The 72,089-nt window shown below is 44.0% G+C and overlaps 4 protein-coding genes across 4 annotated transcripts in view; 1 reads left to right on the forward strand and 3 right to left on the reverse strand.

Moving 5' to 3' along the window:
• Positions 1-1,807, reverse strand: part of LOC123105940 (phragmoplastin interacting protein 1) — a 2,062-nt gene extending 255 nt beyond the window's left edge. The window contains exons 1-3 of the mRNA XM_044528125.1: positions 1,349-1,807; positions 418-464; positions 1-326 (exon numbers count right to left, since the gene is read on the reverse strand). The exon at positions 1-326 is cut by the window's left edge and continues 255 nt beyond it. Of these exons, the coding sequence (XP_044384060.1) occupies positions 1-326; positions 418-464; positions 1,349-1,708 (733 nt within the window). The 5' untranslated portion in view covers positions 1,709-1,807. The remainder of the gene's footprint in view (positions 327-417; positions 465-1,348) is intronic.
• A 7,220-nt stretch (positions 1,808-9,027) lies between these two features.
• LOC123108374 (sugar transport protein MST1) lies at positions 9,028-11,021 on the reverse strand. The gene is made up of 2 exons (XM_044530178.1): positions 10,753-11,021; positions 9,028-10,668 (listed from the first exon to the last, which is right to left on the reverse strand). The coding sequence occupies exons 1-2, from the start codon at positions 10,892-10,894 to the stop codon at positions 9,263-9,265; spliced, it is 1,548 nt and encodes a 515-aa protein (XP_044386113.1). The 5' UTR covers positions 10,895-11,021; the 3' UTR covers positions 9,028-9,262.
• Positions 11,022-50,678: 39,657 nt separating this feature from the next.
• LOC123101792 (LOB domain-containing protein 24-like) lies at positions 50,679-51,318 on the forward strand. The gene is made up of 2 exons (XM_044523082.1): positions 50,679-50,882; positions 50,983-51,318. Exons 1-2 carry the CDS (start codon positions 50,679-50,681, stop codon positions 51,316-51,318), a joined length of 540 nt encoding a protein of 179 aa, XP_044379017.1.
• A 783-nt stretch (positions 51,319-52,101) lies between these two features.
• On the reverse strand, positions 52,102-54,630 carry LOC123105941 (SUMO-conjugating enzyme SCE1). Its single transcript, XM_044528126.1, has 5 exons — positions 54,432-54,630; positions 54,232-54,315; positions 52,838-52,990; positions 52,635-52,748; positions 52,102-52,512 (listed from the first exon to the last, which is right to left on the reverse strand). The coding sequence occupies exons 1-5, from the start codon at positions 54,501-54,503 to the stop codon at positions 52,450-52,452; spliced, it is 486 nt and encodes a 161-aa protein (XP_044384061.1). The 5' UTR covers positions 54,504-54,630; the 3' UTR covers positions 52,102-52,449.
• Positions 54,631-72,089: the final 17,459 nt, after the last annotated feature.

Consider the following 72,089-nt stretch of genomic DNA (forward strand, 5'->3'; position numbering starts at 1 on the left):
CATACGCTATCTTCACAGGTCTGCCCCTCAGTTCAGATTGATTCATCCCTACAGCTTTCTCGAGTGATTCGTCATCCTCGAAATCAACATGGCAGAAACCGCGAGAATCTCCAGTTCTCTTGTCGATGGCAAATCTTATTGATGCAATCCTTGATGATTTGAAGAAATCTCTCAAGTCCTTCTCGGTGATGTTCCATGAGAGATTGCCGACATAAGCCGAGAGGCAGCCATCAGGCTTCTCAGGATCAGATTCAAACTCTGTCTTCTTTTGCCTCTTCGAGCTAGCAGTTATCCTGCATCTTTCGACCCTCATAAACCTGTTACCACTGTAGAAGCAGTATTCGCATCAGTAACAAGGGAATTCACCTGTGCACTGACATGAGTTGAAGACAAATGAATACACAGGCTCAAACTTACATTTTGTATCCATCAAGCTCCAGAGATTTCACGGCAACTTCATCTGACTGAAATGACATAATAGAGTAGAATGAATCAGCCTTGTTCAAATAAACTAAAAAGCCAAATATAATTATATGTTTCTGACTTCTAAAACTTCTTCCGTTTTCTTAGTAGATCTCACCGAGATTTCATGGCAAATCATTTCATCTGACTGAATGGCATAATAGAGTGAATTAGCTTTGTTCAAATGAACTAAAAAGCCAACTAGCTATATGTTCCAACTTCTAAAATTTCTTCAGTTTCCTTACTAGTTCTCGCATAGAGCAGCAACAGCTAATTTGCTCCATAACGAGATAAGGGAATAGCAGTTGTATGATGTTAGGAATTCCAAAATTGTAAATGCCGTCAAATCATTATCAGTCTGGCCAATTGGTCATCATATATTGTGACGAATCATGCAAAGGGAGTCCACAACTAAAAGAGCGCTGCTATACACACGACGGTGTGCAGCCGATGTCTGGACGATACTACTGATCTGACCGTACATGCATGGCACAAAGAGGAGGCCGACCGCTGGATCAAAGCATCGTCCAATGTTCGGCCAGTGGGTGTCGGCTGCTCAGTAGTTCCGCAACTAAAATTAAAGATCAGTGGTTGAACACTGACCAAACACATACACCACTGTAATGTACATAGCCCATTCAACAAACTGAAAGAATCAGGTGACAGTGTGACACACAAAATGGTTAGCAGGGTAGTGCCAACAAGTGCAATATCCAAATTTTCTTACTGTACAAACATGCAGATTCAGGTACAAACGAGCCATTGCCAGTCTCTCAACCTCTGTACTTGGAGCAAATACAGAGGATTATATGGATGCTAAATTATTGCTACGGCGGCATACAACAAACAAAGTGAAACAAGATAGCAGAATAAGTTAAGTAGTAACCTCGAAGGTGACGAAGGCGAGGCCGCGGAAGTTGCCGGAGTCCGGGAAGCGGGAGAGCTGGAGGGAGCGGATGGGGCCGAACTGGTCGAACAGCTCCCGGATCTCTTCCTCGGTGGTCGTGTACGGCATGCCGCTCGCCACCACCTTGCCGCGCTCATAGCTCTCAGCGCCCTCCCCGACCTCCGCCGCCGCCGCTGCGACAGGCTCCTCGGGTGCCTCTTGCTCCTGCACCTGCTCGACGGCCGGCTCGTCGGCCGCGGCGGCGATGGGCTGCCCCCACTTGTCCTTCTTGGGCTTCTTCCGCTTCTTAGTCTTCTCGGGGTTGGCTTGCGCTCGCGGGATCTGGTCCTCGGCCGCCATGGCTTAAACCCTAATCCTTCAGGCTCTGCCTTCGCGCCGCCGCCGCCGCCGAAAGAAGTGCTTTTGCTGGACAGGGTAGTGGTAATCCGCGGCAGCAGGGCAGGAGATGAAATCCCAGCCGTCTATTGCGTTTAAGCTGCCAACTAAGATAATCACCATCACTACCCCTAACTTCATTTCATTACTATAATAAGCTTGCCTTCGGTTAAACTTTCTGACGTTTGACCAAGTTTATAGAAAAAGTATCAATATTCACAATAAATCATTGTCATTAGATACATCATGAAGTATATTTCGTATTGTAGTTATTTGGTATTGCATATGTTGATATTTTTAATAAAAAAAATTATCAAACATTGCAAAATTTGACTTAAACTAAACTAAGTATGCAAAGAAAAAAAGAAATGAAGAGAGTATATATTATGAAAATTATGCCTTGCACATTGCTAGTAAAGAAACAACTATTGACACTACAAAAACAAAATATATGGTGTCAACGGGGCAATAGGAGCGCCGGATCTACCTTTTCGTCTAAGATATCGAACGTCCGACATTGCAGCATAGAAGTTTCTTGTTCAATAGTTTCCTGAATCTTATTGATGCAACATATTTTTCTTGCGGTAGGTAACAAATTGTAACATTTTCAAACACTCCGATTTTCCTGGATTTTCAATTTTTTTCCATTTTTTATTAGGATCGGGTTCAATGGGAGTCACATACCAACATGGAATGGGGAGGATTACCTATCCTAGAACAAAGAATGATTTGATTGGATTTTTTTAGAAGCACTTGTAATTTTATTCGTACTCATAAAAGTTACAGCTACACTAATTTGGATCTAAAATCCAAGAAAATACAAAGTAACTCCTACGACTAATAATTACAATTAAACCTTTTTAAAAACACTTTCTTCTCGGTATCAATCTCTGCTAGGAAAAACATACTCCAAAGACTTTTGTAAAGAGGCTACAATTGGACTAACTAACGATGTTGTCACTCTTTCACCTGCACGAACATTATCAATAATGGTTTTTGAAAGCGCCTTTAGTCGCCCATCCAAAAAGATGGAAAACCTTGATCGATGAACGTACTTGGACCACGGATGATCCCTTAAAAGTGTAGGTCGTCGGATCACAATATCTTCATCATGATGTCGATGGAAGATTCCAACTCCACAAAGAACCAAACCAACAAAAAAGGTTTGACACACCAATATAAACTCGCCAGATCTGAAACTCTCTAATCTCATGGCACCGAAAAAAAAGAGTAGAACACGTAGAACTCTTGAAGATGCGAGCCCCCCCCCCCCCCCCCCCCCCGCTACAATTGAAGAGGCTCACCGAATAAAAAATGTTCCTGCGTTTCAAAAAACTACATGTGAAATTTCTGAGAAATTTGTATACAATGTAAACAAATGTTTGCATAATATAAAAAATGATTCTTACCATTAAGAAAATGTACGTGACATTTTAAAGACATATTCTCACGTTTCAAAAAAAATGTCATTTAAAAAATATTTATACAATGTAAAAATATATTTGCATAGTTCAAAAACATTTATTAGCATAAAAATGTTCAACGTGTATGAAAAAATATTGACCATGTATTCAAATAGGTGTTCAAACATGAAGTAATAAAAATGTACATAGTGTATTTTTAACATGTCCACTGTGTATCAAAAAATATTTCATGTGCTCACTTAAAATATATATTGTGTACTGAAAACATTTAAAGTTATGTATACAATGTAAAAAAATCTCCATATACTTTTTAAAAAATGTTCAACACGTATTTGTAAAAATATTGATTGTATATTAAAAAAGTGTTCAAAAGATGTGTTAAAAGAAAAAAACATACACCATGTAATTGAAAAATGTTGAACGTGCATCAAAAAAATGTTTGACACATACGCTAAAAATGTATATTATGTACTAAAAAAAGTAGACATGTGTTGAAAAAATAGAAACCAATGAAAATAAAAAAGAATAAAGGAAAAACGAAGAAAACTTCTAAAACCCGAAAAAGAAAAATAAAGAAACCAAAAAGAAAATGAAAACTGAAGAAAACCAATGCAAAAAAATGGAAACAGTGAAACCCAAGAAGGAAACAAAGAAAAACGAAGAAAACCGGTTGTAGATGCTCTGAGTGCTCTGATGCGAAAGATTGCCGCTGGCACATGAAAAATTCTGCACTATAAACGGACTTTTTTAAAATAAAAATCGAATTTTATTAACTCAAAATGAAGCATCAAAGTAATTGATACAAACCCAATGAGCACACAATGAATATCCACATGATTAGGATGCATACCACCAATACTAACACACACGCATCTCTGCCTAGCGGAGGAAAAAGAAAATAAAAAAGAAAACTCTAAAGCGATCAAAACAATGATTGACGACATGATTGCTGACGATTCATTTGCTCGGAGTTCTTTATTTCTTTGCAATGGCTTATATTATATAGTTCGTCAAGCAGTCCGTTGCTATCCGATAGTCATATGATAGCTCATATGACGTATCGTTAGAACTTCTTTAGGTTGGGCGTAAGTACAGAATCATTTCAATTTCACCCGAAAAAAACAGAGAATCATTTCAATTTAAAACCGTCACAACAATCACGAGTCATGTTTATAGTAGGAACTCATACCAGACAAACCAGCTGTGAAGTGGTTAGTCATGCCACGAGGTCAACTAGAGACTTGTTAACAGACATGATTGAAGGCTCGTCAGTCAGCCTATTGTTAGACGGTTAGTCCAGCCATGCATGGTTCCACTTGCACTTAAAATTAAGCAAGCGAGGTTAGTGGCTCCTAAGATATCTTGGCAATGTTAGATGGCATGATGTAGGTAGTCCACTGCAAAGATCGAATGAGTCCAGCGAACAATGGCTGGATTCATATGCAGTGTATATGTATGTGAACCGAAGACTTGACTTTCACTGGCACGCCGTGGTATGCACGTAGATAGATTAGATAAATGCACCGGGGAAGGCGATGTTGATGCATGGCCACGCTGGTGATGGCGCTACCGGCGAGGAAGAGCGCCCCGCCCACGAGCATGATGCGCTGACGTCCAGTGGCCTTGGCCGTGCTGATGCAGCCATGCAGCTCGAATAAGTAAATTTACCGGTGGCGGGAGGTGCCGGCACACCATCCGCTGTCCATCTAGTTTCGTCAAGATTCGTGCACTCTGTCAGAGTATATACTACACTTCTTATACTATCTAAATACAACTGGCACACACTGACACATCTGACCAAATACACGCATGCCATGCAACTTTGTCAGGAGAGAGAGAGAGAGAGAGTTGGAATGAAGAGACCGACCGGACATGCATGATTCTCTCTTCCCATATAAATGACATCACTTTATTTTGGCCATATATTTCGAATGATTGATATATTTTAAAGTGAATGTCTATTTTTGAAACTTTTTATATATTTGAAATCGTGTTGACAAGACCTCTAGAATAAGATCAAGGTTGGATATATTTGAACTAATTTTAATTTATATATTTCAATTTTCTTTGGCATCACTTTCATAAAATAAGATTGGTTTGCTATTTCATAAAAGTGTTTGCTCCTGTTTTGCAAATTTCAAAATAATAATTTCACCTTTTGTAAACATTGGTTTCACTTATTTTAAGACACATATTTTACTTGTTTGAGAAAACATATTTCACTCAATTGAGAAAACATATTTCACCTTTTTTGAAATTAATTATTTTTACGCATTTAAGAAAAAATAATTTCACTCGGTTGAGAAAACATATCTCACTCAGTTGAGAGAACATATTTTCACGCATTAGAAAACACAAATTTTAGTCGTTTCAAAATCTAGTTTCACTAATTTCAGAAAGTTGATTTCAATCATTAAAAAAACTAATTTCTTTATGTTTAAAAAACCAATTTCACTCATCTGAAGAAACATATTTCACTCAAAGAAGAAAATGATTTCACTCAGATGTGAAAACATACTTCTCTCAGTTGAGAAAACATATTTCGAAACAAATATTGAAACATATTTCGCTTAGCAGAAATGTCAGTTTCACACATTGAAAAAGTCGTTTCACACCAAAAAGACATATTTCACTTTTTCAAATAACTCATTTCACTCATTTAAGAAAACCCATTACAGTCGCTCCATTGAAATACTATATTTCACTTGTTTCAAAAAACTGATTACACTCATTACAAGAGATAGATTTCATTAGTTTCAGAAAAATACATAATGGAGTAAAGAAACAGTTTCATAAGCTGAAATATGAAACTCACAAAGAAAACTATATTTAGAAAAGTGGTTTCAATCGTTTCAATATAAAACTTATTTCATTCATTTCAAAAGAACTGACTTCACTCATTTCATTAAACTTATTCCATTCATTACCAAAATGTTTTGAAATAATCAGTTTGACATGTTTGAACAAACTAGTTTCAGAAAACTGATTTCACTTATTTCAAAAAATATTTCACTAGTTTCAAAATCGATTCCAATTATTTTGAATAAGTAAATTTGAAATAAGTGAAATTTAAATTTTGATACGATTGAAATAGAAAAACTTAAACTAGTTTAAATATATTCAAAATTGGTTTTGTTCTACAAATCACATGTTCAGGGATTTGAATATATAAAATATTTTAATAATAGAAAATTAGTGTGAGAGATATTGTCCATCTGAAATTTTAAACAAAGATAAAATGGATGGATTTGTGTGTGAGAGAGAGGAGAGATTCTGCATGCATGCATGTGTACCGTTCCTGTTAAAAGGTACTGCATTATTCTGACATTGACTAGACTTAAATCACAAATACAAGAGATTTTTTGCAATGAATACTTTCATATACACATATACATGGTCCCACAACTTTAGATGTGGCAGCACCTCATTGGTGGAAAGATCACCGGTAGCTCCCGCCTCCGGTAAAAAACACTTTGCGCCATGCAGCTGGGCTGGCCACGACCACGAGCGACGGACGGCACCAGCCAAGCCAGGCAACGTGCAGCGACGACGTGAGTGCCAGCTGCTTGCCGTCGAGGCAGTATCCGTTTCCCTTTCGCGACCACCATATTCTTCACGGCGTGGAACGAGAACCGCTCTCGTCTTAAAATACAAGTCCTACAAACAACTCGGAAAAGGAGTCAATTCCACCACTTGTGCAGTGATACTTGAACTTGACATGAATGGTCTATAAATTTGCGGTGTACATTGAAGTGATGCAAAAACTTGACTTTGCCGTGTAAATGCGATGCAAAATTCATTTTTATACATCCTTGGTGTTGACGAGACGTGCCAGCAGGCATGGAGCCCGCTATCAGTGATCAGACGGTGGGGACAGCATGTGGGGCCTGCTCTTTTTGCAAGAGAAAAATCTTGCACAAAAATAACCATGGTAGGTTAGAAACAACACAAATCGTATTAAGAGGAAAAACTGTCCAATATTTTGGAGCGCGCCTTACCGAAACAACCGATGACATTTGTTGTTGAAGTGGGATTAATAGGTTATATAGTATTCTTTAGATTAACAGCGTAAAGTAATTTTCTTGAACACGAATGAAAAGGGTGCAACCCAATTGGCGATTAACCACCAGGCTTGATGACATTTAGTGCACTATACGAGAATAAATATTTTCTATACCAATTTGGCCTAACAACATAAATGATAACTCTAAACTTGAATGAAAAAGGTCCAGCAATCAAACCAGCGATCTCCTATCCCGATAGTGCAAACCAACACCCGACGAGGATCAACTCTGTACTTCGATACATCTGTAATATAAGCAAGAGCATGACGTAGGGTTTTACCTCCATAGAGGGGCCTGGACCTGGGTAAATGTTGTGTGTTCTTTCTCTTTTACCCATCGATCCGATCTAATAGCTCGGCCCCCTTACCCAGGTCTGCCGGTTTTGACACCGACAAAAGGTGATCTTGGATTTCTTCAGCGGGGACTGTAGGGACAAGTTGGTCAGCTCGAGAGGATTGCAGGGGCTAAGCATGGAAGGCTTTGGTCTCTTTGGGCTCGAGGTAGGGGATGCCAAAGCATCTGCCCACTCCCCTCACCCGGTGGTTATTGACTGGATCAACTAAGGACATGCTAGAGAGGAGGGCACTATTGAGAGAACCAGTGCCAAGGTCAGGGTCAGTTACCCCAAGGAGAGACGATGTGGAGTTTCTATTCCATGAAGAGATCATCTCAGAGATTGAATCTTTTTTCTGAGATGCTTCTCCTTGTGTAGGATCCTCCTTTTTTTAGAGACTAGGATTAACCACCACACCAGCTTAATATCAGACCAAATTGCATTATTAAATATGTGTGCATTTCTAGTTTTCCAAGTACACCATAAGATGCAAACGCATGTAAAATTATGCACACGTGGTTGTTGTTAGCAGGCCAAAATCTGGCAACGAAAGGAAAATCATATCCTAAAGTTATTCCAAAGAAGCTAGACAACTATTTCCAAATTTTTTTAGAAACTGCACAATCAAAGAGCAGATGAGAAACAATTTCTTGCTCATTGCAAAGTACACAATCCAAAGGTATATTCAAGTTTCTTTTGTACAAATTTGTCTCTAGTCATAGGCTTGTTTATGAGATAGAAGCCACAGAAAGAGTTGGACCCTGCGAGGAACAAACAGAGCGAATGCCCCGCCCCCCCCCCCCTCTAGAGTCATATTGCCATGAAATGCATCGTCTGTTACTAAAAGAGATAGACTGACATTCCATCAGACTAGCCACAATGGATAGTAACATAGAGTAGTAACATGCCCATGTGGTAACATGCAAGACTTCATTTATTAGGCTATAGACCTATCTTGCCTTGACATGTGTGATGTTACTCATACTAGTAGTAACTAGCTATGTTACCACATGTCTCTCTTTCTTCATTTATTACTTGCTACATCATCTATTTTATCTAGATATGTGTGATGTTACTACCTATGTTACTTCCATTGTGAGTAGTCTCAGGGAAGAAGAAGAAAAATCCTTCTAAAAGTGAGTCACAATAATGGAAAAACTTATGTGTCATCACAACAATGATAACACACAATGGGACATCACAATAAACCTTTCTCCTGGAACATTAAAAACCTTCTAATGGGATATCACAATAATGTTGTAAGACAACAGAGCGATTGTAAAATATGACTTTGTGTGTCATCGGCGATAGAAAAGACAATCATTTCAGCTCATTATGAACATATATATGAACGCCCATATTTTTCCTTTTTTGCGTCGAGTCGATTACAATTTGTTGACCAGCAGGTACTCATGTTGAAGATATTCCGGTAATCAGCACGTTTCATTACACAAGAACATGTATACATATATAGACTGACGATTAATAGCATACCCATTATCCAAGCTGTCAAAAGAAAAAAAAACATTCAGTACCCATGATAGCAACATCGCAAATTCATCCGCAAGTCAATACACAAGATACTCCAAGTCCAAGCAAGAAGAAGAAGAATGCCACTCTCCTAAATAAAATTTTAACTGAGCATGCGTACACGGCACACCAAGGTTGTCGTTGAACGGACAAACGAACAGATAGCTCATGTTGACGCAGACGGAGATGAAGCTGGTTTGCGCCGGCCGTGGCCGTCGCCGACGAACCTCTTCCAGTACCAGTGGCGCTCCCAGACGGAGCCCATGGACTCGAGGGGTACGCCCTTGGTCTCCGGCAGGAAGACCAAGACGAAGGCCGTGAGAGCCACCACCCAGGCTGCGTAGTAGGCGAACGTGGCGTACTTGAGCCGGCACAGCAGGGCGAGGAAGGTCTGCGTCTGCAGGAAGGTGAGCCCCAGCGTGGTCGACACGCTCACCGACTGCCCCGCCGACCGTATCTCCATCGGGAAGATCTCGCCGGGGATGATCCAGATGAGCGGCGCCCACGACATGCCGAACCCGGCGCCCTGCACGCAGGTGAGCACCAGCAGCGCCACCCCGTAAGCCCGCGGTATGTGGCCGTTGGCGGCTTGCGCTCCCATGATCCACGCGTTCGCGACCTGGCACACGACCATGATCACCGCGCCCACCATGACGAGCACCTTACGGCCGTACCGGTCGATCACCAGCGTGGAGAGGATGAGCGAGCCGAACTTGACGGCGGCGAGGATGACCGCGCCCATCAGCGCCGCGTTGCTCCCGAAGCCGGCGATGCGGAACACCAGCGGCGAGAAGAAGGTTAGGACCATCATGCCGCTCAGCTGGTGGCAGAACGGCACCACGACGGAGAAGGTCAGGTGCGGGCGGTACTGCCGATCGGCGAACAGCTTCCGGAACGCGCCTTCCTCGCTGCTCTGCGCGGCCTCCACGGCGCGCGTGATGTCCTTGAGCTCGGCGTCCACGTTCGCGCTGGCCCCGCGCACCCGGAGGAGCGCCGACCGGGCGAGGTCGGCCTTCCCGCGCATGATGAAGCTGCTGGGCGTGTCGGTGAGGAAGAGAGCGCCGACGAAGATGACGATGGCCGGCGCGCCGGCGAGGCCGAGGGAGAGCCTCCAGCCCCACTCGAGGCGCGCGGTGCCGTAGTTGACGAGGTTGGCGATGAGGATCCCGAGGGCGAGGAAGAACTGGAAGGCGACGCCGAGGGAGCCGCGCCACCGCGCGGGGGCCATCTCGGCGAGGTACAGCGGGGTGGCCTGGTTGGTGAACCCGACGCCGAAGCCGAGCAGCATGCGGCCGACGATGAGCATGGCGAGGTTCATCGCGGCGCCGGTCATGGCGCCGCCCGCGAAGAAGAGAGCCCCGCCCAGCAGCATCACGCCACGCCGGCCCAGCGACCTGGTGACGCGGCCAGCGGCGAAGGACGACACGAGCCCCGCGATGTAGAGGGACGAGGTGAAGGAGGTCAGCGCGTGGCTGTCGAAGATGCAGTACTGGCTCCGCTTCGCGTCCGCCATCCGCCTGAGCACCTTGGGGAAGAAGGTCTGCAAGAAGGGCTTCATCTGCGAGACGCCGCCTGGATTTCACAGCAGTTAGCAAGCAATCAGAAACGAGACGAGCACACCGCGCAAGATCATAGTAAGCTGTGGGTGAATCTGACCTGAGATGCCGATGTCGTAGCCGAAGATGAGGCCGCCGGAGGCCGCCACAAGGCAGGTCATGACCACGGTGAACGTGAGCTCGCCGCCGTAAGCCAAAGGGGAACCATGGCCAGCCTCGACGCCAACGGCACCTACGGCCATCGCGTTCCCTCGCCTGTTGTGTGTGTGTGTGGAGTGGACGCCCTGCAAAGGTTTCTCGTGCTACCAGTGGAGTATTGTAGTGTCACTGGTCAAGTTATCGAGAGGGAGAGCTGACTGGCAGCAACGGTACCGAGGAAGGGGCCGGCATCCTCTTGTATTTATAGATTGGTCAACTTTGGGCACCCCGGTGTATATCTCGCGTTCATGTTTGTTTGTTTTTGAGTTGGCATTCATGTTTAGATATGGCACTCTCAATGCACTATATTTGTGCTGCATTTAAAATAATTCTGATTTGATACTATCTTTTGTGTGAGAAAATTTATGAGATATTATTGCTCCCTTCCGGTTTATAGCCCTATATTACTCCCTACTTTTCCTGTTTGGTTCATAAGTCCTAGGACTTTTTTTAGTCTCAACTTATAAGTCTCAAGTCCTTAAAAAGTTCTTACCTGTTTGGTTCCTGGGACTTATAAGTCTCTATAAGACCATATTACAAATATAAGTCTCTATAAGTCCCTCCTTAAGAGTCTTATTTCATAAGTCCTAAATGCCCACTTTAAGTCTCTATAAGTCTCTCCTGTTTGGTTTAGATGGGACTTATAGGAACTTATTTAAGTCCCTAGACCAATAAGTCCCTGGAAACAAACACCCTCTTATTTACTCTGCGTATTAGATTTGATTGAAGTCAAACTTCATAAAGTTTGACCAAGTAATATTCAATAACAAATCTATATGATGTGAAAGTATATTTAATAATAAATTTAATGGTATTGATTTGTTATTGTATATGTTAATATTTTTATCTATAAACTTTGTCAAAGTTTATAAAATTTGACTTTGACCAAAGCTAACATGCGGAGTAAATAAAAACGAAGGAAATACTATGGACATGCAGAGTAAATAAAAACGAAGAAAATACTATGGCAACTCTATCTTTTCTCGTTAAATAGGGTATCACATTAGATTTTTACGTAATATTATGATATACTGCTATAATAGTCCAAGGTGGAGCAATGAGAGGGTCCTTAGGCTGGTCATAGTGGGGAGTAACTTATACTAGTGTCATGCATATGACACTAGTCTAAGTTATTACCTCCATAGTACAAAGTAACATAATAGTAGTGTCATAGATGAGTTCATTTATTAGCTTGTAGACTCATCCCTTTTCAGAAAGCGTTATGTTACACTAACATATTATGTTACTCTAAACACCTCTCTTCTTATTAACTACGTGTCACATATTGTATGAATTTTCTTGAAGTACGCTATGTTACTACCTAAGTTACTCCCACTATGACTAGTCTTACTGCATGACAAGGTACAACAACCATATCTCACCATGGTTAGGCTAGCTGACTCAAGATTAGGTGAGTAACTAACCAACCTAGACTTAGCTGTAAATGTGATACTAAGCCCGATTCCTATCAATATCCTTGAATCTTCACTAAAAATAAGAAACCTAACTTCCGCTGCATAGAAGTCGTATTGTTTGACGGGTCTTGCAACGGCAAGTACCGCATAGTACGGAAGTACCATAGGGTTGGCGCAGATACAAAATCATTTAAATTTAAAACTCTTGTCACAACCACGAGGCATTTTGTAACCCAGATCGAACAAACCAGCTGTGAAGTGGTTAGCCATGCCACCAGGTCAACTAGGGAACTAATAAAGATGATTAGTACTCCCTCTGTAAACTAATATAAAAGTGTTTAGATAACTAAAATAGTAATCTAAATGCTCTTATATTAGCTTACGGAGGGAGTATACATGATTCATTTGCTTAGAGAAGACTCCCTCTATAAACTTTTATAAGACTTTTCAGATCACTACTTTCTAAGCAGTGATCTAAAAAGTTCACACAGGAATAGTAGTTTGGACTATGTGCATGGAGTATGGAGCTGTTTGGTTCGCAGACACAGTTTGCCAAGCCAAAGTTTGGCAGCCAAAGTTTAGTTGGCATGTGTTTGATTTTTGCCACACTTTGGCTTGCCACACTTTATTGTTCCTATATCCCACTTGTCATAGAGACAATTTTTTTGTCAACTTTTGTCAAAGTTTGGCGTCCAATTTCTCAGCCACACTTTGGCTTGGCCACATTAGTCTCTAACCAAACAAACTCTATGTATTTCATCATGCATGGTTCCACTTGCACTTAAAATTGAACAACCGAGGTTAATGTGGGTCCAGTACATATATTCACGATGTCAGATGGCATGTAGCTATTGACATGAAAATTGAACACTTGTTGTCTAGCGATAGATATATCTGCAAGACCATCATAAGACCGAATGAGTTCACAGAACAATGGTTGGCTTTATATGTTCTTTTTATTTCTTATACGTTCTTTTTGTTTGTCATCATGTGGTAAGCGTGATCAGCCAACTACTAACCTTGATGGTTATACGGGTTATATGTCAAACGAAGACTTTGGATCAATCATGGCACTCGTTTCCTACATAGGTGTAGCAGATTAACTAATGATAAAGAGCGTTCATTCCAAGAGTAGTAGCTCTTGTTTTGATGTTAGCGGTCTTATGCGGAAGCCATTTGTTTTTTGAGAAATTTTAACATGATCCCAAACTATTTTAGCTATCTATGTTTTTTGATCCAAGGGCCACATAATCTCTTATCATCTAAGAAGTAAGATTACTAAATAGGCAGTAAATTTTTCATTTTTCAAAGGACTCCTATTAATACTATGAAAATATACTGCTAAGAACTCTTGCCATATAAACTATTACGTTAAACAAATAAATACTTTCAAAAACAGTATGCAATGTAACTTGTATACACATCAAATGTTTGCACGATTAAAATGTTTACTTCAAAAACAGTATGCAATTAACTTGTGTACACATCAAATGTTTGCACGGTTAAAACAGTTACTAGCTTGACATGCCAGCAGAATTGCTACATACTCCCTCTGTTCCTAAATATAGGTCTTTAAGAGATTCCAATTTGAAATACATACAGAGCAAAATAGGTGAATCGACACTCTAAAATACGTCTATATACATTCGTATGTAGATCATCTTAAAATCTCTAAAAAGACTTATATTTAGGAATGGAGGGAGTACAACTTTAAATCATCTACTTGCTTTCAATCAAATTTCAGCAAAACAAAATTTGAGAATCCATTGACAACAATCTTTTCCACATGCAAATTAAATTAATTTTTTTTAAATAAGGCACACACACAATTTGAGTCATCCATCCATACTTTTTTTTAATATACTAGAACATTTTTAAACATTTCATGTATAATATACTTGTACTATGAGAAGCAAAAGCTACTTAGAGCAAGTACAATAATAGGCTTATAGCCCGCTTACATGACAATTTTGCCTATGTGAAGAGAGAGACATGAAGAAGTAAGGGGAGTGGGTTCTCATGCAAGAGCCTAGCTATACACATGCTCTTAGGAAGATGCAATAGATTCTTTAAAAAAAGATACAATAAATGTGAAGAAAGAGATAGAGAGAGGATGGAAAAAAATCACTAGTCTTATAACCAATCTTATAGCTAACCTTGTTTTATGAGTGACTATAAGTGATGAGTATAGATGACCTGACGACATCATATAGCCAGCAGTTGGGCGTACCATTCGCCATGCTCTTAGAATGTTTCATCTTCAAAATACGTTGAGTTAATTGTTGTAATATCCTTGATTTCGTGAGGAATGTATAGGAAAGACAATAACGTGCATTATTAGTTTCCTTTTTATGGCACAATATATTAACTGGCGGGTTAGATATGATCTTTTTGCACTATAAAAATCATCAATAATCAGTGGCTAGGATTCGCTATATCTTACCTCTCTAGAGGTAAGAAGAACCATTGTAAAATTGCTCTTGTTTTTTTGCCTTTGTGCACATGGATGTCGGTCTATGTTTTGTTCCCTTAGTTTTGGTATTGGAACCCTAACATTTTTGTATCATATGGAAACAAATATCTTTTGCTGTTGTCTAACAACGGAATATCACTAGGTAAAAATCTATTTTGAATCAAGGGGAATGCATACGTCGTCGTCGTCCGCATGCAACCATTAATGCGAAAAAATAGAAACTAGGCACCGAATCAATTTTGAAATCAATCCATTAATGCAATTAATTAGCCAGATACATATGTAATTAATTAGTTTCATTTAAACAAGAACTTTTCACGCGGAATCAATTTAAAAACCGAGTCATTAATGCAATTGATAAATTAGGCGGGCAATTAATTAGGCCTACAACTAATTAGAAATAGTTATTTCTTTTCCAACCGCGTTTTCCCTAATAGTTTGTGTGGTCCCCTTTTCTAGCCATTCTTTCCAAAACCACACATAATCTACCACTTCGCTTGTCACCACTCTTCACGCTCAGTAAATAAAACGAATATCACATCAAGCATATCCATCAAGAAATTCAGAAAAGTTGTTTTGACCGGATGTGCGTCAGGTGAGACGTGTGTGATTCTTTGTAACACCCACCATGTGGTCCTAGCCTCAACAAAGACTTTGCTATCCTCGCTAAGGATAGAAGCGCATATTGGTTGCCCCAACATATGACTTCATAACATACACGCAATGTCATATGTTGGTGAACAAAGATGGAACATCACAAGAAGTACAGCTACACAAGATAGATGAGTTTAATATGAGTGAACAAAAGGGCAAACATATGCCAATATGATAATATAGTTATACACCAATCAGAGGTCACATGATCCAACATTACAACAGGAAATAAACACGGGTCCAAGTATGGACAAGAACCAAAGTTGTCTAAAGAGGCTAGAACATAAGCAAACGTCCCATAACAAACGGGTTTCAAGCTGCCGACCGGGATCCTTATCTCTACTAGTCGTTGTTGAAGTAGAACTCCACGTAGAACATTCCGCATTCTCAGAGCAAAGCTTTACCTTAACCTGTACATGCACCTGGGGTTGTTGCCGTATCTGTGAGCCTTGAGGAATCCACAAGTCACATTACCAAGGATACCAAGACTAACAATACTTAGGTTGGATATGGTTAAGTATTGAGGTTTTAGCACGAAGCCAAGCAATGTAAACCAACTAGTCATACGAATACTAGAATAAGATGAGATCAACCTACACAAAGGGAGTCACAAACTAGTTGATCAATAAGTGATCCTAAACACCTACCTAGGATTCCAAACATCACCCCCACCATGTTCTCTTCTTGCTTGCATACCCACAAGAAGAGCCAATCATGATACACACACGTTCGAGCAAGTTTTAGTTATTAGTTGAAGTTGTCTATGCTTGGCATTATTGTTGGGAAACGTAGTAGAAAACAAAAAAATGGCCTTACGATCAACCAAGAACACTATGAAGATGCAATAACAATTTTCGTCGGATCGTTACGAAGTCCGAGTTGCGGCGAAAGAAGACGAGTCGGTGTAGATCGTACTTGAAGTCCCTCGAACTGTTGATGAACGATCCTCGAACCGTCCATGAACAGTCCCTCGAACGGAAGACCGAAAGCATAGCCTCTCCACAGATGGCAAGCGTACGGTCTCCATAATCCGACAGTGCTTCACCGTCCAGAGCTAATCGTCACCGGAGAATTAGAGGGAGGATATTAGAACCATACCGGGCTTCTAATTATGAGGATTAGAGGATCTAGGTCTAGCTCTAATTGGATCAACGAGAACTAGAATTAGGAAACCAGAGGAGGGTCCAAAAACTTGTGTGTTCGAAAGTGCCCAAAACCTCTAGATATATAGGCTAGTGGAGGGGAAGGGGCGCCACACAAGGGGGGAAGTATCCCCCCTTGGCCGGATAAGAGGAGGGGGACTTCCCCTCCAATTCGGCCTCCCCCTTCCTTCTACAAGGGGGAAGGGGGCGCCACCACTATTGGGCCCAAGTAGCCCAAGTAGTTCTCCAACACTTGGCCTTTTAAGGCCATTGATATTTAAATAAATATAAAATCCTCCTTATCATATTTAGAGCCTTCTAATATTAATTTAACATCATCGGAAATTATTTCCACCTATATATAATTTATCGATATTACCCGGTAAACCCCGAAACCCTTCCGGTGACCCCGAAACGCTTTTAGTTCCTCTCGAAACTATTTCCAATATTAGTGAAACTATTTCATAAATATTTTCTCATCACTCCTGTCCTACTAACACTCAGCAGATCGTGATTACTTTAAGCTTATGACCCTGTAGGTTTGGTAAAACATAGACATGAACAAAACCACTTTCGTTTAATGACCGATAGCGGAACCGTGGACATCCATATCGATCCATATGAGTACACAAATGACATTCGAGTGAGCCTTTGGTTATCATGTGATATTCCCTTTGATTCATGGCACTTTACCAAATCTGACGTGAGATATATTGGTATCCTCTTGAGTCATACATATGCTCATTATATCGGTCTCCTTGTTACCGGTTTCATTCTTCCTTATTATTAACATGTTCCAGTATCCTCGTGACACAGTCGCCTGTGTCTAGATAGACAATGGCGGATTTCTTCACACCGAGAGGTCCCTAAAAATATCTCTCCATCATTGGAGGAGCAAATTCCACTCTCGAGCTATCTAGTCCCTCGTCAAACTTTTCTATGAACCTATAAGTTGTCGTTATGATCACCGTGTTACAGATGACATTTGAGTAGCTCCAAAGTTAATAGTACGATAAGAACTGACTACGATACTCTCATGGTCTAAGGAACTAAATCACATGTTAACACTCTGTGTTATAACAATTGACTACTGACGATATTATCTCAAAGTATAACAAACAAGTTTGGGTCGATTCAACATGATCGTTCTTCCAACGTCATATTCTCAAATTTTCTCTAAGGCTATCATTACACTTAATGATATCTCAAGATCCGGAAAACGTGGTCACAAATAACACTTGAGCTAGTTTTAGAGGCAAGACTAGGAGTCAGGTTTTACCGTTTATCATTCCACATATGCATATGAGTTTTTCACTAAATCACATATTCCAGGATCATAGGAATTATAGCATAGAATATAAACTCTTAATTATAAACATGGAAATATAATAATACAATATTATTGCCTCTAGGACATATTTCCAACAATTATAAATTTCTAAGTTGCTCGTAACCGCAGCCATGACTTTTCGAAAATTTAACCCTACAAGGGTGCTTTGAACTTCCCATTATAAGTTCTGCATGCATACCCCGTTCCTCCAAGTTTAGGTCCCATGAGAACCAACGTGTAAACATGATATGTGTTACGGCATATCTCTCTCAAGGTAGTTTTGGTGATTGATGACAACATGTTTGTGGACTAATCTTGTGCTTTGAATAATTCACAGATTTTCCCCTGGCACGAGACGCCTTCTTCCCCTCGGAGTGTATTTCAAGACGGTGTAGCTCTTTCATCTCTTTCTCGGTGGACTAGTTGCGTAGAGGGCACCGTACTATCAAGAGGGGGTCCGCTGGGGTTTTGCATGGGCGGAATCATCAGGTACACATCAGCTTCTCACCCTCCGAGCATTTCCTTTCCATTGAAGAGATCTCTCCTCTCTTCCTTGTCCTGTCTGGGTCTAAGCGGTAGTACCGCTCCGCAGCGGTAGTACCGCCCTTGGCTCCACAGCAGTAGTACCGCTGGGGGCCTGGCACCTCCGCCGTGTCCTCAACATATTTGAGAGATCCCTTCTCTCTCTCTCGCGCGCGCCCCAGCGGTAGTACCGCACTGCCTGCGGTACTACGGCCGAAGGGTCACAAGCGGCAGTACCGCTCCACAGCGGTACTATCGCCCTTGACCCCACTGTCGTAGTACCGCTGGGTAGTCTGGCTCCTACCGCCTCGATTCGAGAGGTCTTTTTCTCGTGTCGGGTTTTGCGGCACTAGTCACGGTTGTAGTGGCGGTAGTACCATTCCAGGAGCGGTAGTACCGCCCTACCACCGCGGTAGTACCGCATTTGGGTCCGTTCCCTACTAAGTCTCCTCAGCGTGGCAGTACCGCTGGTTGGCGCGGTAGTACCGTCGCCTGGCGGTAGTACCGCCCCCCTCTCAGCGGTAGTACCGCCCTGTGCGGGGCTGGTTGGTGGGGAGCAACGGGATTATTGCCCCCACTATAAAAGGGAGTCCCCTTCCTCCTTCTCACCTACCACTTCCTCCCCCAATCTCCATTTATTGCTCAAGCTCCATTAAATACTCCAAGCTTCATTTCCGCCCGATCTATCTCTCTAGCCAATCAAATTTGTTGATTTGCTCGGGAGTGGTTGAGAAGGCCTCGATCTACACTTCCACCAAGGGATTTTCGATTCCCCCACTCATCCCTAGCGGATCTTGTTACTCTTGGGTGTTTGAGCACCCTAGACGGTTGAGGTCACCTCGGAGCCATATTCCATTGTGGTGAAACTTCATGGTCTTGTTGGGAGCCTCCGATTAAGTTGTGGAGATTGCCCCAACCTTGTTTGTAAAGGTTCGGTCGCCGCCTTCAAGGGCACCAATAGTGGAATCACGGTATCTCGCATTGTGTGAGGGCATGAGGAAAATACGGTGGCCCTAGTGGCTTCTTGGGGAGCATTGTGCCTCCACACCGCTCCAATGGAGACATACTTCCCCTCAAAAGGAAGGAACTTCTGTAACACATCCTCGTCTCCACCGGATCCACTCTTGGTTATCTCTTACCTTTACTTGTGCAAGCTCTTCATTGTTTCTACCCTTGCTTGCTTGTATGCTTGTTGTTATTGCATCATATAGGTTGCTCACCTAGTTGCACATCTAGACAACCTACTTTGATGCAAAGTTTAATTTGGTAAAGAAAAGGTAAAAATTGGTAGTTGCCTATTCACCCCCCCCCCCTCTAGTCAACCATATCGATCCTTTCAATTGGTATCAGAGCCTCGTCTCTTTATTAAGGACTTTACCGTCCAAAGAGTATGGTTGATACCGTAGACGGTGTGGAGGAACACTCTGGTGTGAATCCGATCTCGTCTACGGGAGATGGGGGAACTTCGGTCTCTTGTGAGGAGTTCAATGTGGCCTTGGAGACATTGAAAACCTCCATGACGACCGAAGTTGAAAGCATGTTTACTAAATTTCTTGAGGGGCTTAAACTTTCCACCGCACCGTTGAAAGTGGGTGATCCCGCCAACAAGGTGTCGGATGCTATCCCCGACAAGGGGGAAGCTAGTAGTGAAAAGGCTCCTTGTTCTAGTGGCAAGAATGGCACCGACATCTTTGCCCATGTGGAACCACCACTTGTTTATGGTAGACCGGTTCCTTCCACTCATTTGAATCATGCCGGACCTCCCCCTAAGATTGTGAAAAATGAGGATTTTGATTCTTGGGTTTACCGCTTTAAACGTCATTTAAATCATGTGAACACTAACCTTTGGAGAATCATTGAAGAAGGTTTCTATCCACATGATCCAAGCAACTTCACTCCCCGAGAAGCCGCGGACAATCAATTTAATGAGAATGCTCTCTTCATCATTCAAGATGCAATTCCACCTGAAGACCTACCTCATCTTCGTCCCTTCGCCATGGCCAAAGATGCATGGCATTGTGTCATGTCTCTCTACCGGGGAAGCGCAAGCATTCAACGCTCCAACTATGAAGTGGTACAAGATGAGGCCGATGAGTTTGCAATGAAGGAAGATGAAGAACCTCGTGAGCTTTATCGGAGAGTAACCAAACTCGCGGTCTCACTACGAGATCACGGGAGCAAGGACACGGATGACAATTGGATCAAGCGCAAATTCCTCAAGGCAATGATGCCCTACCACAAGGCCATGTCCTCCGTCATTCATCAAAGACCGGACTTCCACACTTTGACCTCAAGCGAAGTGTTGGATGAGTTTGTGGCCATGAACATTTTGGACAAGACTGCCGACAATGCGGTGCTCCGTTCTCAACGGGCAAAGAAGCCTAACCTTGCATTGAAGGCCAAGCTCATCGTGGAAGAAGAAGAAGAGGAAGAAGAGGAGAGCAACCCCGAAGATACGAAGTATGCATATCATGAACACATGGCACTTGCTTCAAGGCAATTTTGGAGCAAGAAAAACTCGAGGCCCAACATTAGCAAAAACAACTCGAGTGGCACAAGGGGCAAGCAACGTGTAAGAACTTGCTACAATTGCGGCAACGTGAGTCATTTTGTTGCGGAATGCCCGTATGAGAAAAGGGAAGACAATGGTGGCAAACTCATCCGAAAGGACAAGGCCAAGTCATTCCCCAACAAGAACAACTTTACCAAGAAGACTCCTCCCAAGGCTTTGGTTGTGCAAGAAGAGTACAATGAGGATGATGACGATGATGAAGATGACGATGAAGGAAATATGCCCTAGAGGCAATAATAAAGTTATTATTTATTTCCTTATATCATGATAAAAGTTTATTATTCATGCTAGAATTGTATTAACCGGAAACATAATACATGTGTGAATACATAGACAAACAGAGTGTCACTAGTATGCCTCTACTAGACTAGCTTGTTAATCAAAGATGGTTATGTTTCCTAACCATGGACAAAGAGTTGTCATTTGATTAACAGGATCACATCATTAGTTGAATGATCTGATTGACATGACCCATTCCATTAGCTTAGCACCCGATCGTTTAGTATGTTGCTATTGCTTTCTTCATGACTTATACATGTTCCTATGACTATGAGATTATGCAACTCCCGTTTGCCAGAGGAACACTTTGTGTGCTACCAAACGTCACAACGTAACTGGGTGATTATAAAGGAGCTCTACAGGTGTCTCCAAAGGTACATGTTGGGTTGGCGTATTTCGAGATTAGGACTTGTCACTCCGATTGTCGGAGAGGTATCTCTGGGCCCTCTCGGTAATGCACATCACTTAAGCCTTGCAAGCATTGCAACTAATGAGTTAGTTGCAGATGATGTATTACAGAACGAGTAAAGAGACTTGCCGGTAACGAGATTGAACTAAGTATGGGATACCAACGATCGAATCTCGGGCAAGTAACATACCGATGACAAAGGGAACAACGTATGTTGTTATGCGGTCTGACCGATAAAAGATCTTCGTAGAATATGTAGGAGCCAATATGAGCATCCAGGTTCCGCTATTGGTTATTTACCGGAGACGTGTCTCGGTCATGTCTACATTGTTCTCGAACCCGTAGGGTCCGCACGCTTAAGGTTACGATGACAGTTATATTATGAGTTTATACATTTTGATGTACCAAAGGTTGTTCGGAGTCCCGGATGTGATCACGGACATGACGAGGAGTCTCGAAATGGTCGAGACATAAAGATTGATATATTGGAAGCCTATGTTTGGATATCGGAAGTGTTCCGGGTGAAATCGGGATTTTACCGGAGTACCGGGAGGTTACCGGAACCCCCCGGGAGCTATATGGGCCTAAGTGGGCCTTAGTGGAAAAGAGAAGGAGCAGCCCAAGATGGGCCGCGCGCGCCTCCCCTCCCTTGGTCCGAATAGGACAAGGAGAGGGGGCCAGCCCCCCTCTCTCTTTTTCCCCCTCCGCGAATCCTATTCCAACTAGGATTGGGGGGAATCCTACTCCTAGAGGGAATAGGACTCCTCCTGGCGCGCCTCTCCTAGGCCGGCCGCACCCCCCCTTTGAGCCTTTACATACGGAGGCAGGGGCACCCCAGAGAAACACAAGTTGATCCACGTGATCATATTCTTAGCCGTGTGCAGTGCCCCCTTCCACCATAGTCCTCGATAATATTGTAGCGGTGCTTAGGCGAAGCCCTGCTGCAGTAGTACATCAAGATCGTCACCACGCCGTCGTGCTGACGGAACTCTTCCCCGACACTTTGCTGGATCGGAGTCCGGGGATCGTCATCGAGCTGAACATGTGCTAGAACTCGGAGGTGCCGTAGTTTCGGTGCTTGATCGGTCGGGCCGTGGAGACGTACGACTACATCAACCAAACGCTTCCGTTGTCGATCTACAAGGGTACGTAGATCATACTCTCCCCTCTCGTTGCCATGCATCACCATGATCTTGCGTGAGCGTAGGAAATTTTTCGAAATTACTACGAAACCCAACAGTGGCATCAAAGCCTAGGTTTTATATGTTGATGTTATATGCACGAGTAGAACACAAGTGAGTTGTGGGCGATATAAGTCATACTGCTTACCAGCATGTCATACTTTGGTTCGGCGGTATTGTTGGACGAAGCGGCCCGGACCGACATTACGCGTACGCTTACGCGAGACCGGTTCTCCCGACGTGCTTTGCACATAGGTGGCTTGCGGGTGACAGTTTCTCCAACTTTAGTTGAACTGAGTGTGGCTACGCCCGGTCCTTGCGAAGGTTAAAACATCACCAACTTGACAAAGTATCGTTGTGGTTTTTGATGCGTAGGTAAGATTGGTTCTTGCTTAAGCCCGTAGCAACCACGTAAAACATGCAACAACAAAGTAGAGGACGTCTAACTTGTTTTTGCAGGGCATGTTGTGATGTGATATGGTCTAGACATGATGCTAAATTTTATTGTATGAGATGATCATGTTTTTTAACCGAGCTATCGGCAACTGGTAGGAGCCATATGGTTGTCGCTTTATTGTATGCAATGCAATCGCGCTGTAATGCTTTACTTTATCACTAAGCGGTAGGGATAGTCGTGGAAGCATAAGATTGGCGAGACGACAATGATGCTACGATGGAGATCAAGGTGTCGCGCCGGTGATGATGGTGATCATGACGGTGCTTCGGAGATGGAGATCACAAGCACAAGATGATGGCCATATCATATCACTTATATTGATTGCATGTGATGTTTATCTTTTATGCATCTTATCTTGCTTTGATTGACGGTAGCATTATAAGATGATCTCTCACTAAATTATCAAGAAGTGTTCTCCCTGAGTATGCACTGTTGCAAAAGTTCTTCGTGCTGAGACACCACGTGATGATCGGGTGTGATAGGCTCTACGTTCAAATACAACGGGTGCAAAACAGTTGCACATGCGGAATACTCAGGTTATACTTGACGAGCCAAGCATATACAGATATGGCCTCGGAACACGGAGACCGAAAGGTCGAGCATGAATCATATAGTAGATATGATCAACATAGTGATGTTCACCAATGAAACTACTCCATCTCACGTGATCGGACATGGTTTAGTTGATTTGGATCACGTAATCACTTAGAGGATTAGAGGGATATCTATCTAAGTGGGAGTTCTTTAAGTAATATGATTAATTGAACCTAAATTTATCATGAACTTAGTACCTGATAGTATCTTGCTTGTTTATGTATGATTGTAGATAAATGGCCCGTGCTGTTGTTCCGTTGAATTTTAATGCGTTCCTTGAGAAAGCAAAGTTAAAAGATGATGGTAGCAATTACACGGACTGGGTCCGTAACTTGAGGATTATCCTCACTGCTGCACAGAAGAATTACGTCTTGGAAGCACCGCTGGGTGCCAGGCCTGCTGCTAGAGCAACACCAGATGTTGTGAACGTCTGGCAGAGCAAAGCTGATGACTACTCGATAGTTCAGTGTGCCATGCTTTACGTCTTAGAACCGGAACTTCAACGACGTTTTGAACGTCATGGAGCATATGAGATGTTCTAGGAGTTGAAGTTAATATTTCAAGCAAATGCCCGGATTGAGAGATATGAAGTCTCCAATAAGTTCTATAGCTGCAAGATGGAGGAGAACAGTTCTGTCAGTGAGCATATACTCAAAATGTCTGGGTATAATAATCACTTGATTCAGATGGGAGTTAATCTTCCAGATGATTGCGTCATTGACAGAATTCTCCAATCACTGCCACCAAGCTACAAGAGCTTCATGATGAACTATAATATGCAAGGGATGAATAAGACTATTCCCGAGCTCTTCGCAATGCTGAAAGCTGCAGAGGTAGAAATCAAAAAGGAGCATCAAGTGTTGATGGTCAACAAGACCACTAGTTTCAAGAAAAAGGGCAAAGGGAAGAAGAAGGGGAACTTTAAGAAGAACAGCAAGCAAGTTGCTGCTCAAGAGAAGAAACCCAAGTCTGGACCTAAGCCTGAAACTGAGTGCTTCTACTGCAAGCAGACTGGTCACTGGAAGCGAAACTGCCCCAAGTATTTGGCGGATAAGAAGGATGGCAAGGTGAACAAAGGTATATGTGATATACATGTTATTGATGTGTACCTTACTAATGCTCGTAGTAGTACCTGGGTATTTGATACTGGTTATGTTGCTAATATTTGCAACTCGAAACAGGGACTACGGATTAAGCGAAGATTGGCTAAGGACGAGGTGACGATGCGCGTGGGAAACGGTTCCAAAGTCGATGTGATCGCAGTCGGCACGCTACCTCTACATCTACCTTCGGGATTAATATTAGACCTAAATAATTGTTATTTGGTGCCAGTGTTAAGCATGAACATTATATCTGGATCTTGTTTGATGCGAGACGGTTATTCATTTAAATCAGAGAATAATGGTTGTTCTATTTATATGAGTAATATCTTTTATGGTCATGCACCCTTGAAGTAGTAACACACATATTCATAATCTTGAAACCAAAAGATGCAGAGTTGATAATGATAGTGCAACTTATTTGTGGCACTGCCGTTTAGGTCATATCGGTGTAAAGCGCATGAAGAAACTCCATACTGATGGACTTTTGGAACCACTTGATTATGAATCACTTGGTACTTGCGAACCGTGCCTCATGGGCAAGATGACTAAAACACCGTTCTCCGGTACTATGGAGAGAGCAACAGATTTGTTGGAAATCATACATACAGATGTATGTGGTCCTATGAATATTGAGGCTCGTGGCGGATATCGTTATTTTCTCACCTTCACAGATGACTTAAGCAGATATGGGTATATCTACTTAATGAAACATAAGTCTGAGACATTTGAAAAGTTCAAAGAATTTCAGAGTGAAGTTGAAAATCATCGTAACAAGAAAATAAAGTTTCTACGATCTGATCGTGGAGGAGAATATTTGAGTTACGAGTTTGGTGTACATTTGAAACAATGCGGAATAGTTTCGCAACTCACGCCACCCGGAACACCACAGCGTAATGGTGTGTCCGAACGTCGTAATCGTACTTTACTAGATATGGTGCGATCTATGATGTCTCTTACTGATTTACCGCTATCGTTTTGGGGTTATGCTTTGGAGACGGCCGCATTCACGTTAAATAGGGCACCATCAAAATCCGTTGAGACGACGCCTTATGAACTATGGTTTGGCAAGAAACCAAAGTTGTCGTTTCTGAAAGTTTGGGGCTGCGATGCTTATGTGAAAAAGCTTCAACCTGATAAGCTCAAACCCAAATCGGAGAAATGTGTCTTCATAGGATATCCAAAGGAAACTATTGGATACACCTTCTATGACAGATCCGAAGGCAAGACTTTTGTTGCTAAATTCGGAAACTTTCTGGAGAAGGAGTTTCTCTCGAAAGAAGTGAGTGGGAGGAAAGTAGAACTTGACGAGGTAACTGTACCTGCTCCCTTATTGGAAAGTAGTGCATCACAGAAAACTGTTTCTGTGACACCTACACCAGTTAGTGAGGAAGCTAATAATGATGATCATGAAACTTCAGAACAAGATACTACTGAACCTCGTAGATCAACCAGAGTAAGATCCACACCAGAGTGGTACGGTAATCCTGTTCTGGAAGTCATGCTACTAGATCATGATGAACCTACGAACTATGAAGAAGCGATGGTGAGCCCAGATTCCGCAAAATGGCTTGAAGCCATGAAATCTGAGATGGGATCCATGTATGAGAACAAAGTGTGGACTTTGGTTGACTTGCCCAATGATCGGCAAGCAATTGAGAATAAATGGATCTTCAAGAAGAAGACTGACGCCGACGGTAATATTACTGTCTACAAAGCTCGACTTGTCGCAAAAGGGTTTCGGCAAGTTCAAGGGATTGACTACGATGAGACCTTCTCACCCATAGCGATGCTTAAGTCTGTCCGAATCATGTTAGCAATTGCCGCATTTTATGATTATGAAATTTGGCAGATGGATGTCAAAACTGCATTCCTGAATGGATTTCTGGAAGAAGAGTTGTATATGATGCAATCGGAAGGTTTTGTCGATCCAAAGGGAGCTAACAAAGTGTGCAAGCTCCAGCGATCCATTTATGGACTGGTGCAAGCCTCTCGGAGTTGGAATAAACGCTTTGATAGTGTGATTAAAGCATTTGGTTTTATACAGACTTTTGGAGAAGCCTGTATTTACAAGAAAGTGAGTGGGAGCTCTGTAGCATTCCTGATATTATATGTGGATGACATATTACTGATCGGAAATGATATAGAATTTCTGGATAGCATAAAGGGATACTTGAATAAAAGTTTTTCAATGAAAGACCTCGGTGAAGCTGCTTACATATTAGGCATAAAATCTATAGAGATAGATCAAGGCGCTTAATTGGACTTTCACAAAGCACATACCTTGACAAGATTTTGAAGAAGTTCAAAATGGATCAAGCAAAGAAAGGGTTCTTGCATGTGTTACAAGGTGTGAAGTTGAGTCGGACTCAATGCCCGACCACTGCAGAAGATAGAGAGAAGATGAAAGATGTTCCCTATGCTTCAGCCATAGGATCTATCATGTATGCAATGCTGTGTACCAGACCTGATGCGTGCCTTGCTATAAGTCTAGCAGGGAGGTACCAAAGTAATCCAGGAGTGGATCACTGGACAGCGGTCAAGAACATCCTGAAGTACCTGAAAAGGACTAAGGATATGTTTCTCGTATATGGAGGTGACAAAGAGCTCATCGTAAACGGTTACGTTGATGCAAGCTTTGACACCGATCCGGACGATTCTAAATCGCAAACCGGATACGTGTTTACATTAAACGGTGGAGCTGTCAGTTGGTGCAGTTCTAAACAAAGCGTCGTGGCGGGATCTACGTGTGAAGCGGAATACATAGCCGCTTCGGAAGCAGCAAATGAAGGAGTCTGGATGAAGGAGTTCATATCCGATCTAGGTGTCGTACCTAGTGCATTGGGTCCAATGAAAATCTTTTGTGACAATACTGGTGCAATTGCCTTGGCGAAGGAATCCAGATTTCACAAGAGAACCAAGCACATCAAAGAGACGCTTCAATTCCATCCGGGATCTAGTCCAGGTGGGAGAAATAGAGATTTGCAAGATACATACGGATCTGAATGTTGCAGACCCGTTGACTAAGCCTCTTCCACGAGCAAAACATGATCAGCACCAAGGCTCCATGGGTGTTAGAATCATTACTGTGTAATCTAGATTATTGACTCTAGTGCAAGTGGGAGACTGAAGGAAATATGCCCTAGAGGCAATAATAAAGTTATTATTTATTTCCTTATATCATGATAAAAGTTTATTATTCATGCTAGAATTGTATTAACCGGAAACATAATACATGTGTGAATACATAAACAAACAGAGTGTCACTAGTATGCCTCTACTAGACTAGCTTGTTAATCAAAGATGGTTATGTTTCCTAACCATGGACAAAGAGTTGTCATTTGATTAACAGGATCACATCATTAGTTGAATGATCTGATTGACATGACCCATTCCATTAGCTTAGCACCCGATCGTTTAGTATGTTGCTATTGCTTTCTTCATGACTTATACATGTTCCTATGACTATGAGATTATGCAACTCCCGTTTGCCAGAGGAACACTTTGTGTGCTACCAAACATCACAACGTAACTGGGTGATTATAAAGGAGCTCTATAGGTGTCTCCAAAGGTACATGTTGGGTTGGCGTATTTCGAGATTAGGATTTGTCACTCCGATTGTCGGAGAGGTATCTCTGGGCCCTCTCGGTAATGCACATCACTTAAGCCTTGCAAGCATTGCAACTAATGAGTTAGTTGCAGATGATGTATTACAGAACGAGTAAAGAGACTTGCCGGTAACGAGATTGAACTAAGTATGGGATACCGACGATCCAATCTCGGGCAAGTAACATACCGATGACAAAGGGAACAATGTATGTTGTTATGCGGTCTGACCGATAAAAGATCTTCGTAGAATATGTAGGAGCCAATATGAGCATCCAGATTCCGCTATTGGTTATTAACCAGAGACGTGTCTCGGTCATGTCTACATTGTTCTCGAACCCGTAGGGTCCACACGCTTAAGGTTATGATGACAGTTATATTATGAGTTTATACATTTTGATGTACCGAAGGTTGTTCGGAGTCCCGGATGTGATCACGGACATGACGAGGAGTCTCGAAATGGTCGAGACATAAATATTGATATATTCGAAGCCTATGTTTGGATATCGGAAGTGTTCCGGGTGAAATCGGGATTTTCCGGAGTACCGGGAGGTTACCGGAACCCCGGGGAGCTATATGGGCCTAAGTGGGCCTTAGTGGAAAAGAGAAGGAGCAGCCCAAGATGGGCCGCACGCCCCTCCCCTCCCTTGGTCCGAATAGGACAAGGAGAGGGGGCCGCCCCCCTCTCTTTTCCCCCCTCCGCGAATCCTATTCCAACTAGGATTGGGGGGAATCCTACTCCCAGAGGGAGTAGGACTCCTCCTGGCGCGCCTCTCCTAGGCCGGACGCACCCCCCCTCCTTTGAGCCTTTATATACGGAGGCAGGGGCACCCCAGAGAAACACAAGTTGATCCACGTGATCATATTCTTAGCCGTGTGCGGTGCCCCCTTCCACCTAGTCCTCGATAATATTGTAGCGGTGCTTAGGCGAAGCCCTGCTGCAGTAGTACATCAAGATCGTCACCACGCCGTCGTGCTGACGGAACTCTTCCCCGACACTTTGCTGGATCGGAGTCCGGGGATCGTCATCGAGCTGAACGTGTGCTAGAACTCGGAGGTGTCGTAGTTTCGGTGCTTGATCGGTCGGGCCGTGGAGACGTACGACTACATCAACCAAACGCTTCCGTTGTCGATCTACAAGGGTATGTAGATCATACTCTCCCCTCTCGTTGCTATGCATCACCATGATCTTGCGTGAGCGTAGGAATTTTTTTGAAATTACTACGAAACCCAACAGACGAGTCGGTTGCCATGGCCTCCGTTGCCATTGCAACAACGTCACGGGTGTCTCTCTTCGACTCACCCAACGAGAGCATCACCGCCAAGTGCCTCATGGCTAAAGCCACCAACAAGGTAACCTCCAACATCAAAACTACCATCATTAATCATCCTTCCCAAACGGATAGCATTAATGAACTTGAGGGAGCTAATGTGGAGGCTAACGAGTTTGAGGCTTTTATGGCCAAACTCAAGGGAAAATCCAAGAAGCACTTTGTTGATCTCTTGGAACAACTTGGTGAGGCCAATGACATGATCGAGGCTCACGAAGACACCATCTCTAAGATGGAAGGGCATAGTCGTGACTATGCCGATGAGATTTCGGATCTTTCCAATGCTCTTGAGGAAGAGCGTGGTCTTCGTCTGGCTCTTGAGGAGTCACACAACGTTGATCATGCTAAGTTAAAGAAAGATTATGATCATGCCCTCATTGTTTCTCGTGTGCTAAATTCCGAGAAGGCCAAACTCGGGGTTGATCTTGCTAGACTCAAAGAGGAGTTTGATATACTTGACAAGGCCCACAAGGCCTTGAAGGGTATTCACGCTAGTCTCAAGGAGTCTCATGATCAACTCCAAGTGAAGCTAACTAAGGAGAAAGCAACTTTTCCTCATATGGTTTTAATTGATAATGCAAATGCTACTAACCTGTGTTGTGAGCATATACATCTTGTTGAGGAAAATGCTAAGTTGAAGGAGCAACTTGAGAGAGGTCTTGCGACTTGCATACAAGGCAAGAAGAACCTCAACGATCTCTTGATCAACCAAAAGGGAGGTGTGTCCAAGGAAGGGGTTGGGTACGTGCCCGACTCCAAGAACATGAAGAAGAATGACAAGACCAAACGACCTCCTCCCCTCATGCAAACCTTTGTGAGGGAGGGAGAGAGTGCCCCCGAGGAGAAGAAGAAGAACAATGTCAAGAAGGGCAATGTCATCCCTCCCAACAAAGCCGGCGATTTTAATCCTTCTTATGTGTTATGCCGTGCTAGTGATGGGCATGTTTATGCCAAATTTGTTGGTTCTCTTCATGAGTACATTGAATGGTCTATTTGGGTTCCTAAGACCCTTGTTACTAACATCAAAGGACCCATTACAAAATGGGTACCTAAAACCAAGCATTGATCTCTTGTAGGCGTTTGCTTCCGGAGGTGGATCATGGTTGCTTGATAGCGGAGCTACAAATCATATGACCGGAAGCAAGGACTTGGTGGTGGACATGCACAAAGTTCCATCTATGCCCACCAATGTCGAGTGGGGTGACGCCTCATCCTCTAAGGTATTGGGACTTGGCAAGGTGGTCATCTCTCATGATCTCACGATCGAGAAGGCCATGCTTGTTGAGTCCCTTGCATACAATTTACTTTCCGTTCGTCAACTTGCTATTGGGTTTCGTAGTAATTTCAAAAAAAATCCTACGCACACGCAAGATCATGGTGATGCATAGCAACGAGAGGGGGGAGTGTGATCTATGTACCCTTGTAGATCGACAATGGAAGCGTTTGGTTGATGTAGTCGTACGTCTCCACGGCCCGACCGATCAAGCACCGAAACTACGGCACCTCCGAGTTCTAGCACACGTTCAGCTCGATGACGATCCCCGGGCTCCGATCCAGCAAAGCGTCGGGGAGGAGTTCCGTCAGCACGACGGCGTGGTGACGATCTTGATGTTCTACCGTCGCAGGGCTTCGCCTAAGCACCACTACAATATGACCGAGGTGGAATATGGTGGAGGGGGACACCGCACACGGCTAAGGAACGATCACGAAGATCAACTTGTGTGTCTAGGGGTGCCCCTCTGCCCCCGTATATAAAGGAGCAAGGGGAGGAGGCCGGCCGGCCCCTATAGGCGCGCCAGGAGGAGTCCTCCTCCTAGTAGGAGTAGGACTCCTACTAGGAGGGGGAAAGAAGTGGGGAGGGAGAGGGAAAGGGGGGGCGCCGCCCCCTCTCCTAGTCCAATTCGGACCAGGGGGGGAGGAGGCACGCAGCCCACCTCTGGCTGCCCCTCTCTCTCCACTAAGGCCCATATGGCCCATTACTTCTCCCGGGGGGGTTCCGGTAACCCTCCGGCTCTCCGGTTTTCTCCGAAATCACCCGGAACACTTCCGGTGTCCGAATATTGCCGTCCAATATATCAATCTTTATGTCTCGACCATTTCGAGACTCCTCGTCATGTCCGTGATCACATCCGGGACTCCGAACTAACTTCGGTACATCAAAACTCATAAACTCATAATATAACTGTCATCGAAACCTTAAGCGTGCGGACCCTACGGGTTCGAGAACAATGTAGACATGACCGAGACACGTCTCCGGTCAATAACCAATAGCGGAACCTGGATGCTCATATTGGCTCCTACATATTCTACGAATATCTTTATCGGTCAGACCGCATAACAACATACGTTGTTCCCTTTGTCATCGGTATGTTACTTGCCCGAGATTCGATCGTCGGTATCTCAATACCTAGTTCAATCTCGTTACCGGCAAGTCTCTTTACTCGTTCCGTAATACATCATCTCGCAACTAACTCATTAGTTGCAATGCTTGCAAGGCTTATGTGATGTGCATTACCGAGAGGGCCTAGAGATACCTCTCCGACAATCGGAGTGAAAAATCCTAATCTCGAAATACGCCAACCCAACATGTACCTTTGGAGACACCTGTAGAGCACCTTTATAATCACCCATTTACGTTGTGACGTTTGGTAGCACACAAAGTGTTCCTCCGGCAAATGGGAGTTGCATAATCTCATAGTCATAGGAATATGTATAAGTCATGAAGAAAGCAATAGCAACATACTGAACGATCGGGTGCTAAGCTAATGGAATGGGTCATGTCAATCAGATCATTCACCTAATGATGTGATCCCGTTAATCAAATAACAACTCCTTGTTCATGGTTAGGAAACATAAACATCTTTGATTAACGAGCTAGTCAAGTAGAGGCATACTAGTGACACTCTGTTTGTCTATGTATTCACACATGTATTATGTTTCCGGTTAATACAATTCTAGCATGAATAATAAACATTTATCATGATATAAGGAAATAAATAATAACTTTGTTATTGCCTCTAGGGCATATTTCCTTCAGTCTCCCACTTGCACTAGAGTCAATAATCTAGATTACACAGTAATGATTCTAACACCCATGGAGCCTTGGTGCTGATCATGTTTTGCTCGTGGAAGAGGCTTAGTCAACGGGTCTGCAACATTCAGATCCGTATGTATCTTGCAAATCTCTATGTCTCCCACATGGACTAGATCCCGGATGGAATTGAAGCGTCTCTTGATGTGCTTGGTTCTCTTGTGAAATCTGGATTCCTTTGCCAAGGCAATTGCACCAGTATTGTCACAAAAGATTTTCATTGGACCCGATGCACTAGGTATGACACCTAGATCGGATATGAACTCCTTCATCCAGACTCCTTCATTTGCTGCTTCCGAAGCAGCTATGTACTCCGCTTCACATGTAGATCCCGCTACAACGCTTTGTTTAGAACTGCACCAACTGACAGCTCCACCGTTTAATGTAAACACGTATCCGGTTTGCGATTTAGAATCGTCCGGATCAGTGTCAAAGCTTGCATCAACGTAACCTTTTATGATGAGCTCTTTTTCACCTCCATATATGAGAAACATATCCTTAGTCCTTTTCAGGTATTTCAGGATGTTCTTGACCGCTGTCCAATGATTCACTCCTGGATCACTTTGGTACCTTCCTGCTAGACTTATAGCAAGGCACACATCCGGTCTGGTACACAGCACTGCATACATGATAGAGCCTATGTCTAAAGCATAGGGAACATCTTTCATTTTCTCTCTATCTTCTGCAGTGGTCGGGCATTGAGTCTTACTCAACTTCACACCTTGTAACACAGGCAAGAACCCTTTCTTTGCTTGATCCATTTTGAACTTCTTCAAAACTTTGTCAAGGTATGTGCTTTGTGAAAGTCCAATTAAGCGTCTTGATCTATCTTTATAGATCTTAATGCCTAATATGTAAGCAGCTTCACCGAGGTCTTTCATCGAAAAACTTTTATTCAAGTATCCCTTTATGCTATCCAGAAATTCTATATCATTTCCGATCAGTAATATGTCATCCACATATAATATCAGGAATGCTACAGAGCTCCCACTCACTTTCTTGTAAATACATGCTTCTCCAAAAGTCTGGATAAAACCAAATGCTTTGATCACACTATCAAAGCGTTTATTCCAACTCCGAGAGGCTTGCACCAGTCCATAAATGGATCGCTGGAGCTTGCACACTTTGTTAGCTCCCTTTGGATCAACAAAACCTTCTGGTTGCATCATATACAACTCTTCTTCCAGAAATCCATTCAGGAATGCAGTTTTGACATCCATCTGCCAAATTTCATAATCATAAAATGCGGCAAATGCTAACATGATTCGGACAGACTTAAGCATCGCTACGGGTGATTAGGTCTCATCGTAGTCAATCCCTTGAACTTGCCGAAAACCTTTTGCGACAAGTCGAGCTTTGTAGACAGTAATATTACCATCAGCGTCAGTCTTCTTCTTGAAGATCCATTTATTCTCAATTGCTTGCCGATCATCGGGCAAGTCAACGAAAGTCCATACTTTGTTCTCATACATGGATCCCATCTCAGATTTCATGGCTTCAAGCCATTTTGCGGAATCTGGGCTCACCATCGCTTCTTCATAGTTCGTAGGTTTATCATGATCTAGTAGCATGACTTCCAGAACAGGATTACCGTACCACTCTGGCGCAGATCTTACTCTGGTTGATCTACGAGGTTCAGTAGTATCTTGTTCTGAAGTTTCATGATCATCATCATTAGCTTCCTCACTAACTGGTGTAGGTGTCACAGAAACAGTTTTCTGTGATGCACTACTTTCCAATAAGGGAGCAGGTACAGTTACCTCGTCAAGTTCTACTTTCCTCCCACTCACTTCTTTCGAGAGAAACTCCTTCTCCAGAAAGTTTCCGAATTTAGCAACAAAAGTCTTGCCTTCGGATCTGTGATAGAAGGTGTATCCAATAGTTTCCTTTGGATATCCTATGAAGACACATTTCTCCGATTTGGGTTTGAGCTTATCAGGTTGAAGCTTTTTCACATAAGCATCGCAGCCCCAAACTTTCAGAAACGACAACTTTGGTTTCTTGCCAAACCACAGTTCATAAGGCGTCGTCTCAACAGATTTTGATGGTGCCCTATTTAACGTGAATGCGGCCGGCTCTAGAGCGTATCCCCAAAACGATAGTGGTAAATCAGTAAGAGACATCATAGATCGCACCATATCTAGTAAAGTACGATTACGACGTTCGGACACACCATTATGCTGTGGTGTTCCGGGTGGCGTGAGTCGCGAAACTATTCCGCAATTTTTCAAATGTACACCAAACTCGTAACTCAAATATTCTCCTCCACGATCAGATCGTAGAAACTTTATTTTCTTGTTACGATGATTTTCAACTTCACTCTCAAATTCTTTGAACTTTTCAAACATTTCAGACTTATGTTTCATTAAGTAGATATACCCATATCTGCTTAAGTCATCTGTGAAGGTGAGAAAATAACGATATCCGCCACGAGCTTCAATATTCATCGGACCACATACATCTGTATGTATGATTTCCAACAAATCTGTTGCTCTCTCCATAGTACCGGAGAATGGTGTTTTAGTCATCTTGCCCATGAGGCACGGTTCGCAAGTACCAAGTGATTCATAATCAAGTGGTTCAAAAAGTCCATCAGTATGGAGTTTCTTCATGCGCTTTACAACGATATGACCTAAACGGCAGTGCCACAAATAAGTTGCACTATCATTATCAACTCTGCATCTTTTGGCTTCAACACTATGAATATGTGTGTCACTACTATCGAGATTCAACAAAAATAGACCACTCTTTAAGGGTGCATGACCATAAAAGATATTACTCATATAAATAGAACAACCATTATTCTCAGATTTAAATGAATAACCGTCTCGCATCAAACAAGATCCAGATATAATGTTCATGCTTAACGCTGGCACCAAATAACAATTATTTAGGTCTAATATTAATCCCGAAGGTAGATGTAGATGTAGCGTGCCAACTGCGATCACATCGACTTTGGAACCGTTTCCCACGCGCATCGTCACCTCGTCCTTAGCCAATGTTCTCTTAATTCATAGTCCCTGTTTCAAGTTGCAAATATTAGCAATAGGACCAGTATCAAATACCCAGGTGCTACTTCGAGCATTAGTAAGGTACACATCAATAACATGTATATCACATATACCTTTGTTCACCTGCCATCCTTCTTATCCGCCAAATACTTGGGGCAGTTCCGCTTCCAGTGACCAGTCTGCTTGCAGTAGAAGCACTCAGTTTCAGGCTTAGGTCCAAGTTTGGGTTTCTTCTCTTGAGCGGCAACTTGCTTGCCGTTCTTTTTTAAGTCCCCCTTCTTCTTCCCTTTGCCCTTTTTCTTGAAACTAGTGGTCTTGTTGACCATCAACACTTGATCCTCTTTCCTGATTTCTACCTCCGCAGCTTTCAGCATTGCGAAGAGCTCGGGAATAGTCTTATTCATCCCTTGCATATTATAGTTCATCACGAAGCTCTTGTAGCTTGGTGGCAGTGATTGGAGAATTATGTCAATGACGCAATCATCTGGAAGATTAACTCCCAATTGAATCAAGTGATTATTATACCCAGACATTTTGTGTATATGCTCACTGACAGAACTGTTCTCCCCCATCTTGCAGCTATAGAATTTATTGGAGACTTCATATCTCTCAATCCGGGCATTTGCTTGAAATATTAACTTCAACTCCTGAAACATCTCATATGCTCCATGACGTTCAAAACGTCGTTGAAGTCCCGATTCTAAGCCGTAAAGCATGGCACACTGAACTATTGAGTAGTCATCAGCTTTGCTCTGCCAAACGTTCATAACATCTGGTGTTGCTCCAGCAGCAGGCCTGGCACCCAGCGGTGCTTCCAAGACGTAATTCTTCTGTGCAGCAATGAGGATAATCCTCAAGTTACGGACCCAGTTCGTGTAATTGCTACCATCATCTTTCAACTTTGCTTTCTCAAGGAATGCATTAAAATTCAACGGAACAACAGCACGAGCCATCTATCTACAATCAAGCATAAACAAGCAAGATACTATCAGGTACTAAGTTTCATGATAAATTTAGGTTCAATTAATTTACTTAAAGAACTCTCACTTAGATAGACATCCCTCTAATCCTCTAAGTGATTACGTGATCCAAATCAACTAAACCATGTCCGATCATCACGTGAGATGGAGTAGTTTCATTGGTGAACATCACTATGTTGATCATATCTACTATATGATTCACGCTCGACCTTTCGGTCTCCGTGTTCCGAGGCCATATCTGTATATGCTTGGCTCGTCAAGTATAACCTGAGTATTTCGCGTGTGCAACTATTTTGCACCCGTTGTATTTGAATGTAGAGCCTATCACACCCGATCATCACGTGGTGTCTCAGCACGAAGAACTTTCACAACGGTGCATACTCAGGGAGAACACTTCTTGATAATTAGTGAGAGATCATCTTATAATGCTACCGTCAATCAAAGCAAGATAAGATGCATAAAAGATAAACATCACATGCAATCAATATAAGTGATATGATATGGCCATCATCATCTTGTGCTTGTGATCTCCATCTTCGAAGCACCGTCGTGATCACCATCGTCACCGGTGCGACACCTTGATCTCCATCGTAACATCGTTGTCGTCTCGCCAATCTTATGCTTCCACGACTATCGCTACCGCTTAGTGATAAAGTAAAGCATTACAGCGCGATTCCATTGCATACAATAAAGCGACAACCATATGGCTCCTCCCAGTTGTCGATAACTCAGTTACAAAACATGATCATCTCATACAATAAAATTTAGCATCATGTCTTGACCATATCACATCACAACATGCCCTGCAAAAACAAGTTAGACGTCCTCTACTTTGTTGTTGCAAGTTTTACGTGGCTGCTACGGGCTTAAGAAAGAACCAATCTTACCTACGCATCAAAACCATGACGATAGTTTGTCAAGTTGGTGCTGTTTTAACCTTCGCAAGGACCGGGCGTAGCCACACTCGGTTCAACTAAAGTTGGAGAAACTGTCACCCGCAAGCCACCTATGTGCAAAGCACGTCGGGAGAACCGGTCTCGCGTAAGCGTACGCGTAATGTCGGTCCGGGCCGCTTCGTCCAACAATACCGCCGAACCAAAGTATGACATGCTGGTAAGCAATATGACTTATATCGCCCACAACTCACTTGTGTTCTACTCGTGCATATAACATCAACATATAAAACCTAGGCTCGAATGCCACTGTTGGGTTTCATAGTAATTTCAAAAAAATTCCTACGCACACGCAAGATCATGGTGATGCATAGCAACGAAAGGGGGGAGTGTGATCTACATACCCTTGTAGATCGACAACGGAAGCGTTTGGTTGATGTAGTCGTACGTCTCCACGGCCCGACCGATCAAGCACCGAAACTACGGCACCTCCGAGTTCTAGCACACGTTCAACTCGATGACGATCCCCGGGCTCCGATCCAGCAAAGCGTCGGGGAGGAGTTCTGTCAGCACGACGGCGTGGTGAAGATCTTGATGTTCTACCGTCGCAGGGCTTCGCCTAAGCACCGCTACAATATGACCGAGGTGGAATATGGTGGAGGGGGGCACCGCACACGGCTAAGGAACGATCACGAAGATCAACATGTGTGTCTAGGGGTGCCCCTCTGCCCCCGTATATAAAGGAGCAAGGGGAGGAGGCCGGCCGGCCCCTATAGGCGCGCCAGGAGGAGTCCTCCTCCTAGTAGGAGTAGGACTCCTACTAGGAGGGGGAAAGAAGTGGGGAGTGAGAGGGAAAGGGGGGGGGGCGCCGCCCCCTCTCCTAGTCCAATTCGGACCAGGGGGGAGGAGGCGCGCAGCCCACCTCTGGCTGCCCCTCTCTCTCCACTAAGGCCCATATGGCCCATTACTTCTCCCGGGGGGGTTCCGGTAACCCTCCGGCTCTCCGGTTTTCTCCAAAATCACCCAGAACACTTCCGATGTACGAATATAGCCGTCCAATATATCAATCTTTATGTCTCGACCATTTCGAGACTCCTCGTCATGTCCGTGATCACATCCGGGACTCCGAACTAACTTCGGTACATCAAAACTCATAAACTCATAATATAACTGTCATCGAAACCTTAAGCGTGCGAACCCTACGGGTTCGAGAACAATGTAGAAATGACCGAGACACGTCTCCGGTCAATAACCAATAGCGGAACCTGGATGCTCATATTGGCTCCTACATATTCTACGAAGATCTTTATCGGTCGGACCGCATAACAACATACGTTGTTCCCTTTGTCATCGGTATGTTACTTGCCCGAGATTCGATCATCGGTATCTCAATACCTAGTTCAATCTCGTTACCGGCAAGTCTCTTTACTCGTTCCGTAATACATCATCTCGCAACTAACTCATTAGTTGCAATGCTTGCAAGGCTTATGTTATGTGCATTACCAAGAGGGCCCAGAGATACCTCTCCGACAATCGGAGTGACAAATCCTAATCTCGAAATACGCCAGCCCAACATGTACCTTTGGAGACACTTGTAGAGCACATTTATAATCACCCATTTACGTTGTGACGTTTGGTAGCACACAAAGTGTTCCTCCGGCAAACGGGAGTTGCATAATCTTATAGTCATAGGAACATGTATAAGTCATGAAGAAAGCAATAGCAACATACTAAACGATCGGGTGCTAAGCTAATGGAATGGGTCATGTCAATCAGATCATTCACCTAATGATGTGATCCCGTTAATCAAATAACAACTCCTTGTTCATGGTTAGGAAACATAACCATCTTTGATTAACGAGCTAGTCAAGTAGAGGCATACTAGTGACATTCTGTTTGTCTATGTATTCACACATGTATTATGTTTTCCGGTTAATACAATTCTAGCATGAATAATAAACATTTATCATGATATAAGGAAATAAATAATAACTTTATTATTGCCTCTAGGGCATATTTCCTTTACTTGCAATCATGGGCTTTGCCACTTTCTTTGATATCGATACCGTGGCCCTCTTGTGGAGCAAGACTCTTAAAGTAGCTTTTGTTGGGCATGTCGAGAACGGTCTATATGTGATTAACTTTTCGGAGCGACCCACTAAGGCCGCGACATGCCTAATGGCTAAAGTTGATGTGGGATGGCTTTGGCATCGCCGTTTAGCCCATGTTAATATGAGATCTTTGCAAAGTCTTCTCAAGGGGGACCATGTCCGTGGACTAACGAATGTTAGCTTTGTTAAAGATCGTGCTTGCAGTGCCTGTATCGAAGGAAAGCTACATGAGAAGGCTCTCCCTCCCACGACTATCATTTATTCAAAGAGGCCCTTGGAGCTCCTTCACATGGATCTTTTTGGGGCCCCATCCTTCGATAGTCTTGGAGGTAGGAAGTATTGCTTGGTGATTGTGGATGACTACTCAACGTACACATGGGTCTATTTCTTCAAGAGGAAGAGCGAGACCCAACAAACCGTCATTGACTTTGCAAATGAAGCACAACGTCAACACAATGCAAAGATCTTGACAATAAGGAGTGACAACGGCACCGAGTTCAAGAACTACACCTTGGATGAATTTCTTAGTGATGAGGGAATCAAGCATCAATATTCCGCACCATACACCCCTCAACAAAATGGTGTTGCGGAGAGGAAGAACCGGACGTTGATGGATGCGGCAAGGACCATGATGGCGGAGTTCAAGTCTCCATACAACTTTTGGGCCGAAGCCATCAACACCGCGTGTCATGCATCCAATCGGCTCTACCTTCGCAAGGGCTTGAACAAGACCCCATATGAGATACTCACCGGTAACAAGCCCAACCTCAAGTACTTCCGGGTATTCGGGTGTAAGTGTTTCATTCTCAAGAAAGGTGTTCGGTTGTCTAAATTTGAGGCTAGAGCTTATGAGGGCATATTTGTTGGTTATGCTACAAACTCTCATGCTTACCGTGTCCTCAATAAATCCATGGGACTTATTGAGGAGACATGTAACGTGGAGTTTGATGAGAATAATGGCTCCCAAGTGGAGCAAAGTGGCACTTGTGATGTAGGTGATGAAATTCCTCCTCAAGCCATAAGAAGAATGGGTGTTGGTTTCATCCTACCCATTGAGGAACCCCTTGTGGCCGAAGGAGAAGGACAATGCTCCACTCAAGTGGAGCCATCACCAACTCAAGGCCCACACGCTTCCGAAGAACAAAGTGAAGGCCCTCAACCTCATGAACAAGACCAAGGGCAAGATCATACTCAAGACGGTGTTGACACACCAAGTGATGCGCAAGGTCAAGTTCTCTCCCCCGAGCAAGTTCAAGTTCATGACGGTGCTCAAGATGATCAAGTAACCGCTCCTCAACTCACCATCGAGGAGGAATTAGAGCGTCGTGCCGCCAAGGTTGCTTCCAAGCTCTCCACCAAGGATCATCTCATGACAAATGTGCTTGGAAGCTTAAGAAAGGGGGTAAGCACTCATAGACAATTAGCAAATTATTGTGAGCATCACGCGTTTGTCTCTTGTGTGGAACCCCACAAGGTCTATGAGGCGCTAGAAGATCCGGATTGGCTCAATGCCATGCACGAAGAACTCAACAACTTCGAGCGCAACAAAGTGTGGAGATTGGTGCCAAGGCCAACGGGGAACCATAATGTCATTGGAACCAATTGGATATTCAAGAACAAGCAAGATGCCCATGGGATTATCATTCGCAACAAGGCTCGTTTGGTAGCACAAGGCTACTCCCAAGTCGAGGGTATTGACTACGGTGAAACCTTTGCTCCCGTTGCTCGTCTTGAATCCATTCTCATGTTGATTGCATATGCTTCTCATCATAACTTTGAGTTACAACAAATGAATGTGAAGAGTGCTTTTCTTAATGGTCCCATTAATGAATTGGTTTACATCAAGAAACCCCCCGGGTTCGAGGATCCCTACTTTCCCGATCATGTGTATCAACTCGATAAGGCACTCTATGGCCTTAAACAAGCCCCACGTGCGTGGTATGACCACCTTACCGAGTTGTTACAAGACCGTGGTTTTGAAGTTGGGCTAATCGACCCCACTCTTTTTACTAAGAAGGTCAAAGGGGAGTTGTTTGTGTGCCAATTATATGTTGATGATATTATCTTTGGTTCTCCTAACAAAGCTTTCAATGAGGAATTTGCCGCTCTCATGACCTCAAAGTTTGAGATGTCCTCCATGGGAGAGTTGAAGTTCTTTCTAGGGTTCGAAGTGAAGCAAAGAAGAGAAGGAACCTTCATCAATCAATCCAAATACACCCAAGACATGCTCAAGAGATTCAAGCTAAGTGACGTCAAGCCGGCCTCCACTCCAATGCCCACCAAGTGCCAACTTGACTTAGATCCCAATGGTAAAGTGGTGGATCAAAAGGTATATCATTCCATGATTGGTTCCTTGCTTTACCTTTGTGCATCTAGACCGAACATCATGTTGAGTGTGGGAATTTGTGCACGGTTTCAAGCCGCACCTAAGGAAAGTCACTATGTGGCGGTCAAACGGATCTTTCGATATTTGGTTCATACCCCAAACTTTGGCTTATGGTACCCAAGAGGATCAAACTTCAAGCTTGTAGGGTACTCGGATTCCGATTGGGCGGGAGACAAAGTGGATAGGAAGTCCACTTCCGGAGGGTGCCAATTCCTTGGTTGCTCTTTGGTAAGTTGGTCTTCCAAAAAGCAAAGTTGTGTGTCTCTCTCGTCCACTGAGGCGGAGTATGTTGCCGCCGGTAGTTGTTGTGCACAACTTCTATGGATGAGGCAAACTTTAAAGGATTACGGTGTCACTTGTGACAAAGTTCCTCTTTGGTGTGACAATGAAAGTGTCATCAAGATTTCTCTCAACCCAGTGCAACACTTCAAGACGAAGCATATTGAGATTCGGTATCACTTCATCCGGGATCACATTAGGCGAGGAGAGATCGAGCTCAACTATGTCAACACTCATGACAACCTTGCAGATATCTTCACGAAGCCCTTGGATGAAGCAAGATTTCGTGAGTTAAGGCATGAGCTAAATATCATTGATTCGAGCAATGTTTCTTGAACCCGCGCACACCCTATCACGCTCAACTTGTTGTTTAGTTTAGGTGTAGGCATGGACATAGGGGGAGTGTTGTTCTCTCAATGAACTCTCCCTCCCCCCATTATGCATAAATTGATCAAGTCTTTCACTTTAGCCATTGTTGATGGCACTTGTGCTTAAAAGACGAGTTTTGGTCATGGGCCCAAGGTTAAAATCTTCGCGGTGCCATACCTTTTGACTCAAACATAGGTGGCCTCGGCCACCGCCCTCTTGTGAAGAGGTGTGTCTTGGTAGTTTGCTGGTGTGTTTGCCGTTTTTGTCGTTTCGTCGAGCTAAAGCCGTGTCTGTTTAGTTGCCGTGGCGTGCTGGGCGGTACTACCGCTAGTGGTGCGTGGTACTACCACTTATAAGCGGTACTACCGCCCCCCAGCGCGGTACTACCGCTGAGGGACGGGACCAGGGGGTTAAGTCGGGGCAGGGGGAGGTTTCTTCTCCCCCATACCCATTCACTTCGCCCCTCTTGTCTCTTCCTCTCTCCAGCCTCCTCTCGCCGCGGGAGGGCTCCGGCGGATCTCCATCTCCGGGGCGTCCCTCTCCATTTCCTTTGGTGGATTCGATCCCCACCTCGTCCTCTTGCCATGGATGCCGGTATTGCCCCCGTTCTTTCTTTCGTTTTGTCTCCTTTTAGTTCTTGTTTCTTAGGGGCAATGGTGGTTGCATCTCTAGATTTTTGGCTAAATCTAGGCTTGAGTTGGTTGGAGAAAGCAACTAGACTATCTCGATTAGAGTTTGGTAGGATTATTTTTGAATTTGGTAGGCCGGTAGTGCCGGATCTGACCACGGTAGTAGGAACCCGCTGTTTCACTGCCTCGTGCTAAGAAACTGATGTTTCTCCACCTCAAGCGGTACTACCGCTCTTTTGGAGCGGTACTACCGCTTGACCTAGAGCGGTACTACCGCTCTCTCTGGGGCGGTACTACCGCGGGCAGGTCACGGTACTGCCGCTGCGTGCCAATTTCCATCATTTTCCTGCCTTACCTTGATCTTTTGTTGAGTTTGTTGGCTTATGCTCGTTCTTTCTGGTTGTTTTGCGTGTTCTTGTGTTTGGCTCCAGGTGATGACCCTTCTGAGCAGCAAGGTCGCCGTATCAACCCCGAGCGTGCCACATCAAAACGCTACCGTACCTCTGAGCCAGCCGGTGGTTCCTCGAGCACCCAACCGCCTCCAGCAAGTGCATCTGCAAGTGTTTCTCCACCTCCTCAGCAATCTAAGCGGGCCGCCCAAAAACCCAAAGGGAAGACTGTGACTGAGATGACCAACAAGGAGTTTTGGGAGAAGCGTCGCCGCAACCCCTATGCGGTGGCCCAAGAACCCACTTTGGTCAACCGCCCGTTCTGGAACCGTTTTCAGTTTGCCATCTACTTTAATGTGATCAAGGCCAAGAAGAATATTTTTGTTGATGTTCGCTCCATTGATACTGATGCTATGGAGAAGGACCCAGAGTACTTTGGCAAAGCTCTTCAGATGTGCACTCAGCTGAACATTCTCAGGATCATGCAATTCAATAAGGATTTCGATGCAGATTTGGTGGCTCAATTCTATGCCACCGTCCATCTTGGGACGGATGTCGACAGGACTCTGACATGGATGACCAATGGCAAGCTGCTTTCTGTCAAGTGGAAGGCTTTCGTGGAGTTACTTGATGTGGTGGATACCGGGCTTGAGACTCCTGTCGGTTTCCGTCCTCACCGCAATGCTACATCCACCCACAAGCAAGCACTTTGGCCCTACTGCACTGTGAAGATTCACCCAGTAACTGAGAAGAAGACCTATGAGCTGTCACCGTATCTGGACATTCTTCATCGCATATTCCGTGAGACTCTCTTCCCTCGGATCGGGAATCTGGATATGGTCCACTCTTACCTCGTAGACATGCTCCTTTTCTGTCAGCATGACAGGAAGCAAGCACTGGAGAGAGCCTAGATATCTCTCATGTCATGTGGTCTGAACTTCTATCTGCCATGTCTGAGCGCAAGTGTCCTATCTATGGTCCATTCATCATGAGGCTCATTGAGAGGGCCTGGGCACAGACTTATCCCAGAGTGCTGCTAGAGACTGGAGACTTGGTTTCTCATGAGATCAAGCGTCTGAGGAAGAAGGACAACTGGACAGCACCTCACACAGGGGGTCCATCTACTACTGCTGCCACAGGGGGTCCGTCTGCTGATGCTGCTGCTGCCATGGGGACCGAGGGTGAGGCTGCTATTAATGATCATGAGGAGAACTTTGGCCCCTCTAGTGCAGAACCGTCGTGGGCACAGAAGCTTAAGCGCAAGATGAAGAAGCTTTTCTGCATGGAGTCTCATGGTCAGTACATGACTCATGTGGCGGAGAAGCATACCAGGACGCGCCACAAGGAGCTCATGCGTCAGATGGGAGCAACTGTTATAAATGGGTCTGAGGGTCAGATCACTGAAGAGGAGGACTGGATTCATCAGAATTGCCACTGGACCGACTCCGATGCCGAGCAGTTTTCAACCCACGATGAAGATGCAGAGATGTGATGTTCGAGCTCTTCCACCTCCCATCACCTGGAGTCGTAGTGTCACTCTATGCCCTTTTTGGTGTCACGCTGCCAAAGGGGGAGAAAGTGTAGGGATTTGCTTCTTATGTCGTGTTTTGAGTCGTCTTGTGGTTTCTTGTGTGTTCTCTTGGTGTCCTTCTTTGGTTTGGTTTGGTGTGAGACCTAAGCTCTAGACATATGGTGTGAGACATATGCTCCCTATCGCTATCTTATTACTTATGTCATGTCTGAGTACTGTAGTTTATTGTGAGATGCATGCTTGTCCTGTTTATTCAATTCTCTCATATATCTTGTGCTTAGTATTGTTGGACTATAAAACATAGGGGGAGTGTTGATCTGAATGTGTGGGTCGTGACATCTCTTGGTGCACACATTCTGGGGGAGCCCGCCTATATTTTGTAGTTCTTAGCTTTCTTCGTTTTATTTCTTTTCCTTGCGCAAATCCCTAGTTGTCATCAATCCACCAAAAAGGGGGAGATTGTTACGGCATATCTCTCTCAAGGTAGTTTTGGTGATTGATGACAACATGTTTGCGGACTAATCTTGTGCTTTGAATAATTCACAGATTCTCCCCTGGCACGAGACGCCTTCTTCCCCTCGGAGTGTATTTCAAGACGGTGTAGCTCTTTCGTTTCTTTCTCGGTGGACTAGTTGCGTAGAGGGCACCGTACTATCAAGAGGGGGTCCACTGGGGTTTTGCATGGGTGGAATCATCACGTACACATCAGCTTCTCACCCTCCGGGCATTTCCTTTCCATTGAAGAGATCTCTCCTCTCTTCCTTGTCCTGTCTGGGTCTAAGCGGTAGTACCGCGCACCCAGCGGTAGTATCGCTGAGGAGCCAAGCGGCAGTACCGCTCCGCAGCGGTAGTACCGCCCTTGGCTCCACAGCAGTAGTACCGCTGGGGGCCTGGCACCTCCGCCGTGTCCTCACCATATTTGAGAGATCCCTTCTCTCTCTCGCGCACGCGCCCCAGCGGTAGTACCGCACTGCCTGCGGTACTACGGCCGAAGGGTCACAAGCGGCAGTATCGCTCCACAGCGGTACTACCGCCCTTGACCCCACTGCCGTAGTACCGCTGGGTAGTCTGGCTCTTACCGCCTCGATTCGAGAGGTCTTTTTCTCGTGTCGGGTTTTGCGGCACTAGTCACGGTTGTAGTGGCGGTAGTACCGTTCCAGGAGCGGTAGTACCGCCCTACCACCGCGGTAGTACCGCATTTGGGTCCGTTCCCTACTAGTCTCCTCAGCGCGGCAGTACTGCTGGTTGGCGCGGCAGTACTGTCGCCTGGCGGTAGTACCGCCCCCCTCTCAGCGGTAGTACCGCCCTGTGCGGGGCTGGTTGGTGGGGGGCAACGGGATTATTGCCCCCACTATAAAAGGGAGTCCCCTTCCTCCTTCTCACCTACCTCTTCCTCCCCCAAGCTCCATTTATTGCTCAAGCTCCATTAAATACTCCAAGCTTCATTTCCGCCCGATCTATCTCTTTAGCCAATCAAATTTGTTGATTTGCTCGGGAGTGGTTGAGAAGGCCCCGATCTACACTTCCACCAAGGGATTTTCGATTCCCCCACTCATCCCTAGCGGATCTTGTTACTCTTGGGTGTTTGAGCATCCTAGACGGTTGAGGTCACCTCGGAGCCATATTCCATTGTGGTGAAGCTTCGTGGTCTTGTTGGGAGCCTCCGATTAAGTTGTGGAAATTGCCCGAACCTTGTTTGTAAAGGTTCGGTCGCCGCTTTCAAGGGCACCAATAGTGGAATCACGGCATCTCGCATTGTGTGAGGGCGTGAGGAGAATACGGTGGCCCTAGTGGCTTCTTGGGGAGCATTGTGCCTCCACACCGCTCCAACGGAGACGTACTTCCCCTCAAAAGGAAGGAACTTCGGTAACACACCCTCGTCTCCACCGGATCCACTCTTGGTTATCTCTTACCTTTACTTGTGCAAGCTCTTTATTGTTTCTACCCTTGCTTGCTTGTATGCTTGTTGTTATTGCATCATATAGGTTGCTCACCTAGTTGCACATCTAGACAACCTACTTTGATGCAAAGTTTAATTTGGTAAAGAAAAGCTAAAAATTGGTAGCTGCCTATTCACCCCCCCGCCTCTAGTCAACCATATCGATCCTTTCAATATGTTCTAGGAGTTCGGGACTAACAAGTTCCTCTAGCGAGTGTAAAATTAATTCAAAAGACCTCCCGGTGGATCGACATTCAGACCAGAGCCGAATGTATCTTTAGACCCGGTCAAGATGGATGGGCAAAGCTTTTGATAGCCAAACCCCAAGTTTCCCCGTGGTGGCATTGGCAGCTGCTCATTATGGACCAATGCTTTTCTTAGGTGCTGACCCAAGTTGTTTATTAAGAAACCTCGGGTTCATGACTCCCTATGCAAGTTTTATGTTGGCAAATTTTAGTACCAATGCTGGGCCTTCTAGAAGAGTTCAACGCTAGATAAAGGGGTTCAAGGGGCGGGCATAATACCCCACACACAGTATGATGAGCTCATCAAGGAACATAATAGCCAGAACAACGGAAGCTAGGGTTGACCGGAGTGGAACAAATCACCAAGGCATAGGCCTGAGCTTTCCATCGTTAGACAAGTATATAGTCAAGTCTAACAAATAAGCAATATAATAATGATGTCCTAGATATATCCATGTTACCACTTGGAAAAACTTGCACCTGCAACTAACAACGCTATAAGAGGGGCTGAGCACGGTAGCATAGCTAATCAAAAGGTTTGCTAGGTAGTGGAGGTTAGAGGTTGTATCATGGCAATTGGGAGGCTTAAAGGTAGCAAGACCAAATGATAGTACCGAGACATCCAGCAAGCAAAGCTACTAACGGTATACAAGGTAATGCTCATTCTTACTTGTTATCCTGCTATGAATAAGATCTGTAAGCCAAACTTTGAAGGTGTAGTTGAACGAATTCTCCCACTCCGCATCGTCTCTGTACTCTACCGATAAGAAGCAAATCCGAAAAGAGGCCAACAATACGGTAAACAAGCATGTCATGCATAAAGCACAATCAACAACAAACATGGCATGGAAAAGGCAAGTCAAACAAGTACTACACATTAAGTGAAACTTTGATATGCAACTCGTTGCATATCGTCGAAACTCCACGTGTGATTATTAGGTTCGATCCCGTTTAGTTAGGCAACAATATTAAATGTTGTTTAGTACATGCTAAAGAGGTGAAGATAAGTAAACTATCATCCCAAGTCCTTTTAAATGAGGTAGGAAGCAATATAACACAATTCCTGAAAAGGTCTCATATGCAATTAATAAGTCAATTATTGTTCTGCCCTAAACAATATTTTATAGTTGTTAAATAGGAAAAGCAAGTGCACCACTGCAATCTTTGCATTTTTGGGGTCCAATTACATATACAATTTCTTTAATTCTGAGTTACGGTTAGTTAGTTATGATTTAAATCAATTAGCAAGTTGTTTGAACAATTTTAATTCAAACAAGTTAAGGGCTCGTTCGAGATGGAGGAAAAGTACAGGAAAACCATTGGAAAGCTATCCTTAAGGAATGATTTCATTTTCTGCCATTCGGAAAGTTTTCTATGCCTTCGTTTTCACAGGAAACCAAACATCCGGTCGTAGCCCATTTTTTCATGGAGGCCCGAGGCAGGCAGGGGGAAAGCGGGACCATGGCACATTAGGACCCACATCCGCTGTGAAAAAGGTTGATTTGTACACACAGTGGCCCACTTACACAGCATTAGTATCATTTAAAATTCAATGCATGGGACCCACATGTGTTGAATTCATGGGTTACCTTATCCTGCATTCCGAACAGGCCTCTGTAGCTTCCTACAAAGTTTTTTGTTCTTATGTTTTGCATCAACCTTCCTTTTCATTTCTCCTATTTCATTCCAAACCTGTGTTTTCAATCCCTTTGACCCGAACATGCCCTAAATTTTTTCGGGAAAGATAGTACCGTCATGAATGCGGGACCAAGCCCGCGTTTGAACCGACATTGGTGCTATCATGCTACGTTCCATGACGGAACATCCATTCAGCCGTTGTGGGATGTCTCACTACCTTCGACGTCGTCGTCCATGGTCTCGGGTTTGGGAACAATACGAATTAGTGTTAGGGAAGGGAATTTGCGAATGGGGAACGAGGATTTTGCATTTTGAGAAAGAAAGAAAGTAATGTAACGGCATTTTTTGATAGTTCGCCCAATAAATAACTAGAGAGTCCTTTCTACAAAATAACTTGTCCCCGGACCTCACGTGACTGTTTTGCGCTAAAATCGTGTCAGGTCAATGCCCTATGGAAGGATGTGGCACGCTAGTGACCAATGTTTGTTGATGCCCACCTCTCTTCATTAGTTCAGACTTTTGGATGAATTGGTCGGAGCATGAATTCAATATGAAATCAGAGACAAGAGGTCTTAAGTTCATGGTCCTGCCACCACAGTATGAGAAAAATATTATGTGGCATACATTGATCCTACGTCTAAAATAGCCAAGACGTGACAGAGCGTGTCGAAATAGATTGCCCGTCTGTTGAAATGCAAGTCAGGGCCTGTTATTTTGTTTGTTTTCAGAGTCTGCGTGACGAAAGTGCATCCACAAGAAGAGTTCTATGACTGGCACTGCCAGTGTCGTTTACTACTACTAACATTAACTTGTCCGAATTGTATATGCTGCACGTCCCCAATATTGCCATGTGGTTCATCAGCAAAGCAAGGCTGCAGTTGCAGGATTACAGGAAGCTCTAGGATCTGCTCCAACTCCAAGAACGCCTACCCTACCTTCATCAGTGTTGCGTAACAAGCAAACGCATCACTGGGTGGAGCTGGGGCGACGGCAACGGTGCAGTGCTGGCCGGGGAGACCAAGCGCTGGCCCTGCGGAGAGAGTAAAAGGAAGGTGCAAACGGCGGCCGCCGTGCGGCGCGCTTAGAATTGGCAACAGCAATGCCGTTAAGCTTGCCATGTTTACACCGACGTAGCCGTTGGTGCTGCCATTTCTAGCTCCCCCCTCCATGCACGATGCGTATATAAGCATGCGCTCACAAGATCTCCCCGGAATCTTCCAGAGATCCCACGAAATCCCACGAACTCGCACCAGGATCCAGCACTAGATCATCATGTCCACCACCGGCGACGTGGAGGTGGAAATGCACGAGGAAGACCAGGAAGGCGGCGGCAGGAGGTGCGCGGCGTGCAAGTACCTGCGCCGGCGGTGCGCCCACGACTGCGTGCTCGCCCCCTACTTCCCGGCGTCGCACCCCCACCGCTACGCCTCCGTCCACCGGGTCTTCGGCGCCAGCAACGTCGCGAGGTTGCTCCAGGTACGTGACCACTGGTAATCGATCCGGCCACCATTGACATGTTAGAGCTCCTCCTTGCATTTGCACCGTTCAAGATTTAAATTGAGTTGCCATTTTGCAGAGCTTGCCGGTGGACGAGAGAGCTCAGGCGGCGGAGACGATGGAGATGGAGGCGCAGTGGCGGGTGGAGGACCCGGTGTATGGATGCACCGGGATCATCAGCCAGCTGCAGGAGGAGATTCAGGCCACGCAGTGCGAGCTCGCCAGGACGCGGGCGCAGCTCGCCATCGTCCCCGCGCACGGTGCGCAGCTGCAGGGTTCCACGGTTGCTCTTCCGCCGCCGCCGCAGCATCAGCGTGACGACGGCCACCGCGTCCCAATCTCGCAGATGCAAGGGCTGGGAGAGGCGGTGCCGTTGCTTGACCCGGACGAGTTTCTAGATCTCGACGGGATTTGAGCTCTGATCGATCAAGCGCGTACGTGCATGCGATGCAGGCTGGGGAAATGTCAGGGCGAACGATGGTGGCATTGGGCTTTTTACCACTGATGAAGTTGATAATTGATGAATGAATAATGTCGTATTGCAATGATTTACATGCAACCTTTTTTTTTGAATTGGTTTGAATTGCTTACCACATATGTCACGTGATGTACATGCAACCTTTTATTGTCCGTGGGTAGAGAATCTCTTGTTAATTTGAGAGATTTTATTAAAGGCTTGTGTATTGGTGGTATTGAATAGAAATGTACAGATATCTGAATTCTGAAACGCGCATGCATTGGTGACGTTGAGTAGGAATAAACTGAATCATGGTTTTCCATTTTGCTGTCCATATCAGCGGCTCATTTCTTCAATGCCTAATGCCTCCACAAGGAAGTTGAGCCTGAGCTGGAGGAAGAAGCTGAATTTCATGATCGGCCTGAAGATAAACTCCAGACGCCAATCGTGCCGCCATCCTCGTAGTAAAAGGAAAGAAGCATGATTTGTTATTGAAAAGGGGGGTGCCATCGGAGTAGGACTGACAGATGCTGTCACCATGGGTTTGAGCTTAGGTCCGGCGACACCAGCTTGGCTAGCAGAGCACTCAAGGTCTAGAAGCAAATCAGCCAAAATGACAGCGCCAAACAAAATGGATCTATGCACGCTGGGGCAGAGGGGGTGAGCCCACTCCCCCTCTCTTCTCCTACCACCAGCAGAGATGGAGAACAGAGCAAAACAAATGCTTTGCTAGGATACAGATTAGAAAAATGACAGAAACATGGCACATGGCAAAATGTTATATTGCAGCCAACAGACGCATTTAGAACCGACTAGTACCGCACACGGCAATCCACCTCAAGACAGACATTTAACCCACAAAACAAGCACTTAGTTCAGGGATCACCGTTATGAAACCCGACTACAACCAACACGGATCTTAAGTCGAGACTGGTCCACAATGACAGACGATGAATACTTCTCAAGGCACCCTTTTCCGGGTTGTACTTGGTCTAACTCCATATATGCAGAGGCATTCATTTTAGATCTACTTCCAATAACTATGCGGATGTGCAGAGCATGGATCATTAAGCTTGCCAATCCTTCCTCTCAGACCAATGCGGGATACTGCTTTGCCTGCACCCGAACACGCCTCTTGTACTCAGCTGGATCCTGCACATATATACCGAAAAGGTGTGTTACCGACTACAGGGCCATATGCGAGCCGGTTTAGGAAACGTAGCCGGACTACCAGAATGCATTAGCTAGACCCTGGATGGTCGCTGTTGACTAACCTGGATGAAAAGGTGATAACCATCAGTCTGGGCAGGGTCAGCCGGGTTTGGCTGATCAAGCAAGTCCTGAATTCCAACAAGGATTTGCTTCACAGTAATAGCAGGTCTCCAGCCCTGAGAGGAAACAATCAAATGGTAAAACCATGCTATCAAATCTGGTACGGAGTACTAAATATACCCTAATAGATGGTTTGCAGGCTTACGCTGTCCTCATTGAGGATTGAAAGGCAGACTGTCCCCGAAGGGTAGACATTCGGGTGGAAGAAGTTCGTAGGGAACTTGCACTTGGGAGGCTTGCTGGGGTAATCCTCGCTGAAATGAAGGGTGAGAGGGAAGTATCCACCTTCCCAATCAGTCTGCACAACAAGAGATGGGAACAGTTAAAGCTGCGCCAAGTTATAACAAACAGTTTACGACTCTACCATAAAGAAGCGACAAATGCAGAATATGGCTGTAAGGCTATGAGTTATGACAAGCTTGAGAATGTACCAAGCAATAAGCTAACAACGGCATCCAACAGAGTGAACAGGTAAGGCAAACAACTGAGATCATTAACAAAGAAGAAACGTATGTTTACACGGTCTACATGTGTCGCACTAAATCATGGACATGTTGTCAAGTATTTTAGCCCAGTTTATACTCACTGTTGACGCTAGTCGCTAGACACCTCAGATTAGCCTAAATCAGATCGTTGCCACCAAAGAACGAGCAGGTTAACAATAAGTTGGCTAGCAGGAATCCTGGGTTTGAAGATATTGAAACCATATGGTACAGTGACTGGAAATATCCTAAAGCAACTCTACCAGGACACCTATGTACTGACTTGGCTGGGTAGATAACTGGACTTGCACAAAATCGGTGGTGACTCAATTGAGGTTCAGTGTGCAATCAATTTAACTCCATCTCAAACATCCATTGCAGCAATTAACACTCCTTTTGAAGTATCTATCTATCCTAAATGTGTGCCTAAACTCCGGGTTGAAAATTCTGAAAGTATACAGCAGGGCTATTGCAGGTATGCTAACACTATTTCACTGGGGACCTGATAGTGACTCTAGTTAGGTGAGTCGATGACAGAAGTTTTCCTTTGCAATTGAAGTTGTGCATACAAATACAGAAAGAATTGAACTCCCAGTCAACCTCTAATTGAAGCATGAACTAACCTACTAATAGTGTAGACGTTTATGGATAAACCAGTAGCAGCTACATACATACTCTGTAGATAGCTACAGTTAGACTGACATTAAAAAGGTACTAATCCTTGGCCATACTGAAAATGCATGAAGAAACGATCACAGGCCACAGCACAATGCAATTGAAGGGTCAGACGAACTAAATAAGCACTAATCCGCGGAAAGGAAATAACACCAGCGGGTTCTTATCCAATATCTGTCCCCGGTTGAGTCACACAGCGGCACGCCCTAACCTCAGTCCACGGAGCGAGATCTGATCAGGCGAGCTGTGGGTGGGTCGCGAACGGGAAACAACCGAAGCTAAGCAACCCGATCTAGTCTAGGGTCAAACGAGAGGGCTATAGAAGGTGCTACGCACGCCGCTGTGAAACGATCGGGAGGAGAGCGGGGGCAGAGCTTATTACCCCTTGCTTGCCGGGGATGGTGCAGTGCCAGACCATGAGGTTGACCGTGCCGTCGCCCAGCGTCTCCGGCTTGGCGACGAAGCCCTGCGAGAACCAAAACCAAACAGATCAGGAACAGCCGCGCGACATCCTCGATCGAAACAGCAGGTTAGGTGGGGCGAGGCGAGGCGGGGAGCGAAATCGAGAGGGAGGGGGCGTACGTGGGGGTGGTTCTTCCGCCAGGCCTTGCGCTCCTCGGCGAGGCGGCCGCGCGCGATCCCACCGGAAGACATGGCGGCGGCGGCGGTGGACTCCGGCTGATAGGTGGGGTGGAGCCGACGATTTGGGGCGGAGAGAGCGCTGAAGTCAAGCGTGTCCCCGTATTTATTTCCCTCTGCATCATCGGGTGGGCCCGGCCTGTCAGCGGCCTCGTGGGCGGGCGGGGCACGCGAGGCGGCGTGGGCGTGGCCCGTCACGCTGCGGCGTGGGGCCTCGCACCGATTCGTTGCCGTCGGTTGTACGCTTCGAATTGTTTTCTTTTTATTTTCTTTTTTTTATGGAGCATCGGATGCGCGACGGCCGACGGCGACGGATGCGGTCGGTCGCGGCACCGCGGGTCAACGTTGGTGGGGAGTGCGGTGCGGTACAGCTGGGCGAGATGGGCCCGGAGGGGGAGGGGAGGGGATGAGATCGGGCCCGCGCCCGTCGCCGGCCTCGTTATTCGCGGACGGGCCCCCACCGCTGGGAATGGGATTCTGCTTCGTCCTCGCCTTGGTCCATGCGACCATGCGTGCAGCGGGACGACGAGGAAGCGAAATTGAAATCCAGCTCTCCGCAGGTCAGGCATCGGCACTGAAAATATCCTGTGATCGTATTCGTACCGCTGGCTGGTATACTTGTGCTGTTCTACTACCGAAGATTACCAATGTCATAAATACAGTAGCTGGCAAATCTGACCCTATACATTAACGGACATGTCCGCGGGCGCATTCGGACTGGCCTTCATATTTTCCTTCCGGCATCTCCATATCTCAAATCCAAACTCTCAAAGCCATATAGATTCATGCACGTCCATCATAAAAGACAATGTTGGTACGGAGCATAGATAGCTGAAATTTATTTTAAGTACACAACTCAAGTATTAGCTCCTTGGTTGTCATTGTGAATCCACATGTGATCCACGAGATCATTGAGTAGCTACGTGTGCACCTAATGATTTTGAAGATTCTGATGTATCTGCAGAAAGTTCATAAGTTGAGCCGCATCTTGATCTTTTGAAATTTTAACTTGTTCTTCAGGTGCTTCAAAATCATGACTTTGAGCTACACCATCACCCTCATCCTCGACAATCATATTGTGTAAAATAACACAACATGTCATCAGATCGGCTGCCACAAAGTTTCTGACTCCACAACATTGCAGCGCTTCTCACAATTCCCAACGAGCTTGAAGCACATCAAATGCCCTCTCCACATCTTTCCTAGCCGCTTCCTGCATTGTTGCAAAGTGCCTCTATCTATTGTCATGTGGTTCGGATATGGTCTTCACAAACGTCGCCCGCTGAGAATAGATACCATCGGCAAGATAGTATTCCATGTTATACTCTCGGCCATTGACGGTGTAGTTGCACGGCGGTGATTCCCTATTGCAAAGCCTCCTGAACACCCGATGATCTCGAAAATTCTGATGTATCTGCAGAAAATTCATAAGTTGAGCCGCATCTTGATTTTTCGGAATTTCAACTTGTTTTCCAGGTGCTTCAAAATCACGGCTTTGAACTACACCATCACCCTCATCCTCGACAATCATACTGTGTGAAATAACACAACATGTCATCAGATCAGCTGCCACAAAGTTTCTGACTCCACAACATTGCAGCGCTCCACACAATTTCCCAACGAGCTTGAAACACACCAAATGCCCTCTTCACATCTTTCTTATCCGCTTCCTGCATTATTGCAAAGTGGCTCTATTTATTGCCATGTGGTTCGGATATGATCTTCACAAACGTCGTCCAGTGAGAATAGGTACCATCGGCAAGATAGTATCCCATGTTATACTCTCGGCCGTTGACGGTGTAGTTGCACGGTGGTGATTCCCTATTGCAAAGCCTCCTGAACACCGGAGATCGTTGAAGCACATTAATGTCGTTGTGAGAACCCGACATTACAAAGAAAAGCATGTCAAATTCATAAGTCATGTGATGCCACCGCTTTTAGTATGATGGTGGCCTCTCTAGTGTGACCTTTATCCATTTCCGAAACCTCCGGGGCAGTTTTCATTGCCAATGCATCCAATTAATTGATCCGAGCATTCCTGGAAACCCCCTTGCCTCTCCAATAGCCAACAACTTCTCTGTGTCATGTGCATTTGGTTCTCTGAGATACTCAGGTTCAAACACCCCCACCACGGCACGAACAAACTTGACAATGGTATTCAAGCACACGCTCTTTCCCATCTTGGACATCTCACCAAGGGCATCTGCAGCAGTATCAAGTGCAAGCATTCTCAGAGCAGCCGTGGACTTCTGCTTGGCAGAGGAAGAGAGTTATCTGCAGCAATCCCTTGTGAGCTTGAAGTAGTCGTCGTGTGCCTCCACGCCCTCCACAATGCGTAAAAACAATCGTTTCCGCATGCGAAAACAGCGACGAAACCATGGATCATCCGGTAAAGTAGGATTGGGAGCAAAGTAGTCTCTATGCTTTGCTAAGGACACCCTGTACCGGTTGATCACTCTTTTCTCTTTGATTGAGCCCTTGAAGTGGAGAATATGCTCCACTTGCCGGTCCATTTTCTCTTGCATGCTCATGAGCATAATCATGTCCACTTCTTCGTCCGAATCCGAGGAATCGAAGAATTCATCTTGAATCATTTGGTCAAACTCCGTCGGTCCATACTCCTCGTCCGACGAAGCATCGAATCCATCGTTTTCCCTAACAAAATCACAAAAAAATCCAGTCAAACAATGCGTTGAACACATCAAGCGCAAGGCGGAGCCAGAGAGTTGCCGGATGTACCACGGTGGCGTCCGGGCCGGCGATGAATTCCCCCGCGACGAGGACGGGAGATAGGACTGCTTTGTCGGAGCTGGCGACGCAGAAGTTAGGAATGGTTGCGTAGTGTGCGCGGTGCCGGAGCTTTGAGACGGACGGCGCGGAAGAAGAGAGGAGGTAGCAAATGCATCCGGCAGGTCTTAGGGGTGGATAAGGTGCAATTTAAGATGGGATCAGGCTGTCGGGGCCGACGTAGCGGGCGTGCCCGGGCGCCCCCGTATCCGCCCCATATTTGGGTTACATATGAGGGGTGCCAGTCACCCCATGTGTTTGAGGCCCGGTTGAGATGCCTCTCTAGGTCAAAATTTTGTGACCGAACAGTGACCGGGCGGCCTGCCCAGACGTATGAGGCGGGTTTGAGGTGTCCGACTGTAGATGCTCTAACTAGGTTGTTGTTTTATGTCATGACCAGGGTGTACTAGCTCTCACTATTCCAAATAAAGTTATATATCTGTCAAATACTTTTATATAAAAACCGAGTTGGTGATGATAGTGTGCCTGCCATCTTGCAATATAGACCGTCCGATCTATATCTGACGGATAGAAAGCATACTATGGTAATTTTACAAAAAGATACCCGCACCTCTCTTCATATTTGCAGATAAGGCATTCCCTCGTTCATACTTATCTCCCATAACTTTATTATTGAGCAATTAAAAAAGGTAACCTCTGGAACAATTTAGCATGGTGGTCGCTGCCAGCGTCGTCCATCCTCATACCCCCGTTCAATCCGACCATCAATCACCACCACGCCCCAATCCTCCTCACCTTATCTTTCCTCTTTCTCGAGATATCATTAATTTTTACACATGTGATTACTCCCGCATGAGTCAACCACAACAGGTGTTTTGTAAAAAAAATGCATCTTGGTGTTTCATCCAATGCACAGGCATCTTGCTAGTCAATCATAAAAAATACAACAAGTTATTATCATCCGACCTTTTTTCTAACCATGCATCCGTAGGCATATGCTATACTTGTATTAGTGCGAGTCGCAAAACATTACAGACGTACAATTAGGTGCGTGTACAAATGCGAAAACACAAGAAAAATACAAGTAGTCTCCGCCATACTTCGCATAAGACTAAAAACAAATAAAAGTTGCAAAATCGTCCTACTGACGGAGTCAAATTTAGCAGACCTCAGGTAGGGGTGCCGAATGATGGCCTTAGTACGATGGTAACAGAGATACATGATTTTAACAAAGTTTGGTTTTCTCAAAAAGATAATACCTTACGTTCTGCTTTGATTATATTGATTTGAGGTAGTCCAGATTACAGGTTGATCTACCGCGAGATGGTTGTGTCTCGTCTACAAGTCCTCGCGCCCTCGACTTATATAGATACCGGGGTTAGGATTTACACATAGATCGGTTACATCTATGGCAATCGTGGGGTAGACGGCCTCTAAGTCTTGGAGTATATATGCGTCAAGTCTTCAAAAATATCTCATCTTGGCGTCGTGGGCTTTGACGAATGTGGTACACCAAAAAATCATCATGAGAGTCCTTGGCCTGGCCCTCCTAGTCAGAAGACAATGTGGTGAGTAACCCCTAGTCCAGGACACCATCAATAGCCCCTGAACCGGTCTTCAACTCAAGGACGCTCCTCGGTACTTCCGAGCTGCTCTCCTTCTTTGGATGTTGGTCTTGGAAGTTGGTTCAACAAGTCCTTCCTCTATTCTTTTGAATTGGTTAAGTATGGCCGAAGAGCCACCACCTTGGGCATCCGAGGAGCCCCAACAATTTTTTATTGCTCTTTGACATATGTCTTTGTTGATGACCCACAAGTATAGGGGATCTATCGTAGTCCTTTCGATAAGTAAGAGTGTCGAACCCAACGAGGAGCAGAAGGAAATGATAAGCGATTTTCAGCAAGGTATTATCTGCAAGTACTGAAATAAGTGGTAACATATAGTTTTGTGATAGGATAAATTGTAACGAGCGACAAGTAACAAAAGTAAATAAAGTACAGCAAGGTGGCCCAATCCTTTTGTAGCAAAGGACAAGCCGGAACAAACTCTTATAATAGGAAAAGTGCTCCCGAGGACACATGGGAATATCGTCAAGCTAGTTTTCATCACGTTCATATGATTCGCGTTCGATACTTTGATAATTTGATATGTGGGTGGACCGGTGCTTGGGTGTTGTTCTTACTTGAACAAGCATCCCACTTATGATTAACCTCTATTGCAAGCATCCGCAACTACAACAAAAGTATTAAGGTAAACCTAACTATAACATGAAACATATAGATCCAAATCAGCCCCTTACGAAGCAACGCATAAACTAGGGTTTAAGCTTCTGTCACTCTAGCAACCCATCATCTACTTATTACTTCCCAATGCCTTCCTCTAGGCCCAAATAATGGTGAAGTGTTATGTAGTCGACGTTCACATAACACCACTAGAGGCTAGACAACATACATCTTATCAAAATATCAAACGAATACCAAATTCACATGACTACTCATAGCAAGACTTCTCCCTTGTCCTCGGGAACGAACGTAATTACTCACAAAGTATATTCATGTTCATAATCAGAGGGGTAATAATATGCATATAGGATCTGGACATATGATCTTCCACCAATTAAACCAACTAGCATCAACTACAAGGAGTAATCAACACTACTAGCAACCTACTAGCACCAATCCCGGACTTTGAGACAAGAATTGGATACAAGAGATGAACTAGGGTTTGGAGATGAGATCGTGCTGGTGAAGATGTTGCTGGAGATTGCCCTCTCCCAATGAGAGGAGCGTTGGTGATGACGATGGTGATGATTTCCCCCTCCAGGAGGGAAGTATCCCCGGCAGAACAGCTCTGCCGGAGCTCTAGATTGGATCCGCCAAGGTTCCGCCTCGTGGCGGCGGAGTCTCATCCCGAAAAGTTTCTCTCTATTTTTTTCTCATCGAAAGACCTCATATAGGAGAAGATGGGCATCGGAGAGCCACCAGGGGGCCCACAAGGTAGGAGGCGCGCCCTAGGGGGGGCGCCCCTCCCCCACCCTCGTGAGCAGGGTGTGGGCCCCCTGGCCTTCATCTTTGGCGTGGATTTTTCTTTATTTCTATTAAGACGTTCCGTGGAGTTTCAGGACTTTTGGAGTTGCGCAGAATAGGTCTCTAATATTTGCTCATTTTCCAGATCAGAATTTCAGCTGCCGGCATTCTCCCTCCTTGTGTAAACCTTGTAAAATAAGAGAGAATAGCCATAAGTATTGTGACATAAAGTGAAATAACAGTCCATAATGCGATAAATATCGATATAAAAGCATGATGCAAAATGGACGTATCAACTCCCCCAAGCTTAGAGCTCGTTTGTCCTCAAGCGAAAAGCCGATAACAATAAATATGTCCTCATGTTTAGAGGTAGAGGCATCGATAAAAATAAAATACGGACATGAAGGCATCATGATTATTCTTATAACAACAACATATATAGATTTTGTCATATGATTACTTATGTTCAAGTGATGATCTATTCACAATGCAAAAGTATAAATCATAAACCTTATTGGGCTCCAACAAACTATAATCTCAGTCATTGAAGCAATTGCAATTTATCATAACATCGGGAAGAGTCTATGTCAGAGCTAAAAAGCAAGTCCACATACTCAACTATCATTTAGTCCTCCATAATTGCTAACACTCACGCAATACTTGTGGTTACAGAGTTTTAGTCGGACACAGAGAAAGATAGGGGCTTATAGTTTTGCCCCACAACCTTTTACCTCAAGGGTAATGTCAACAATAATGGTTCATGCTCCCCTACATCCAATTATATATATATATCATGTTCTTTCCAACATGCTGAGCTTGCCAAAGGATAAAATAAAAAAGAAAAGGTGAAGATCACCGTGACTCTTGCATTAGGAAGAAGATAATAATAAAGGATAGGCCCTTCGTAGAGGGAAGCAGAGGTTGCCATGCGCTTTTATGGTTTGATGCATAAAATTTCAATGCGAAAGAACGTCACTTTATATTGCCACTTGTGATATGAACCTTTATTATGCAGTCCGTCGCTTTTATTACTTCCACATCACAAGATCGTATAAAGCTTATTTCTCCCACACCAATCAATCATACATACTTGGAGAAATTTTTATTGCTTTGCACCGATGACAACTTACTTGAAGGATCTTACTCAATCCATAGGTAGATATGGTGGACTCTCATGGCAAAACTGGTTTAAGGGTATTTGGAAGCACAAGTAGTATTTCTAATTGGTGCTGAGAATTTGGCTAGCATGAGGGGGATAGGCAAGCTCAACAAGTTAGAGGAACCATGACAACATACTTTATCTCAGATATAAGAAAGACATAACTCATTACGTTGTCTTCCTTGTCCAACATCAACTCTTTAGCATGTCATATTTTAATGAGTGCTCCCAATCATAAAAGATGTCAATGATAATATATCTATATGTGAAAACCTCTCTTTCCTTATTACTTCCTATTAATTGCAACAATGACCAAAGCTATGTCTGCCAACTCCCAACAACTTTTAATCATCATACTCTTTCTATGTGAAGTCATTACTATCAATAAGATCAATATGAACTCTTTGTTTCTTTTTATTCTTTTTCTCTTTTCTTTTATTCACCCAAGATCATGGCAAAATGATCAAGCCCTTGACTCAACACTAATCTTTATTATATATAACTCACGGACTCGATTACATAGAGGGATCATAAAGCAAAACTGAAAACTAGATCATGCCATAAACTTTATTTTACTAGATCAAGATACTAGTAATAGGATCGAACTAAGAAAAACGGTAAAGATAGGAGTTGTGATTGTGATACGATACCGGGGCACCTCCCCCAAGCTTGGCAGTTGCCAAGGGGAGTGCCCATACCCATGTGATTATATCTCCTTGGTTGGTGAAGAAGGTGGCGGTGACGAATAATCGCACATCGAGCGTAAGAGGTCCTCCAACTTGCGAATAATGCCCTTGAGTGCAACAATATGCTCCTTCAACAAAATATTTTCTTGTGTGAGATACTTGTTTTGTATACGAGCTAACTCAATCATCTTGAAAGCTTCGATCTCAGTTGGGGTGAGAAGATTATGATCAAGTTGGAGGGTGTCTTTTGCTGCCGGAGCTTGATCCTCCGTGGCCTTCTTGATCCTTTCATCCTTGTTGACCCTCGTGGGTTCTTCCCTCTTCAGATCTATCTTCATTAGCCAAGCATCGTTGTCACCATTGTTGGAGAAGGGAGACGACATGATGCTTAGCCTGAAAAACCCTGACAGAAAACAGCTCGAAACGAAAACAGAGAAGGTTTGCATGATACGGGAGTCAAAACCTTCGGGAGAATATATAATGAATTTTTACCGATCAAAATACGTAACGTGCAAGGAAACAGAGTCCGGAAAGCACACGAGGCACTCACGAGGTAGGGGGGCGCGCCCAGGGGGGTAGGGCACGCCCACCACCCTCATGGGGCCCTCGTGTCCTTCCCGGACCGCTACTTATTTGTCTATTTTTCTAAATATTCCAAAACAGAGAAATATTGCCTTAAAAATTGTTTTGGAGTCGGTTTACTTACCGTACCACATACCTATTCCTTTTCGGAGTCTGAAACGTTCCGGAAAGTGTCCCTTATGTATTCCTCCGGGGTTATGGTTTCAATAATATTGGTTTCAACATTTATGGGATTACCTGAGATATAATGTTTAATTCTTTGACCATTTACCACCTTCGGATTTGTGCCCTCGAAGTTGTTGATTTTTATGGCACCGGAACGATAGACCTCTTCGTTGACGTAGGGGCCTTCCCATTTAGAGAGAAGTTTTCCTGCAAAAAATCTTAAATGAGAGTTGTATAGCAATACATAATCACCTACATTAAACTCACGCTTTTGTATCCTTTTGTCATGCCATCTTTTAACTTTTTCTTTAAACAACTTGGCATTTTCATAAGCTTGGGTTCTCCATTCATCAAGTGAGCTAATATCAAATAACCTCTTCTCACCGGCAAGTTTAAAATCATAGTTGAGCTCTTTAATAGCCCAATATGCCTTGTGTTCTAGTTCGAGAGGTAAGTGACATGCTTTTCCATAAACCATTTTATGCGGAGACATACCCATAGGATTTTTATATGCAGTTCTATAAGCCCATAATGCATCATCAAGTTTCTTAGAACAATTCTTTCTAGACCTATTAACAGTCTTTTGCAAAATTAATTTGAGCTCTCTATTGCTCAGTTCTACTTGACCACTAGACTGAGGGTGATAAGGAGATGCAATTCTATGATTAACATCATATTTAGCAAGCATTTTACGGAAAACACCATGAATAAAGTGTGAACCACCATCAGTCATTAAATATCTAGGGACTCCAAACCTCGGGAAAATGACTTCCTTAAGCATTTTAATAGAAGTGTTATGATCAGAACTACTAGTTGGAACAGCTTCTACCCACTTAGTAACGTAATCAACAGCAACTAGAATATGTGTGTACCCATTAGAGGCAGGAAAAGGTCCCATATAATCAAAGCCCCAAACATCAAACGGTTCAATAACAGGTGAATAATTCATAGGCATTTCTTGACGTCTACTAATATTACCAATTCTTTGACATTCATTGCAAGACAAAACAAACTTACGGGCATCCTTGAAGAGAGTAGGCCAATAAAAACCAGATTGCAATACCTTATGTGCGGTTCTATCTCCAGCGTGGTGTCCTCTATAAGACTCGGAATGACACTTGCGTAGGATCTGTTCCTGTTCATGCTCAGGTACACAACGTCTAATAACACCATCTACTCCTTCCTTATAAAGATGTGGGTCATCCCAAAAGTAATGTCTTAAATGATAGAAAAACTTTTTCTTTTGCTGGTATGTGAAGCTAGGTGGTATAAACTTAGCAACAATATAATTAGCATAATCCGCATACCATGGAGTACTATGAGAAGTACTTATAACATTTAATTGTTCATCAGGAAAGTCATCATTAATAGGTAGTGGGTCATCAAGAATATTTTCTAACCTAGACAAGTTGTCTGCAACGGGGTTCTCAGCTCCCTTTCTATCAACAATATTCAAATCGAATTCTTGTAGCAAGAGAACCCATCTAATAAGTCTAGGTTTAGCATCTTTCTTTTCCTTAAGATATTTAATAGCAGCATGATCAGTGTGAATAGTTACTTTGGAATCAACAATATAAGATCTAAACTTATCACAAGCAAATACAACTGCTAAAAGTTCCCTTTCAGTAGTAGCATAATTTCTTTGAGCATTGTCTAGAGTCTTACTAGCATAATGGATAACATTTAATTCTTATCAACTCTTTGCCCTAGAACAACACCTACAGCATAATCACTAGCATCACACATAATTTCAAAGGGTAAATTCCAATCAGGTGGCTGAACAATAGGTGCAGAGACTAATGCTTTCTTAAGTATTTCAAATGCTTCTACACAATCATCATCAAAGACAAATGGTATATCTTTTTGCAATAAATTAGTCAGAGGCCGAGAAATTTTTGAGAAGTCCTTAATGAACCTCCTGTAAAATCCGGCGTGACCAAGGAAACTTCTTATACCTTTGATGTCCTTGGGACATGGCATCTTTTCAATAGCATCAACCTTGGCTTTATCAACTTCAATACCTCTTTCAGAAACTTTGTGCCCCAAGACAATGTTGGGTAACGTAGTAATTTCAAAAAAAAACCTACGCACACGCAAGATCATGGTGATGCATAGCAACGAGAGGGGAGAGTGTGATCTACGTACCCTCGTAGACCGACAGCGGAAGTGTTATGACAATGCGGTTGATGTAGTCGTACGTCTTCACGGCCCGATCGATCAATCACCGAAACTACGGCACCTCCGAGTTCTAGCACACGTTTAGCTTGATGACGATCCCCAGACTCCGATCCAGAAAAGTATCGGGGAAGAGTTCCGTCAGCACGACGGCGTGGTGACGATCTTGATGTTCTACTGTCCCAGGGCTTCGCCTAAGCACCGCTACAATATTATTGAGGACTATGGTGGAGGGGGGCACCGCACACGGCTAAGAGAACGATCTTGGAGATCAACTTGTGTGTCTAGGGGTGCCCCTGCCCCTGTATATAAAGGAGCCAAGGGGGGGTGCGGCCGGCCCTAGGAGGAGGCACGCAGGAGGAGTCCTACTCCTACCGGGAGTAGGACTCCCCTCCCTTTCCCTAGTTGGATTAGGACTTGGGGGGGAAGGAGGAGAGGGAAGAAAGGAAGGGGGGCGCCGCCCCCCTCCTTGTCCAATTCGGACTTGGGGGGAGGGGCGCGCGGCAGCCCCTAGGCCTCCTCTCCTCTTTCTCCACTAGGCCCATTAAGGCCCATTAGGTTACCGGGGGGTTCCGGTAACCTCCCGGTACTCTGGTAAAATGCCGATTTCACCCAGAACACTTCCGATGTCCAAACATAGGCTTCCAATATATCAATCTTTATGTCTCAACCATTTCGAGACTCCTCGTCATGTCATTGATCACATCCGGGACTCCAAACTAACTTCGGTACATCAAAACTCATAAACTCATAATATAACTGTCATCGAAACCTTAAGCGTGCGGACCCTACGGGTTCGAGAACAATGTAGACATGACCAAGACACGTCTCCGGTCAATAACCAATAGCGGAACCTGGATGCTCATATTGGCTCCCACATATTCTACGAAGATCTTTATCGGTCAGACCGCATAACAACATACGTTGTTCCCTTTGTCATCGGTATGCTACTTGCCCGAGATTCGATCGTCGGTATCTCAATACCTAGTTCAATCTCGTTACCGGCAAGTCTCTTTACTCGTTCCGTAATACATCATCTCGCAACTAACTCATTAGTTGCAATGCTTGCAAGGCTTATGTGATGTGCATTACCGAGAGGGCCCAGAGATACCTCTCCAACAATCGGAGTGACAAATCCTAATCTCGAAATACGCCAACCCAACATGTACCTTTGGAGACACCTGTAGATCTCCTTTATAATCACCCAGTTACATTGTGACGTTTGGTAGCACACAAAGTGTTCCTCCGGTAAATGGGAGTTGCATAATCTCATAGTCATAGGAACATGTATAAGTCATGAAGAAAGCAATAGCAACATACTAAACGATCAAGTGCTAAGCTAATGGAATGGGTCAAGTCAATCACATCATTCTCCTAATGATGTGATCCCGTTAATCAAATAACAAATCTTTGTCTATGGTTAGGAAACATAACCATCTTTGATCAACGAGCTAGTCAAGTAGAGGCATACTAGTGACGTTTAGTTTGTCTATGTATTCACACAAGTATTATGTTTCCGGTTAATACAATTCTAGCATGAATAATAAACATTTATCATGAAATAAGGAAATAAATAATAACTTTATTATTGCCTCTAGGGCATATTTCCTTCAGTCTCCCACTTGCACTAGAGTCAATAGTCTAGTTCACATTGCCATGTGATTTAACACCAATAGTTCACATCATTATGTGACCAACACTCAAAGGGTTTACTAGAGTCAATAATCTAGTTCACATTGCTATGTGATTAACACCCAAAGAGTACTAAGGTGTGATCATGTTTTTCCTGTGAGAGAAGTTTAGTCAACGGGTCTGCCATATTCAGATCCGTATGTATTTTGCAAATTTCTATGTCAACAATGCTCTGCACGGAGCTACTCTAGCTAATTGCTGCCACTTTCAATATGTATCCAGATTGGGACTTAGAGTCATCTGGATCAGTGTTAAAACTTGCATCGACGTAACCCTTTACGACGAACCTTTTTGTCACCTCCATAATCGTGAAACATATCCTTATTCCACTAAGGATAATTTTGACCAATGTCCAGTGATCTACTCCTAGATCACTATTGTACTCCCTTGCCAAACTCAGGGCAGGGTATACAATAGGTCTGGTACACAACATGGCATACTTTACAGAACCTATGGCTAAGGCATAGGGAATGATTTTCATTCTCTCTCTATCTTCTGTCGTGGTCGGGTTTTGAGTCTTACTCAACTTCACAACTTGTAACACAGGCAAGAACTTCTTCTTTGACTGTTCCATTTTGAACTACTTCAAAATCTTGTCAAGGTATGTACTTATTGAAAAACTTATCAAGCATCTTGATCTATCTCTATAGATCTTGATGCTCAATATGTAAGCAGCTTCACTGAGGTCTTTCTTTGAAATATTCCTTTATGCTTTGCAGAATAATTCTACATTATCTCCGATCAACAATATGTCTTTCACATATACTTATCAGAAATGCTGTAGTGCTCCCACTAACTTTCTTGTAAATACAGGCTTCACCGCAAGTCTGTATAAAACTATATGTTTTGATCATCTCATCAAAGCGCATATTCCAACTCTGAGATGCTTGCACCATTCCATAGATGGATCGCTAGAGCTTGCACATTTTGTTAGCACCTTTAGGATTGACAAAACCTTCTGGTTGTATCATATACAACTCTTCTTTAATAAATCCATTAAGGAATGCAGTTTTGTCCATCCATTTGCCGGATTTCATAAAATGCGGCAATTGCTAACATGATTCAGACAGACTTAAGCATCGCTACGAGTGAGAAACTCTCATCGTAGTCAACACCTTGAACTTGTCAAAAACCTTTTTGCGACAATTCTAGCTTTGTAGATAGTAACACTACTATCAGCGTCCGTCTTCCTCTTGAAGATCCATTTAATCTCAATGGCTCGCCGATCATTGGGCAAGTCAATCAAAGTCCATCCTTTGTTCTCATACATGGATCTCATCTCAGATTTCATGGCCTCAAGCCATTTCGCGGAATCTGGGCTCATCATCGCTTCCTCATAGTTCGTAGGCTCGTCATGGTCAAGTAACATGACCTCCAGAACAGGATTACCGTACCACTCTGGTGCGGATTTCACTCTGGTTTACCTACGAGGTTTGGTAGTAACTTGATCTGAAGTTACATGATCATCATCATTAGCTTCCTCACTAATTGGTGTAGTAGTCACAAGAACAGATTTCTGTGATGAACTACTTTTCAATAAGGGAGAAGGTACAATTACCTTATCAAGTTTTCTACTTTCCTCCCACTCACTTCTTTCGAGAGAAACTCCTTCTCTAGAAAGGATTCATTCTCAGCAATGAATATCTTGCCTTCGGATCTGTGATAGAAGGTGTACCCAACATTTTCTTTTGGGTATCCTATGAAGACGCACTTCTCCGATTTGGGTTTGAGCTTATCAGGATGAAACTTTTTCATATAAGCATCACAACCCCAAACTTTAAGAAACGACAACTTTGGTTTCTTGCCAAACCACAGTTCAGATTGTGTCGTCTCAACGGATTTAGATGGTGACTTAGATGGTGCCCTTTTAAACGTGAATGCAGCTGTCTTTAATGCATAACCCCAAAACGATGTTGGTAAATCTGTAAGAAACATCATAGATTGCACTATATCCAATAAAGTACGGTTATGACGTTCGGACACACCATTATGCTGTGGTGTTCCAGGTGGCATGAATTTGTGAAACTATTCCACATAGTTTTAATTGAAGACCAAACTTGTAACTCAAATATTTGTCTCTGCGATCAGATCATAGAAACCATATTTTTCTTTTTACGATGATTTTCCACTTCACTCTGAAATTCTTTGAACTTTTCAAATGTTTCAGACTTATGTTTCATCAAGTAGATATACCCATATCTGCTCAAATCATATGTGAAGGTCAGAAAATAACGATACCCGCCACGAGCTTCAACACTCATCGGATCGCATACATCAGTATATATTATTTCCAATAAGTCCGTTGCTCGCTCCATTGTTCCGGAGAACAGAGTCTTTAGTCATCTTGCCCATAAGGCATGGTTCGCAAGCACCAAGTGATTCATAATCAAGTGATTCCAAAATCCCATCAGCATGGAGTTTCTTCATGCGCTTTACACCAATATGACCTAAACGGCAGTGCCACAAATAAGTTGCACTATCATTGTTAACTTCACATCTTTTTGTTTCAATATTATTAATATGTGTATCACTACGATCGAGATCCAATAAACTATTTTCATTGGGTGTGTAACCATGCAAGGTTTTATTCATGTAAACAGAACAACAATTTATTCTCTTACTTAAATGAATAACCGTATTACAATAAACATGATCATATCATATTCATGCTCAACGCAAACACCAAATAACACTTATTTAGGTTCAACATTAATCCCGAAAGTATAGGGAGTGTGCGATGATGATCATATCAATCTTGGAACCACTTTCAACACACATCGTCACTTCACCCTTAACTAGTCTGTGTTTATTCTGCAACTCCCATTTCGAGTTACTAATCTTAGCAACTGAACTAGTATCAAATACTGAGGGGTTGCTATAAACACTAGTAAAGTACACATCAATAACATGTATATCAAATATACTTATGTTCACTTTGCCATCCTTCTTATCCGCCAATCACTTCGGGTAGTTCCGCTTCCAGTGACCAGTCCCTTTGCAGTAGAAGCACTTAGTCTCAGGCTTAGGACCAGACTTGGGCTTCTTCACTTGAGTAGAAACTTGCTTGTTGTTCTTCTTGAAGTTCCCCTTTTTCCCTTTGCCCTTTTCTTGAAACTAGTGGTCTTGTCTACCATCAACACTTGATGTTTTTCTCGATTTCTACCTTCGTCAATTTCAACATTACGAAGAGCTTGGGAATCATTTCCGTTATCCCTTGCATATCATAGTTCATCACGAAGTTCTACTAACTTGGTGATGGTGACTAGAGAATTCTGTCAATCACTATTTTATCTGGAAGATTAACTCCCACTTGATTCAAGCAATTGTAGTACCCAGACAATCTGAGCAGATGCTCACTAGTTGAGCGATTCTCCTCCATCTTTTAGCTATAGAACTTGTTGGAGACTTCATATCTCTCAACTCGGGTATTTGCTTGAAATATTAACTTCAACTCCTGGAACATCTCATATGGTCCATGACATTCAAAACGTCTTTGAAGTCCCGATTCTAAGCGGTTAAGCATGGCGCACTAAACTATCAAGTAGTCATCATATTGAGCTAGCCAAATGTTCATAACGTCTACATCTGCTCCTGTAATAGGTCTGTCACCTAGCGGTGCATCAAGGACATAATTCTTCTGTGCAGCAATGAGGATAAACCTCATATCACGGATCCAATCCGCATCATTGCTACTAACATCTTTCAACACAATTTTCTCTAGGAACATATCAAAATAAACATATGAAAGCAACAACGCGAGCTATTGATCTACAACATAGATATGCTAATACTACCAGGACTAAGTTCATGATAAATTAAAGTTCAATTAATCATATTACTTAAGAACTCCCACTTAGATAGACATCCCTCTAATCCTCTAAGTGATCACGTGATCCAAATCAACTAAACCATGTCCGATCATCACGTGAGATGGAGTAGTTTCAATGGTGAACATCACTATGTTGATCATATCTACTATATGATTCACGCTCGACCTTTCGGTCTCCGTGTTCCGAGGCCATATCTGTTATATGCTAGGCTCGTCAAGTTTAACCTGAGTATTCCATGTGTGCAACTGTTTTGCACCCGTTGTATTTGAACGTAGAGCCTATCACACCCGATCATCACGTGGTGTCTCAGCACGAAGAACTTTCGCAACGGTGCATACTCAGGGAGAACACTTGTACCTTGATAATTAGTGAGAGATCATCTTATGAACCTACCGTCGAACTAAGCAAAATAAGATGTATAAAAGATAAACATCACATGCAATCAAAATATGTGACATGATATGGCCATCATCATCTTATGCCTTTGATCTCCATCTCGAAAGCATTGTCATGATCTCCATCGTCACCGGCATGACACCATGATCTCCATCATCTTGATCTATATCAATGTGTCGTCACATGGTTGTCTCGCCAACTATTGCTCTTGCAACTATTGCTATCGCATAGCGATAAAGTAAAGCAATTATTTGGCGCTTGCATCTTATGCAATAGAGAGATAACCATAAGGCATTTGCCGGTTGCCGATAACTTCAACAAAACATGATCATATCATACAAAAACTTATATCTCATCACGTCTTGACCATATCACATCACAACATGCCCTGCAAAAACAAGTTAGACGTCCTCTACTTTGTTGTTGCAAGTTTTACGTGGCTGCTACGGGTTGAGCAAGAACCGTTCTTACCTACGCATCAAAACCACAATGATAGTTTGTCAAGTTGGTGCTATTTTAACCTTCGCAAGGACCGGGCGTAGCCACACTCGGTTCAACTAAAGTTGGAGAAACTGACACCCGCCAGCCACCTGTGTGCAAAGCACGTCGGTAGAACCAGTCTCGCGTAAGCATACGCGTAATGTCGGTCCGGGCCGCTTCATCCAACAATACCGCCGAACCAAAGTATGACATGCTGGTAAGTAGTATGACTTATATCGCCCACAACTCGCTTGTGTTCTACTCGTGCATATAACATCAACACATAAAACCTAGGCTCTGATACCACTGTTGGGTAACGTAGTAATTTCAAAAAAATTCCTGCGCACACGCAAGATCATGGTGATGCATAGCAACGAGAGGGGAGAGTGTGATCTACGTACCCTCGTAGACTGACAGCGGAAGCGTTATGACAATGCGGTTGATGTAGTCGTACGTCTTCACAGCCCGATCGATCAAGCACCAAAACTACGGCACCTCCGAGTTCTAGCACATGTTCAGCTCGATGACGATCCATAGACTCCGATCCAGCAAAGTGTCGGGGAAGAGTTCCGTCAGCACGACGGCATGGTGACGATCTTGATGTTCTACGGTCGCATGGCTTCGCCTAAGCACCGCTACAATATTATTGAGGACTATGGTGG

Source organism: Triticum aestivum, chromosome 5A (assembly GCF_018294505.1).
Source record: "Triticum aestivum cultivar Chinese Spring chromosome 5A, IWGSC CS RefSeq v2.1, whole genome shotgun sequence".
Lineage (NCBI taxonomy): Eukaryota > Viridiplantae > Streptophyta > Magnoliopsida > Poales > Poaceae > Triticum > Triticum aestivum.

What these genes read in the sequence shown, in the direction of transcription:
- LOC123108374 (XM_044530178.1), bottom strand. Translation starts at nt 10,894, where the DNA reads ATGGCCGTAGGTGCCGTTGGCGTCGAGGCTGGCCATGGTTCCCCTTTG. An exon ending in CTACGACATCGGCATCTCAG is followed by an intron (nt 10,669 to 10,752) that starts GTCAGATTCACC and finishes TGTGAAATCCAG; the next exon opens with GCGGCGTCTCGCAGATGAAG.
- LOC123101792 (XM_044523082.1), top strand. Translation starts at nt 50,679, where the DNA reads ATGTCCACCACCGGCGACGTGGAGGTGGAAATGCACGAGGAAGACCAG. An exon ending in ACGTCGCGAGGTTGCTCCAG is followed by an intron (nt 50,883 to 50,982) that starts GTACGTGACCAC and finishes GCCATTTTGCAG; the next exon opens with AGCTTGCCGGTGGACGAGAG.
- LOC123105941 (XM_044528126.1), bottom strand. Translation starts at nt 54,503, where the DNA reads ATGTCTTCCGGTGGGATCGCGCGCGGCCGCCTCGCCGAGGAGCGCAAG. An exon ending in GGCGGAAGAACCACCCCCAC is followed by an intron (nt 54,316 to 54,431) that starts GTACGCCCCCTC and finishes TGGTTCTCGCAG; the next exon opens with GGCTTCGTCGCCAAGCCGGA. An exon ending in CCATCCCCGGCAAGCAAGGG is followed by an intron (nt 52,991 to 54,231) that starts GTAATAAGCTCT and finishes CTTGTTGTGCAG; the next exon opens with ACTGATTGGGAAGGTGGATA.